The sequence below is a fragment of the Harpegnathos saltator genome, unplaced genomic scaffold (assembly GCF_003227715.2).
Source record: "Harpegnathos saltator strain DR-91 unplaced genomic scaffold, Hsal_v8.6 scaffold364, whole genome shotgun sequence".
Lineage (NCBI taxonomy): Eukaryota > Metazoa > Arthropoda > Insecta > Hymenoptera > Formicidae > Harpegnathos > Harpegnathos saltator.
The window spans coordinates 347,353-408,300 of NW_020230166.1; the positions used below are offsets into that span (position 1 = coordinate 347,353).

Consider the following 60,948-nt stretch of genomic DNA (forward strand, 5'->3'; position numbering starts at 1 on the left):
CGAGACGACCGTTGTCCATGGTGGCACGGTCGCTCAGAGACACTTTTCCTCTTTGCGTCAAATTAACAAAGATGTCTTGGAGGCACTCCTAAGAGGCACGTCTGTACTGTATGAACTTCCGATGTCGACTCTGCGGTGGGAGCTGCTCCCGGGGCCTCGTTCGGTCCGGACAATGGAACTCAAGAGTGGGGTAGGCTATATGGTAGGAGTAATGGGATTATACGAGAGGGATCCAGAGTAGGAGCGTTCAAGGTTTTTCAGAGTGGAACTGAGTGGCGTGATGCTGACGGGGCATCGAGACATCTCGGCGCGCCGCCGGATGTGATAAGGAGCGTGGTCAACAGGATGCCCTATGTTACCTGATATGGGCTCGGGTTACTCGGGGATTCCAGAGCACCTTCGGTGGCCCGGCTGCGTGCGTGCCTTATCTTTGAGACTTCCTGTCGCCAGTCTGACTTATTAATTTATATGTGCTCGTAATTATTTATGCCTTATAATATTATAATTTAATAAAAAGAAATGGTTAATATTATATATGTGTGGTTCTTAAGGTTATAATATACGCCTAATTTAGTATTATATGAATAGTGTAATAGAAAGTTATAATGTTAATTAGTTATGATTTTTATAAAGACAATATGCATGTGTTATAATAAAAGAGATATTTGTTATTAATGTTTAAATGTGGTTATTAAGAATTATTATAAGAAATGCATATTGTTAACAGTGGGTTTTAGAGTGTAGAGATTTATAATATTGTTAACTGGAAAATTAGGATTTCTTATTACAGGGATCCTTATTATTACTGTTGTTAAATTAATGTTTCTCGGCAAGGCTGAGTTCTACCATAGGGCTCTCTACTTACGTATGTCGGTAAGATAGATCCCTTGGGTAGGTTTCGTTATTATTGGCGTCGGTAATTAATTAACAATTGTTATAAACGGTTCTTATGTATAAATTACCGACTTTTAGACCTTATAGAAGCTTATGGTAATAGAAGATTCGATGAACAATTAATTTTTATTATTAGTGATGAGTTCAAGCCGTTGTACTGCACGAACGAATTTAAAAGAGTGCAATATTTAAGAAGAGCTTGAACGTGAACAGAAGGCTTAAATTAAATTAAATAAAGTATTTAAACGTGACCAAGGCAAAAATGGTGGATTTCCAAGCTAAATAGGGTATTTAAACGACCCCTGAACTTAAATAAATGAGGTTTATTAAATTTTAAGTAAGAATTACCAAATTTTGAGAATGTACTGTCAGAAGGATTCTCTGTTTGTGGGCAAGAATTAATTGTTTTCGTTTGGCATTATTTCCTTTTGTAATTAATATTCTGAGGTTTTGACATTTGCTTATGTTTCACTAAAATGTTCTCTATGTACGTAGGTGTTAAAAATATTTTAAATTGACTTTTCTTAATTTTCACGGAAGGTACGCATTACTGATGTCCCAATAGTCCCTGCGTATGAATTTTAGAATTTTCTGAAGTCTACTGGTAAGTAACATTGTTGGTTTCTTATTAATTGTTAATGTTTTTCAAAATGTTAATATGGTCGTTAAATAGAGGTCTTTTAATGCTATTGTTAGTAATTAAGATTTTTCTTCTAGGCCTTATAGTTACTGAGAAAAACATGCCTTTTCCTGATTGGTCGAGACATTCAAATAGCCATAACTTCTAAACTATCAATTTTACAGAAATTCCACTAGGACACAATTTGTAATACTTTGAAGGAGCCTTAAATCGCACCGCGCGATTTTCTAATATTATTATTATTTTAAAAGATATGAACTTTTATCGATAAATTTTAATAGTAACAATTACTTTTTATGGTTGAATCTACCTATATGTCTCTCTGGCCTTTTAATGTAGAGGCGAAAAAATGATGTGGTGGAGAGAACGTCGCAGGACGTTACACATGACGCAATCCGCGTCTTTCTCTCTGTCACGATCGATCTCGGACGGTATCGAGACCGCAAAGACGCGTCGGAAAAGCGCAGACGCAACTCTCGTTACGGTCACGGACGACCGCTCGAACGACAACGATAACGATGAGACAACCGTTCGCTCGTCGTCGGTGTTGCGTCAGTTCGATCGTCCGTTCGTATGCGAAGTGGCCGATCTGACGAATCTGTTAACACGGACACTGGGCCCGAACGATGCGCGAAACGTTTTGCTAAACTCGCATCGTTTCGTGCGAGTGTTCGCCATCATGATGTTGAATCTGGCTCACGCTATCGGTCATCATTTGCTGCGCGGTTCCGACAGCGTGCTACGAATTATGCGCGTACTGTTGGAATCACCGTTATGCAACGTTAATGGCGCTACTGCGCAAATAATGCACGTGCTCTACACCCTGTTGGGCTACAGATCCGTGCTCTCGGAAAGAGAGAACGAACGGAGCGACGGTGCACCGACGAACTCGGTCGAACGCTTGGCTCGGGATTCGTTCGCGGCGATTCGCGGCTTCTTGCGTCGTCAGCAATGCGACACCGTCGACTCCGCGCGCGACTTCGTTCTCGACGAATCGCGACGCTCATTCTCCTTCATGGATCGAGAGAATCGCTAAACAGACGGGTGTCGCGATTCCATAGCGACCACCGTCGATCGTTGTCTCACCGATAAGGAGGTGCTGTTGAACGAATTGCGAAAGTAACATCGAAAGTTGACGCTCGATATCGACGATAACGTTTGTGATGACGAATGCGAGACTACGATCGATTCGGACTCCACGAGAGACACGAATCTACGGGACCTCGTGCCGTCGTCCACGGAGTTCTTCGTCGTTCCACCGTCGACGACGCGAACGCAACAACGAAGAATCGTCGATTGATGCACGGCGTTCAACAGCGAAGATGACGACTCGACGACGATCGCGTCGGAAGTTTGGACGCTACTCGCAATTTCTGTGCGTCGTGGCGATTGTACGAGTTTGCGCGAAATCACGCCAACGATCCGAAACTCGCATTATGGATATCGTCGTCGCGCGAAAACAACAGCGACAGCGACGACGCGATGGTGAATATCGCGGCTGCGTATTTGTTTCTTTTAGTGCGAGAGAGAGAACGACGCGTCGCGTTCATTCGCCTCGATAACGAAGAAACAGCGATCGAACGAAATGACGTTTGTTATGGTCTAACAGACAGAGCGAATCATCGTATAAACACATTCACTCAATTGACCGATCCTAGATGCGATCTGTTCGACGAATGTTACGATTCTCTGTGTCGTATGTATCCCGAGCGAAACACACTCGCATAATACCAATTCGCTGGCGAACGGTCTAGCGGCCTACGTGACGTCCGCACCAGAGGGTCGCTACGTACCGAATGACATAGCGTACAGTATGAGCGTTGCTATGTACTCTGTACATATTCGCTCGAGGTGACACCAACGTGTTGTTGTTCTTTCTGCGATACGCTACGGCGATTCGATTTCCAGGCCAGTTTTTGAAAACCGTGCTACTGCTGGAAGGGACCAGCGACAGCGGCAAGAGCGAATTCGTGTCCGAGGTGCTGAGGCCGATTTTCTCCAGTGTGCTCAGCGGCACTCTGAGCAAAGCTACGCTGCGGCAGGGGTTAAAGGACGAGGTGAATATCGATCTGATGAGCATGATGCGCTCGCACGTTTGTCAAGCCGACGAGCCCGAATGAATGAACGCGGAACTATTCAAGAAATTAATATCCACAACCATGATGAAGAGCCGCTATTTTCATCAGCAGAAGACACAGTATCTGCGCAATCTAGCCAAAATTGTTTTGACCGTAAACGGCGCGATATCGCTGCGCAGCGACGCCGGTATGATCATTCGACTGAAATTATGTCTACGAATGGTTCACCGTTTCAAAGCTCTGCACAGCCGTCAACACGACACCGCGGTGGATTTCATCAAGACGAACGCCATACCGAGCGTGTCGTATCCTGTTCGCCACTCGCTGTTTCGCCAAAGGAGTCAACTTTCCGGAATTTCGCACCGAACTGTTCCTCGCCATGTAGCACTACGGTATCGATACGTGCACGCACAACAATGCCTCATACGTGCTATACGACGCTATAGGTGCCAGGCCGAAGTGAGATGTCACGGCGAACTAACCGGATTGAACGATGAATCCAGGGCGCGTCTCGAGTCAATGATGAACGGTTTGGCCCTGTTTCGTCGCATGTTGGTGTTTCATCTGAGCGACCGTATTGGTGTAACGTACGCCAAAGTGAACAAACGTCGAACGACCAATGCTCGCTATCGCGACGACACGAGCGAATCATCAGCGCCGTCTTCGACATCATCCGAGGAAGAATCCGAGGAAGACGAGGACGGATTCGACAGTGCAAACACATCAAACGCACCGACGACGCAAATCGATAGTGTTCTACCCAGTTGTCTGTTAATACCCGCTTCCAACAATCCGACATTGTCGCGCAATCGCGTCGACGAAACGGCGATGAAACGCGATGCCAAAATGCGCCGACGATCGGTGCGTATCTTTCGCGAAACAGCCGGCGAAAATTTGGAAGATCCGGTGCTGATCGACGAACTGCCGGACGCCATGGTGCGAGATGCTCGAAATCTGCACGTGATGATCGATCCGTTCAAGTCCCTGCTACAATGATACTGAATTTGCGAGGACTTCACCGTCACGATGCGCGATAGCGATCTGTATCGGTTTCTGCGCGAATTCGTCGAGGAAACCGGACACATCGTGTCGCGAACAAATTTCCGCGATATGGTCGTACAGATCAAGGAACGCATCAAAACGGACTACCCTAACGCGTTCGACGACAAGACGCAGGTGTTTCATTTAGTATTCTCGCCGCGTTGACGCGCTCCCCGACGACGCTGAGACATCGTCGAAACGCGACACGAACCGCTTTAACGAAGGAACGATCCATCGCGACTCGACACTATCTCTCCGAAATGACCAGAGCTCCGCGATTTCACTGTACCGAGAAAGAGGGGAAGACTCGTGAATCGGTATATAAAGCATCGATCGGATGCTATGAGTCATCGCGATCGTCAGTCGCAACGATGGATTTCTCACCATCGACCGACGCGTCAAATGGTGTTGCGACAGCAACCGCGAGACAGTGGTCGCGATATACCGTCGTGGTTCGCCAGTGATTCGATCGACATCAAGGGCAACACTCAACATTGGACGCGCTTACCGCTCAATCGATTCGTGAGGGTTACGACGTGCAAAACGCTATGGACACGCAGAATATGTTGTGCCACGGTACCGTGTTCGCCGATACCAACGCGACCGTAACACCGTCGACCGCGACGTATCAACATCAAGACAGTGTCCAACAAACATCATCGCAACGAAGACAACTGTGGTCCAACAACGCAGCGATCAACACCACCGCGATCGACGACTACGCAGTGCTGTCAGGTGCAATATATTGCGACGCTACAGCGCATGCGTGAGATGATGTAGGAGCTCTATGCCAATGACGACAATAAAGCGAATCGCAGGGTCCATGAAGGGGCCCGCGCTATCCGATCAGCTGCCTTCCAGGCTCTAGTGTAATTTTCCCGTGCTTCTTGCGCGAGTGCCTTATCTTAGATCATATCAGGTGTGTCGGTAATTCCTTTTCGGTTTTTTCGCTAAAGAAAACACGTTATTTACAATGGATAGTTAAAATATATTTATTCAAAGTATTGGCCATTTGATTCTATACATTTTGCCCATTTCTCAGGCAATTTATGGTTGCCATTCCAAAAGAACTGTTTCTCCTTTGAGCTAAACCATTCATCGCGCCATTTTTTGACATCTTCGAAATCGGCGAAGTACTGCTCTGCAAGCGCGTGCCCCATCGATGCGAAAAGGTGGTAGTCGGATGGAGCCAGGTCTGGAGAGTACGGCGGGTGCGATAAAATTTCCCATCCAAGTGATTTCAACACTTCTTTGACTGGTTTTGCTGTATGAGACGGCGCGTTGTCATGCTGCAAAATCACCTTATCATGTCTTTGAGCATATTATGGACGTTTTTCGATCAATGCATAGTTCAAATTGATCATTTGTTGTTGGTAGTGATCAGTATTAACTGTTTCTCCAGGTTTCAACAGTTCATAATATACGACACCAACCTGGTCCCACCAGACACAGAACATGGTCTTGCGACCAAAGCGATTTGGCCTTGCAGTCGATAGACCGCCTTCGCCAGGTGATAACCATGATTTTTTTCGCTTGGGATTTTCGAAATAAATCCATTTTTCATCACCCGTTACTATTCGATGCAGAAATGACTTCCTTTCATACCTTTGAAGCAGCATTTCACCGACGATTTTTCGATTTTCCAATTGCCTGTCATTCAATTCATGTAGCACCCATCTTCTCAACTTTTCTGCCAATTGTTTTTGAGTTTGTGTTGGGTCTTCATCCAATAACTCCTGCAATTCCGCATCTTCAAACGTTTTCGGCCTACCAGGACGTTTTTTGTCTTGAACGTAGAAATCACCACGTTTGAATTGTCGAAACCACGTTTCACATGTTCTTATGGTTGGAGCATGCTCACCGTAAGTCTCTACCAGCAAACGATGACTTTCAGCGGCTTTTTTCTTTTGATTAAACAAAAAAGTAATGCGTGCCACAAATGCACGTTTTCAGGCACAAAACTCGACATTTTCAAAAAATTATTAATCTATAACGCTGTTATTTTGGCGGAACGTAACTTGTGTAGTTTTGAGGTTAATGTCAGTAGAATAAAATGACATATGTATCAAATCATAACATTGCATACTTATGGCTAGTGACATCTGTTACAAAAACCGGAAAGTAATTACCGACATACCTGGTATTGTTCAGTGGATACTAAATATCAGTTATATTAACATTATAATTCCAGTGGATACTAAGTAATAATTACGTTACATTAACATTATAATTTTTCACTCAATTATGTAACTGTTACATAATATTTGTATTACTCATATTAGACTATAGATTGAGAATTACTATCAGATCAATTAAAATAACCACGATTTAGATTATCTAATTTACTAAATGCTCGATTGCAATTCTCAATTGCATAGTATAATATGGGCGCTATAATACCTTAAAAAAGATACGATACTGAGACTTTCACTCAAACAGGGAGCTCCTACGTCATCTCACGCATGCGCTGTAGCGTCGCAATATATTGCACCTGACAGCACTGCGACTACGACAACGGGACCAATTCGTTCGTAGCGAAACAAACGCTCGTAACGACAAATGGCGCAATGTTCTCACGTTCGCAAACGTCCTTTCACAGTTTCGTTAAACTGATGAACGCGTACAACGTGCTAACGCTAACGAATTTCAATCGCAATTATCCGAACTGTTACGCCGTGCTCTGACCGTCGACCAAGCCAATTTGTGCTCAGGACAGACGCTCGTTAGGCGCAATGTTCATGATCAATTCCATATATGTCAGGGCACTGATATCAATCCGGAATGTGCGAAACGCCGTTTGTTAACGACTCTGAGCGTGTTCGACGCATTTCGCAACGTGACCGAAGTCATCGACAAATTGATGCTGCGATTCATGGACTATTGGTACTCGTATGTCGACGTGCTCTCTTCGCAACCTAGGCGTAACCGACTTCACGAACGTGATAAGCAATCGAAGAGTGGACGCGTCACTGGATCACGCGTGCCACATGTGCATGATACAATTTTTGCGTCTCAACAGCATCGGAAAACTGTCCGAAGTTGCATCAGACGCAATCGTCGCGACTCTACGAGTCGAAAGAATTCACGGAAACGCCATCGGCGATCGCGAAGAGAAGCACGGAACGCGTCGACGAGCGTAACGAAACGTCATCGAAGAGAAAAAGACCAAGTACTACAGCAGTGTCTTCGTCCTTCGTCGCACCGACGAACGAATCAGTCAACGACGCGAGATTCTCGCGCGCTAAAACCGGGACCGGTGCAGCTCGAAGATCGTTATCGACCACCTCCTCGCGCTCGTCTCGATAACGATCGCCCGCGCAACGCCAGCACCGTTCTTCGCAGCGAAACCCCGATCGCATGTCCGATCGTCCGATACCGATGAATCGGATCGTGACGAATACAATGATGCGTACGATAACGTGGTGAACGACGACTACGTGATAAACGCTGATCCTCGACGCCATCGTCGGAAAAAAACTGACACTGGTGTATAAAAGCGCTATCGACTTTCCTCTGTTAACTGAAATAACGAGAGATATGTTTTATTTTTTGCGCGATAACTTTCATTCGATTGTTTCGAGGGCACCCGACGAACTCGCTCTCCGCGTCGTACATCACCCGATCGAAGTTAATCCGTGCGCCGGAACTCTAGGGTGTACCGTACTGCGTATCGGCGATATCGAGCGATATTCTCGACGCGGAATGTTTCAATTGGATATCGGTTCGACGAATATGGTATACTCTCATCCTGACTTTGAGGCAGTGTTACGCAATAACGGTCGTTACTTGAAACTCCAAATAACGAATCGAACGCATAGGCGAGAATGTTCGATATTGTCCGCTTGGTTGACATGCGATCATACAACGCTAGCGTTGCGTTTCGTGTCGTGCGTAGTAGCGTATTCGTGTTGTTGATTGACGATACGGGAGCGGTCCTTGTCGAGGTACTAGCAGAGTTTTGTCGTAATACGTAGAACACTACGCGTACGACACGAAGCGCGCGTGAGCGTTTATTTTTGATAATAGGAAGATGCTAAGGAAAAAAACGAAGCGAAAAATGATCATTGTTACCATCTACAAGTTGGGCGAAAAATTCGCGTAGCACGATGCACCAACGATGTAAATTGTATCGTCCACCAATAATAAATACAAATATGGGTCTGGGAAAAAGTTCGTGGCGTTTTTAATCCCTGTTATCCATTACGCAACAAACGGGCCCGATCGTTTCCGCTCGACCGCGCCACGTGTATCTCTAATTAACGAATCGGGCGTAACAAACACGCCTGATCGTTTCCGCTTGACCACTCGGTTGCGTCTAATGCCGCCCGTAAACTTAAAATTAAAAAATGTAACCTTCGGTATCTCTTAAACGGCTCAAGATACAGGAAAGCCCTTTTGCCTCAATATAGTCCTGTATCAACCCTATTCTCACCATAAATCTCGGCTCTCAATTCCCAGTAGAAGCGGAGATATGAACATTTTAATTCAAATTTCAATTAAAATTAACTTAAAATTTAAAAATGTAATCTTCGGTATCTCCTAAAAGGCCCAATATACAGGAACGCGCTTTTGCCTCAATATAGTCCTGTATCAACCCTATCCTCACCATAAATCTCGACTCTCAATTCCCAGTAGAAGCGGAGATATGAACATTTAAATTCAAATTTCAATTAAAATTAACTTAAAATTAAAAAATGTAACCTTCGGTATCTCCTAAACGGCTCAAGATACAGGAACGCGCTTTTGCCTCAATATAGTCCTGTATCAACCCTATTCTCACCATAAATCTCGACTCTCAATTCCCAGTAGAAGCGGAGATATGAACATTTAAATACAAATTTCAATTAAAATTAACTTAAAATTAAAAAATGTAACCTTCGGTATCTCCTAAACGGCTCAAGATAAAGGAACGCGCTTTTGCCTCAATATAGACTNTATATCCAGCCTTCATCCGTCGATATCTCCGCTTCTATTGGGAGTAGAGGGTCGTCCATGTAGTCCAAAATGTAGGGTTTTGAAAGGGCTTTAATTTGGTACCTGTCCGAAGCCTGTATCTCTAACCGTTTAGGAGATATCGAAGGTTAAAGTTTTCTAACCTTTCTCCGTCGATATCCAGCCTTCATTCGTCGATATCTCCGCTTCTATTGGGAGTAGAGGGTCGTCCATGTAGTCCAAAATGTAGGGTTTTGAAAGGGCTTTAATTTGGTACCTGTCCGAAGCCTGTATCTCTAACCGTTTAGGAGATATCGAAGGTTAAAGTTTTCTAACCTTTCTCCGTCGATATCCAGCCTTCATCCGTCGATATCTCCGCTTCTATTGGGAGTAGAGGGTCGTCATTGTAGTCCAAAATGTAGGGTTTTGAAAGGGCTTTAATTTGGTACCTGTCCGAAGCCTGTATCTCTAACCGTTTAGGAGATATCGAAGGTTAAAGTTTTCTAACCTTTCTCCGTCGATATCCAGCTTCATCGTCGATATCTCCGCTTCTATGGGAGTAGAGGTCGTCCATGTAGTCCAAAATGTAGGGTTTTGAAAGGGCTTTAATTTGGTACCTGTCCGAAGCCTGTATCTCTAACCGTTTAGGAGATATCGAAGGTTAAAGTTTTCTAACCTTTCTCCGTCGATATCCAGCCTTCATCCGTCGATATCTCCGCTTCTATTGGGAGTAGAGGGTCGTCATTGTAGTCCAAAATGTAGGGTTTTGAAAGGGCTTTAATTTGGTACCTGTCCGAAGCCTGTATCTCTAACCGTTTAGGAGATATCGAAGGTTAAAGTTTTCTAACCTTTCTCCGTCGATATCCAGCCTTCATTCGTCGATATCTCCGCTTCTATTGGGAGTAGAGGGTCGTCCATGTAGTCCAAAATGTAGGGTTTTGAAAGGGCTTTAATTTGGTACCTGTCCGAAGCCTGTATCTCTAACCGTTTAGGAGATATCGAAGGTTAAAGTTTTCTAACCTTTCTCCGTCGATATCCAGCCTTCATCCGTCGATATCTCCGCTTCTATTGGGAGTAGAGGGTCGTCATTGTAGTCCAAAATGTAGGGTTTTGAAAGGGCTTTAATTTGGTACCTGTCCGAAGCCTGTATCTCTAACCGTTTAGGAGATATCGAAGGTTAAAGTTTTTCTAACCTTTCTCCGTCGATATCCAGCCTTCATCCGTCGATATCTCGCTAGGGAGTAGAGGGTCGTCATGTAGTCCAAAATGTAGGGTTTTGAAAGGGCTTTAATTTGGTACCTGTCCGAAGCCTGTATCTCTAACCGTTTAGGAGATATCGAAGGTTAAAGTTTTCTAACCTTTCTCCGTCGATATCCAGCCTTCATCCGTCGATATCTCCGCTTCTATTGGGAGTAGAGGGTCGTCATTGTAGTCCAAAATGTAGGGTTTTGAAAGGGCTTTAATTTGGTACCTGTCCGAAGCCTGTATCTCTAACTGTTTAGGAGATATCGAAGGTTAAAGTTTACCAAAATTTCCTTTTAGGAAATGTATCAACCCTATTCTCACCATAAATTTCGACTCTCAATTCCCAGTAGAAGCGGAGATATGAACATTTAAATTCAAATTTCAATTAATATTAACTTAAAATTTAAAAATGTAACCGTCGGTATCTCCTAAAGGGCTCAAGATACAGGAACGCGCTTTTGCCTCAATATAGTCCTGTATCAACCCTATTCTCACCATAAATTTCGAATCTCAATTCCCAGTAGAAGCGGAGATATGAACATTTAAATTCAAATTTCAATTAAAATTAACTTAAAATTTAAAAATGTAACCTTCGGTATCTCCTAAACGGCTCAAGATACAGGAACGCGCTTTTGCCTCAATATAGTCCTGTATCAACCCTATTCTCACCATAAATTTCGACTCTCAATTCCCAGTAGAAGCGGAGATATGAACATTTAAATTCAAATTTCAATTAAAATTAACTTAAAATTTAAAAATGTAACCTTCGGTATCTCCTAAACGGCTCAAGATACAGGAACGCGCTTTTGCCTCAATATAGTCCTGTATCAACCCTATTCTCACCATAAATTTCGACTCTCAATTCCCAGTAGAAGCGGAGATATGAACATTTAAATTCAAATTTCAATTAAAATTAACTTAAAATTTAAAAATGTAACCTTCGGTATCTCCTAAACGGCTCAAGATACAGGAACGCGCTTTTGCCTCAATATAGTCCTGCATCAACCCTATTCTCACCATAAATACCGACTCTCAATTCCCAGTAGAAGCGGAGATATGAACATTTAAATTCAAATTTCAAATAAAATTAACTTAAAATTAAAAAATGTAACCTTCGGTATCTCCTAAACAGCTCAAGATACAGGAACGCGCATTTGCCTCAATATAGTCCTGTATCAACCCTATTCTCATCATAAATCTCGACTCTCAATTCCCAGTAGAAGCGGAGATATGAACATTTAAATTCAAATTTCAATTAAAATTAACTTAAAATTTAAAAATGTAACCTTCGGTATCTCCTAAACGGCTCAAGATACAGGAACGCGCTTTTGCCTCAATATAGTCCTGTATCAACCTATTCTCACCATAAATTTCGACTCTCAATTCCCAGTAGAAGCGGAGATATGAACATTTAAATTCATATTTCAATTAAAATTAACTTAAATTTTAAAAATGTAACCTTCGGTATCTCCTAAACGGCTCAATTCGACCGTATAGTTAATGAATGAGATGCCGACGCGATGCCGATTGAGTATCTCGAGGACCGACGAGATATATTTCTTTTAATTACACGAGACGGAAGTGACGAGAGCGTCGCGCATGGCTGCTGCTGATGGAATGAGGTCGAATACATGAGGTGCGCGAGTATTATAATACGAAGGGCAAAAAGTGTCGTCGCTCGCGAGCCGATCAATACAATCGGCGCGATGTAAACATTGCGGGCCTCGACGGCGGTTGAAGCAAGAGAGACTTGCCTTTGAGCGTCTCTTGTTTTCTCGAAGGTTTCTAAACGACGAGAGGAATGCGAGGAGGCCTTTCAACTGTACGCGACATTGATGCACTCTATTTATTGATTACTGAAAATAAAGAAAATTACTCTGTCGAAGCATCGGACATTTGTTAACATTTGTTATGTTAATTAAAGAGGAATGTATACGATTAGAAAATGTGTTAGCAACTAATTGTACAGAGTGTAAGTTGTTGTGACACCGTTTTCAGAGAATAATTAAAGGTCATGGTAGCGTTAAAGAATGGAATTTCATCCTGTGCGAATTTAGTCGCGCTCTTATTAAATATTAGTCCTGTATAAAATGTCGTATTTAAAAGTATTGTTTCGCATTCACGAGATTTTGTCGTGAATTCTGCTCTCAGATTGGATCGCGGGTGAATACTTTTTAATGCGACGGGGAATAGAACGTGAAAATCTTGTATGCCTCTGAATCCGAAAACAATTAGGAGAAGAAGTGAATATTTTTCAATACGAAAGTTCGCATTTAAAAATTATCGATTGCGATTGAATACAAGGCATATTTGAAACGAATTGAATCCTTGTTAATGCGAAGCATTCACTACTGCCATCTCGCATTTAGCGCGGTGAAATTTAATGGGAACTAATACTTTTTATTTTCCCTTTCTTCGGATCAGAAAGCAGAATTCAGACGTATTCAAAATGTCAATACTTTTTAATATGTTTCAGTTCGACATTTTATACAGGGAGATTATCCGCTGCGGACAATAACTCTTCTACTTTTCATTTAATATTCAATGATGATAAATAACATTTAATTGCATTCGTTTGGCTTTTTTTATTTCGAAAATAAGAAAATATATACCGGGGTGAGATTTTACCCATGACAACATTAACGTGATTTTCTTTGATGCTTTTTTTAAAAGTTCAAATATTTCGTCGACTCGCGGGATATTTATAATCGGAGTCTCGTCACGTTAATTACGTGAATAACATGTGCTCCTCCGAGCGGATCGAATGCTCACCGACGGCCACTGTCAATGCCACGAGCGAATGTCCGGAGCGGACGGGATGCTGAATTAAAAAACAAGACGAAGTGAACGGGACGCGGACAACGATACATGATGCGTCTCCATACATGTCAAATTGTTTATTATAGAAGAGACTTTGATACGGCAATATATATTCGAAGATTTAACATTTAATACGTACTTTTATTTTTTCTGCTTCTCTCCCCCTCTCTGCCGCTCTTTTTAGACCACCGGGCATAGTCTGGCATAGAGATGGCAACTGTCATTGCAGCACGGACATAAACCGCCTGAAAGTGGATGTAGCATGGACTTCCACCATATGCAGATTTTACCACCGAGACCTGAAAGTGGATGTACTATTGTAGTTCCCCTCTCAAAATGGATGCAGATGGCGTCCTTTCCCAGTGCGGAAAGTCGGTGTCGCAGAAAATGTCGTATTGGCCGCTCTCAGGTTACTCTCTGGTAATACTATATATAATATCATGAAAATTTATATCGTATAAATATATATCGTATAAATATATGATAAAGATGATATTTTGTATTCAAAATTATTTTCTTAAAATATTTCAGCGTTACGTCAATATTTATTTGTACTCCGGCAGGCATTTTCTACCACAGTATGTGCCCGTGTGCATATGTTGCATTTAAAGTGTGCGTGACGCACATGTACATATCGTTGGTAATTTATATTACCATGGTATTTGAAATATATGGTATAAATGCCGTTATCTGTAGTGTAGCTGAAGCAGTCGGTATTATCATCTCCCCTCAATTACTTCCAGGCCCTTCGGGGCCCCTTGACGATACGAAAATTTTCCCAAGGCTGACAGTCTTTAGTATTTTCTCGTCGGTGGCGTAGTTAAAACAGTCGATATTATCATTTCTCCTATATTACTGCCAGTCTCTTGTGGCTCCTTTGCCAATACGAAAATTTACTCACGCTTGAAAGTTTTTATTATTACCTTGTCGATATTGTTGTTAATATTACCTTGTTGATATTGTTAATGGACGTTTAAATGGAAAATTGGTATGAAATGTTTTTATTTTTTCTCGACATACAAATATAGACTAGACAGAAAAGCATAAAAATATGAAGTTTAACTCCTCTTAATTTTTAGAAAAATTTTTAAAAAGCATATACTTCCACATCATATAATTCAAAATCATATAATTCCACATGATTCCAGATACATTTTATAATAAATTAAAAGATTGTCAGTGCACGGCAGGCACTGGGAAAGAAGCTGAGCGCCACCGGCAGTCAGAGGTAAAGAAATGGTTTATGTTCGATTAGATCAATTATGAATATTATGAAGTAGCCGATATAACTTGAACGTTCCGATCGGATAGTTTTTATCACTATAGCATCATTGTGCATCGGTGACGATAATTTCTTATTCTTTATTTCTATCGCCTTTCTCTTTGCCTGATATTGCGCAAGGACTTTTATTCTTGCAACCATTATAGAAGAACTATTAAAGAAAAGTTATTAACTAAATCTTTTAGTAGAAAAATCTTTTTAGTAGAAAAAATATTTGATATATCTTATTTCTGACTATATTTTTAATCTGTCTAGATCAGAATGGTATGGAAAAGTTAATGGAGCTATTAGAGAAAAGTATATTAACTAAATCATAGTAGGAAAAATACTTGATATATCTTATTTATGGCTATATTTTTAATTTGTCTGGGTCAGAATGGTATGGAAAAGTTAATGGAGCTATTAGAGGAAAATATATTAACTAAATCACAGTAAGAAAAATACTTGATATATCTTATATTTATGACTATATTTTTAATCTGTCTAGGTCAGAATGGTATGGAAAAGTTAGTGGAGCTGTTAGAGGAAAATATAGTAACTAAATCACAGTAAGAAAAATACTTGATATATCTTATTTCTGATTATATTTTTAATCTGTCTGGGTCAGAATAGTATGGAAAAGTTAATAGAGCTATTAGAGGAAAATATATTAACTAAATCAGAGTAAGAAAAGACTTGATATATCTTATTTATGACTGTATTTTTAATCTGTCTGGGTCAGAATGGTATGGAAAAGTTAGTGGAGCTATTAGAGGAAAATATATTAACTAAATCACAGTAAGAAAAATACTTGATATATCTTATTTCTGACTATATTTTTAATCTGTCTAGGTCAGAATGGTATGGAAAAGTTAATGGAACTGTCCTCACTCCTCAATGACTTTGATAACTTATTATTTGCTAAGAATTCTGTCAGCCTAGAATGTGTTATTGAAGATGTTACATTAAATGAATCATTAAATAGAGAGATTGAAACATTTCTAAGACAATTAACTTCATATTTTTTATTACATGCTTCACACAAAGCATTGGAATAGCTCATATACAATATCTCATTTGTATTGCTGCTTTTACCACTTCATGAATCTCATATATTTTTCAGGTATGTATTAAAGAAGAAAGATATGCAACTAAAAACATAATGCTTCCTTAGGAATATATTTTATTTATTTTATCATTTGTACACTCCGTTTTAATTTGTATAAATTTTGAACTTTAAAATTGGTATCTAACATCATGATTGATATCTATGTGATATATCTCATATATTAAAAGATTTAAAAATTTTGTCTTTAAATTACTTTAAAATATAATTGTTGATTTTTCTTACTTTCTTCTTAAGAGTGCTACAATTGCTAGATTTATCAAATAAAGCTGGCAAGTGGTACTATCTGAAATCTTTGCAGAGGCATGATCTATCACAGTTCTCACAGGTTATTGTTAATCATTTTAGCACAGATTTGATGATAAATTCTTGAAGATGCTATGCAACCATATAACTACTGTGAAGATCCATACCAAGCATTTCAGCTAATTACTTTGTATATTTTTTATATTATATAGAAGTTATATCATATTGAGTTACAATTGAATAGACAACAGAGAGCCAAGTCAGCTAACTGATTGTATTTTGCTTAGCTTCCTTTGTCAGTATCTCATTTCTGATTGATGGTTGAAGATCAAGTATGTGAAACTTTACGTCAGAAGAACCACATAAAATGGTTTGGTAAGATGAAATATATTAGCTTGATTGAAATAATATGATTACTAAAAATAAAATTTCTATTTTTTCTCTTTATTTAAGCTATTCTTTAGAATATTGAATAGCTGCTGGAAGATGTTAAGTAAAATCGCATATTTGACGATTTTTTGTCGGAATTTAATTTGCTTTGTTTTTATATATTGTGAGTTATATATCATGGATAAATGTGTTTTTATATGTCTGGATTATATATTATGTGTACATTAAAAGAATTAGTATAGATATTTTTTTTAATTGATAGTAAAAGTTTAATTTGAATATAAATTTTGTTGTTTCAATTGTAATATTTTACGTGGAAAGTAAAAGACCTGAGAGTACAAAGTCTATGTATTTATTAATAATTCCGCTCCTAAAAAATATTTAAAGCGGAATTATAATATATATATAATATATATATTAATCCTTCATTTATAATCATATATAATTGTCATCTAGATGAAAATCACAAGGAAACTTGGAGATTTCCTGTCATTTCTACCGGGAACGATGTCTTTCTCGGAAATATTAGAAGACGAAGACGCAACGATGGGAAGTTGTTTACGTCTTAGAGGAGATTTTAGGTGAACCTTTACAGAAATATTCCTAAATATATTTGAATGTGTTAGTTTGAACTACAAAGTAATTGTAAATATTTTTATTAAGAACATGCGTGGAAACATCTTTTTTAAACAGAGAGAATTCTTTTTTCAAAGTTATTCTATATATTTCCAATATAAACAGATGTGTAAAAATGTATTGTAAGTATTTTTATATATGATACTTTTATATATACTTTTTTATATATACTTTTATATGATACTTTTATATATGTGCATAATATTTTTATTATTTTGTCGTATGCTACATTTCCAACCAGGGATAACTACTAACAGCGAATAAACATATAAGTAAACATTGTAAATGAAATCAGAAAAGAATATAAGTGAATCAAATGTCAAAGGAAGAGTCGTTTAATAATTCTGATCAATTATTCTTTTTTCTATTTTACTGCTAGCAATTATTTTGCTCTAGGATAATCAAGTTGATAAGTTAACAATTGCGTTAAGTTAATGGTAAAGTCATTAATTAATGACAAAAGTAGGCAGATACTAAGAAAACGTTCGTTTATTTTCAACTTATTCACAAATTTGGACGAAGTATAGAATATATTATCTGCTTATATATTATAATACAGTAACGTAAGTATGTTGTGTATGTCTGTGTATATGTGTGTATGCGTGCGCGTGTGTGTGTGCTTGTATTATGTAAAGTCATGTTGTAATAGGCTCGCGAGAGTTACACAGTATCGAACCGGTCATAAGTCCGTTCATGCCTATCAGGCCTTGGACGCGCGCCCGTGCGCGTCCTATTTTGGCAACGCATTTTGCCCCCAAAAGCGGCCATCCGTCTCGCTGAACACCGGAAGTCTCTCCGAGAGATCCGCAAGAGCGTAGCTCAAGGGCGCATCGAATGTAAAACGATAATCAGCCTCGGATACATTTAGAGCGTGAAATGCACGAGAGAAGCGCAAAGCGTGGACGCTTATCCTGTCTTTCGTTGTTCGATTCGGATTTTTAGTTTCCACCGAATTGAAAATGCGCAAGAATGTGCGAGAGAGTTGATCGTAGATTCGGGCAGCCACGTTTCGCGCTAAATGCGCAGCCAAGACCACGTCGAGTCTTCTTCGTTTCTTCCAGCGTCACGGCCTCGGCTAATTGCGCGGAATTGTCGTGAGGATTTCAAAGATTCTCCTGTTGGTTTCGATTCCCGCCGGCACGACGGCCCACGACGGCTTCCGATCATCACATGGACATCGAGTTCTTCTCGCAGCTAACCGGTGTCCACGTGCGCGATTAGTCCGGACCCTTGGAATCACACCTGTGGCACGTCAGCCGGGCCCCGAAGAGCCATCTCTTCGCCCTGCGTCACGGCCGGGAGTTTTCTGAAATGCAAAGAAAATTTTATTTAGTTTTCCCGTCTGCATGTCAATTCATTTCAATCATGCGTATGTAATTTAGTCGAATATGCAGTATACATTTAACACAGCGGATTTTTAAATCTTGTATATTTAGATGTGTCTATGAAGTTGGCACGTTTCAAAAATTATTAAACAACTATGTCAGTTCCAGTAGCATTTTTCATAGTTCTACAGTTCCTGATAAAAATAAAAAAAGAGTTCCGTATTCTTAATACCAAAAAATCGAAATTGAAAAAATGTCGTGCTAACTTCACGTCCCAGCACGACACAGTCTCCTCTAAAGTACAAGAAAGCAGTAATACGCTAGTAGTATGTATTTGTTAAATACTATTTTTGTATTCCTTGGTGCGTGTAAATAATATGAGGAATTTTGCGTTTCTTCGCATTTAGACCCCACCAAACACAATATTACATGTAACGTGCATGTTAGTTTTAATTTCCTACTCAACAATATAATTGTTACATAACATATGTGTTATATAACAGTTATATTGTTGAGTAGGAAATTACAACTAACATGCACGTTACATGTAATATTGTGTTTGCTAGGACATATAGAAATTCTTACTTTATAATACCTATTACATAGACAATTCATGTGATACAATTAGAGCATCTATTTGTTTTTATCATTTATCACTTTGGTAATATTCGCGAATATATATGTATGAATATTTTTCGATATTCATGTGCGCACTACATTCGATTATAAAAGATGTCAACAGGCATTGATCATGAATGAGATAAACGGTCCTATCTTGTTATTCTACTTTCTTTCGTTACTATTTGTTTCTCGGAATACGATGTATAAGATATTTTCCTACACAGAGCGGTGTCTTTTTTACTATTTTGTTTACTATTTCGAGTACAATGGTACACGGCAGCTGGCGCTTGTTTTTGCCGGCCGGCCGGGCCGCTATGTTTGTGTACATCGCGTCGTCCTTGTCATTCTCACGGCGAGACTCCGATAGGCAACAGCGGCGTGAATTATCACCTTGCCTGGTAATTATAACGCATTACGGAATTCCGAAAGACATCGAAATCGCTCGGTTTATGAATATAAATTTAATTGAAATTAACTCGCGATTCGCGTAATTAATGAGACGCCAGCCGCGCGATTACCGCGATATAATTCGTCAAAGCTCGATTTCTTCGCTTCGAGCGCGTTTCAAAATATTTCGTGGACGAGCGGAATATTTTCTTGCGACATTTACGAACGATATGGTCATTGTTTCGACGATATTCATTAGCTTACGTGTGTTCACTCGCGTGTAGCTGTCCAGCGTTTTCTATTGATCTAATTATATTTTCCCGCAAATTCGTTGACTCGCCAAAGCAACCGCAGAAGAGCACGGGATCGAGATTGGGCGACATCGCGATGTATTTCCGGACAGCGAAAAGTAAGGACGTGTCGAATCGATGGATACACGATGGTTTACTGATAGATATGTGCATTTCGCAGGATTACGCGTTTCTGAGACTAGTCACGCGAGGTCACCAGGAGTGTCGGATTTAGTTATTGGTTTATTCGGCCATTTGTTTATTCGGTTATTTATTCATCCGAGTCGACCTGTTTCACGCTAACGAATCGACATATCGAACATGTCGCGACGTGTCGTGTGGCGTCGAGGTGAACTTAAGGGCTTCACACACGGAATGACAAACGCGTATGCATAAGAACTTATGAACCAATGAGCATCGTGCATTTAGTCGCCATATTGATTTGTACAATAGCATTTACATGCTATCTTTATTTAGATGCTCATTGGTTCATAAACTCTTATGTATGGATATGCATCTATGTCGTTCCATGTGTGAGGGCCCTAGTCGCATTACGCGTTTGAATCTTTCGGTTAGCAGCAACGAGCCCCCCAGCATCGAGCGGACCGGAGAAGGTCGAGAGCTGCGTCGTGAGTAGCCAAATAGGTAAAGTTACCAAATGGCCGGGATTTCCGGAATTATCCAAGAATTTTCTTAAGTTTGTCCCGTCTCCCAGAAAATCAGAATTTCAACAAAATTATAATCATAATATTCATGCTTTTAACTGGTACTAGAAAGAAATGTGAGATCAATTATCGGAATTTATAAGGTCAAAAAACTTGACGTGCTACCCGAGAAAATGTCAAGTAAGCCATTTGTGTAGTAAAAAAAAAAAAATTAAAAAAGTAAAAACATTCAATCGTACGGTTTATGTCTAAACTGTTCTCTGCTGGTCACCTAAGTCACGCATTTATTGCTTGCAAGTACACGGCGATATCTCTTTACCGTCTTACCACTATCTATCTCTCACGTTTAAATAAAGTTCTCTAACCTATTTTTCAACCGTCGCCTAAAGAATATCCCGGAAATAGTCGCATTTCGCATCTGGCAACCCTAGTCGTGAGGCACATTTGGACGGTAATTAAGATCGTCATTAGTTTCAGATCTGAATAATTGTCGATCGGGTAAGGTAAAGTCGACGCTCGCGCATCAGTCGTCGCGTATTTCGCGAGACTCGGCGATCGGAATCCGTCGTGCGAACAAACGACTAGCGACGGCCATTTTTTCAAGTCGTTTTCTCACGGACCTTCGCGTATCGTGATTTTTGCCAACTCTTTAGCGCCGTACGACAATTACGATAATTTAACGTTCCCTCGAACGTATTTCGTGGCGAATATTTTGGTTAGCTCGCGCATCGTGTCCGATTTCGCCGTCAAATGCTTTCTTCGCCGTGCGCAGATATCGGTACACCGCATATATCGTATACGATATCCGATGTTTAACCGTGAATCTGTTTTTCTACGCATTTCGATACGGGAAGTACGGGTTAACGTACAAAGGTCGAGCGGAGATCGTCCCTTAGAAACGTCTCGTGAATGTTTATGTATCGTGATTTTCGTTGACCTTGGTGTGTCGTGTCGCGATATATAAGCGTCCTCCCGAGTATTCGCGGTGGATTCCTTTATTAGGCGCCGATCAGGTCGCATCTCGTGTCCGAATTCGCCGTTCAATGCGCCGAAAGAGATATCTCGATTCCGAGGATTCCGAGGTGCGCGAAGACAGTTAGAAAGTGCAACAGGTGCACACATAGTGGCGTCGCCAAGTTGGCGGCGCAACCTCCGAATTTTTTTTCATTGGGCGTCTTATCGTGAGATGTTGTTTGTTTATCGAATCGCGGAACATCGCGCATCTCTTCGTCCACCTCTCGTCGTGGTTCTTTTCGTAAGCTTTGCTTCGCCGAAGCACGCGTCGTGTGCGGATGTTGCGAATATCGGAAATGCCGTGCAAAGTCCGCGCGATCTGCATTTATTATAATTGCATGTATCTGATTAATAAGTTTTTGCTGGGTCACGAGTGATCGTCGCGCGTGTGTATGTGCGTCATGGATTAGCTGAGAGGCACGGGGCGAGAGGAACTCGCTCGGGCATCGCTCATCAACGGACAAGGTAAATAATTTATTGTTCATTTGGGGCTCGTTATATTTAATAAATGTGCAGGATATGTTAATTGATCGCTTATGGAAAATTGCAAGTCTTCCGGTGAATATTCTTTTAGAACGGACGAATTTCTTTAACTAACGCGTGTATTAATGAAAATTTCAATACTGATTATGTTGAGCGCTGCTATAAAGAGAACAATTTTATGTTACAGATCAACGTCGACTACCGGCGAGTGTTACGCGTCGTATGCTGCGAATACCGGAAGTGCCGTGCAAAGTTCGCGCGACTCGAGGTTATTATAATAATTAATATGAATCTGATTGGTTTTTCCGGGTCGCGAGTGATTTGTCGCGTGTGTGCTATGGATTAGCTGAGAAGGACGGGGCGAGAGGAACTCGCTCGGGCATCGCTCATCAACGGACAAGGTAAATAATTTATTGCTCATTTGGGGCTCGGTATATTTAATAAATGCGCATGATATGTTAATTGATCGCTTATGGAAAATTGCAAGTCTTCCGGTGAATAGAATCTTTTAGAACGGACGAATTTCTTTAACTAATGCGTGTATTAATGAAAATTTCAATACTGATTATGTTGAGCGCTGCTATAAAGAGAACAATTTTATGTTACAGATCAACGTCGACTACCGGCGAGTATTACGCGTCGTATGCTGCGAATACCGGAAGTGCCGTGCAAAGTCCGCGCGATTCGAGGTTATTATAATAATTAATATGAATCTGATTTTTTTCCGGGTCGCGAGTGATTTGTCGCGTGTGTGCTATGGATTAGCTGAGAAGGACGGGGCGAGAGGAACTCGCTCGGGCATCGCTCATCAACAGACAAGGTAAATAATTTATTGTTTATTAGGGATTCGTCACATTTAGTAACTGCGCGTCATATATTCATTAATCGCTTGTTGGGAATTGCAAGTCTTCCGGTGAATATCCTTTTAAAACTGACGGACTTTTTTTTAACCAACGCGTGTAGTAATTATGAAATTTCAATACTGATTGTGTTGAATGCTGCTACAAAGAGAATATTTTTGTGTTACAGGTCAGTGTCGAGTAGCTGCATCGTATTGGTGAGTGATAAATATATTTTTATTTGAATTCTGAGATAATGGATCTATGAGTATCTTGCGAGACATCGGGAAATAAAAATTAACAAGTCGAATATACGTTAACAAAAAGAGATATTGCAATATACATCATTTGTCCGTTGGATGTTTTATCCGTAACGTCCTTTCTGGACAGTGTTTACAATTTATGAAAAGAAGTTAAGACTTGAACAGCACAAGAAACGTTGATAAACACAACTCACAGATCTGCTAAAATGGATGGGCTAAGATAGATTAATGCAAATATTTAACCCTGGAATATTAAATTTGTTTTATTATTTTTATCCCCCATATTTTTCTCCTCCAAGGTTAAATATTATAAGAAACTGGTTCAGAAAATAAGTGCGTTCATAGAACACAATATATTACTATAGATTTGTTTATTAAAAAAGTACGATGGAATAATTGTAATTAATATAATTTATCACGAATAATGTATGTGCATAAAATATATTCAATCAATTTTATTCGATAATACATTGATAATATAATTAATAGTAAACTTTATTTAATTCTGTAAAATTGTCCAGTTTCACTCTAATTTAGTCTCGCCTATCCATGTATATTTGATATGACATGAAATGACGTGAGATCCAACAAATATTTCGACACACAGCACACACATTTTTTTTATATAGGCTATCTCAAAGAAAATATAAACTTATAAGCAGAGTAAAGGATTCTTTGAACATTTTATTTTTTTTTTTAACAAAAATTTATCAAATTTGCCCTTCTCATGTATTTTTATAAACGATATTTCAATTTAAAAGCTTCTATGAAATATAGTTCGTCCTAAAATTTAATTGAGGAAGTAAATACTTATAACAATTTATGTTTTTTAAGTTTAACTTTATTCAAATCTTCTCAGTTTTTAATTTTCAATTTTAACAACGGTATAATTTGTAGTAATTTCATAGAAATAAAGATAAAGTATAATTATTTGGAAGATAATAAAATGAAATCTAAATTAGAAAACAAACTTTCCTTATACATATATATATATATATATATATATATATATAGATAAAAAATCTTATAGATCCTATCACTGATTAAGTTTGCTGATTAATTTTTTTACTCGAAGATCGAGATTATCGATGTATCAAAGATTACACGCTCGTTATCGGTCATCATTCTCTCTGATTCTCAATTTATATCTAGTATACATATAGTTTTTTTCTTTTCAATAACATACGTAGCGAATGAGTTCACTTACCTCTTTCTGTACTGGAAGATGATATAAACGATGATCGCATTGCCGACGAATAGCAAAGCAATTAGGACCGTTGGTAGCACAACGTCTGTAACATAATGCAGATGTGATTAGTATCGATTGGCTAACGTGTTGTGTCATGACGTTTATTTGATTTAACCATACACTTTGATCACGCGCGTTCGAGGTCTCTCGCATTGGAAATGCGCTGTCGGCATTATAAACATTAATAAAATCATCGTTCGTCGAATCACAATCGTCGGTCACTTTCTCTTTTTCCAATGAATCGATAGTATATTCATTTTGATGTTGCTATTTGTATTAATAGGATAAAAAAGCTCGTTTGCAATATAAATTGGACATATCGATGACATTTTGATATAATAAATTTTCAAACGGAAAATTTAGATTGATGACATTTCAAATCGTTGAAATGAGAATTTATTTACATGACGAAATAGAATTTATTCTCTTGTGTGATACACATATTTTCTACATAACTATTTATATAAATCTCAATTCATATTAAAAAAATATTTCTGGTATTACGCGATTACATTCAAATATTAAAATATCTTTTTATATATTGTGTCGAAAAACAAATTTGATATGGTGTTATAGCAATACAATGCAACGTAACGACAAAGTAATTTTATTGACGCGAAAATTTATAATGGCATACGCACCGAGAGTAAAAATTTATACCGACAGCGATACCAATTGCACGAGAGATTCGTAACTTGTTTCGGATTTCACGTCATTTTTCGTCTAGTGTCATCAGTTACGACATGCTAGATGCTAAAACGAACGATTTATTGAAGTTAGTTTTAATTTACATAAATTTCTTTGGTAATCGATGTTTTTGTCACGTTTTGTAATGTTTACCTAATTTGCTTATTTCTTAAACGATATAGCACCAAGATTAATACTTAAATTAATCAGTGAAATACTGATATATTGATATTTTAACGATATCTCTTTGACACACGATGACACATTCGATATCGAGTCTTTATATTGCTTATATTTTGCGATATTCAATAACAAATTATATACATTTAAAATTAGCTTCCAGTTTTTTTTATATATAATTTTGCCCGAGTATTCTAATCAATATTTTATTCATATCAATAAAATTCATATCAATATTTTAAAATTAATTCGAATTGATATTAATGAGAAATACATGTGTATGCATATAAAAGCTTTATTAATATTGATATAACGCGAATGGAAAATGGCAAACATGACAAAAACGATCGGATACTAAGAAACATCTGACGTAAGTACAAATTATATCCTTCGTAAGAAATGCTCAACATTTTTAAGATTTTTAATAACGTATCACATTAGTTTTAAGAAATTGAACTTTGCTCATATATTTGCGAGTTATATATGGCGGCATAGTCGCCGAAGCACATGATATTAAGAAATATAACAATCTGGACATTTTGAAATATTTTTGTTGTCTTTGACAACGTATCTGTAGTAAACCTATATGCTCATTTTACTGCAAACAGAATGCATTTGTACTCGAATTGAAATCCAAATATAGCTAGGCGTTGATAAAGTCGCGCAAACAATTAGGATGACGACATGATGACTATCCACCGGTTTCACAATCGCGTTTCGCGCGTTTTATTCGGTATCTTCCGGTAGCTTCGAGAACGACTGATTAAGAACTCTTCGAAATAAATCAGAAACCCGCGGAAACCGGGAGAATCATGTTACGCTTATTTCGTTACACTTATCATTCTCCTCATAACTGATTAGGATTTGCTTAATCGCCTTTTATCTAATCGCGATTCGTGTAGCGAGCTAGTCGCTTCCTGAAGTTAACACTGATAATACGGTTTGCAAAATTTTTTGAAAACGCGGCCGATTACCCATAATCGTATAAAACAGAGGAAACTTTAGACCACAATTTTTTTTCCACCTGGTTCTACGGTATTGATTTGGAAGTAGCAGATGCAATTTTCGAAAGTTCACGCAGAAAAGCGTTATTGGTGCCTTATCGACGTGAAAGTTCTTCCACTGAAATTTCGAATTCGTTGGTTTCGCTCTTGGTACATGTGAGTTTCATAGAAATAAATGTTAATTATTACGCGTGGGATTTTCATTCGGTACGGAGCGTTTGTTCGGAACGAAGCAATTTTCATTAGACGGTGATTTTCCATAGACCGCTTGGAGCGTTCCTCGAATAATAAAAGCCACGTTTCGACGTGCGCGAATCCTCTTTTTCTGAAACTCACGAACTTTAATATCTCCTCATATCTCTTCCCTTCGGACTCGTGGATTATACTCGGATTATAAAACGCGCTATTATCTGACGAAGCTGGCTTTCGCACAAAAGCTCGGAGTGCTTCGCGCAGCGTTTTTAGCTCCGCTAAAAATTGTCTAAAATTAGCAGCACTTTTCCATCGCGCGACGCCACCATCGTGACTACCGAAGTTCGCGCATCGCGGATTCTCACCGGCCACTCACGCTGCTCACACTCACACTCGCCACGTCACGGCTACATGCGACAGCTGTAATTGTCGAAACGATATTCGACGGCGTCGAGATCGAAACGAGTCCGTTCGCGATCGGAGAGAGGTGTGCACGTTTGTTACGTATTCGCAGTAAAAAATCGCCCAGCTAGTTCACTGACCTACGACGTAGTCCGCTTGCTTCATCATGGCCGATTGCGCCGAATCCATAACGGGGCCGCTACCACTCGCGACTGCGTCCTCGCCGCGTCCTATCCTCACCCCTGTTCCAAGGATATTATCCCCGGATAGACTCGCCAGATGATGGTGCTCGTTCTCCGTTTTTAAGATCACCGCTGACGTGGCTGTGAACAGAGTTACGTTCGCTCGATTTAGCAGTTAATCGCGACTGGTAGAACAACAGCAAATCGGCATGACATGTATAAATAAATATAAACGCGACGACGAATAGATGACGGTCGAAACCGAAGTAAAATCAAAGTCAGCGCAAATTGCAATAATAATTCTATCGAAATTATATGGGGAAGAAATTCATGATAAACCGTATTAGAAAAGGTTGTTGGAGATTGATTATTTCGTCGATTAGAAAATACGACTAAAATTTGTGTCTCTGAGGTAATTTCTTGAAAAAACAAAAATTTGTCGAAGGTACATGGATATTTTCTTCATGGTGCAAGATAGATTGAATTGCGTTTCGTGCCTTGATACAACGTTCCGAACAATTAGAATCAAGCTAGAGATAGATATTCCGACTATAGAGTCTCTTCATTGTCTCTCTCCGCGACAAAAATCTATTTTGAGCTGTTTTCTATTCAGTGCTTCACATTAATATTCATAGTGGAAAATATAGATTATCGTGTTGGTATACTGCGCGTTCCGACGATTAACGTCGCGTCACATAAAACGCACGATACAATTGTAGTCGCGATCGATGTTGCCGATAGCGCGGAACAATGCCGAATACCCGATGAAATCTGTTTTTTTACAGCTGCACTGCTGAACTGGTGCAATAAGTTAAAATGAGACAACTATATTTTTTTCTCACTCTAACTTATTGCACTAGTTCAGCAGTGCAGCTATAAAGAACAGACGCCTGGATTTGCGCGAGATGGCGACAAATCCCGTCGATGATACATCGATATATCACGGTAACGTGGCCACGGTGTGAGAACAATATCCCCGACGCGTCGTTGAAAGACCGGTGGGCCCGCGTATCGATTTCGGCGATCCTTCCTGCGGTCAAGGGGAGAAATAAGCGAGCGATTGGCCGTTTGTGCGTAGGGCGCTTTATAACCGATCGATAGCGGGCGGCTTCTGCGTGGCAGGTTAGGTTTTACGTTGTCACTCTCGCGAGTCGCGTCGAGGCAGCACCCAGCCGCGTGTCTCGCTTTTTGCCGCGTCAATTAACGCTCGTTGCTCCATCCGAGGGCTCACGAGATACGCGCGAGACGCGCGCTCGTTACCATCCGTCGCGTGTTTGAACAAAACGAGAGAACGAAATCGCTCCGCTTTCCCGCGAGATCCGCTTTGAAAAATTGCCACACGGAAATTATTCCGACGTTATCTTTTGCTCCTTTTTTTTCCTTCCGAGGCTTCTGAGAACAAACATTTTTTTAATCCTCCAAGATGGACGATCGCGTGAAGCTTTTCAATCACTATCCTGAAGAGACTTTGATGTATACACGGTGCCCCTCGTAGGCACCGCGAGCTTCGTTCAATATGAAGGAGTGCTAAAAGCATTGAGCGCCGCGAGGTGTTGAATCCAATCTTGTTACGAAGTCAGGCTCCGTCGACGACTGAATCATAGATTCCGCGGGTAATTTCGAGGGAGCCTTGGCTATCTTTTCTTTTCTCCATCTCTTATCCCGCTCCCCCCTTCGATGTGTCCGTAATTCCAACTCGCGAGTGCGAGTGCGCGGCGTATACCGTTACGCCTCGATTCCGGAGCGCGCGTTTTTACGCGATCTCTCCAGAGACGCTCCCGACAATGCCGGGGAGAGTCGACCCGCATATCCCGAGCAGCAACGCCCGTAAAACACGTTTACGGCACGCGCGTTCGTCGTTTTGGTCCGAAACGCGCGCCGCCGGGGAGTACTTTTTCCTAGCGTTAAACACAGCGCGTTACCGTTACCGCGAAACGCGCCCCGCGATTTATCCTCGTTCGCCGTTCCGCGGCGAAGGAACGATTGCGCGAAATTGCGCGCGCAAAATTTCAGCCACCTTCGCGCCGCCGGCGATCCCCCCGAAGAAAGAAACTGCTCTGCGCGAAATCGCATTCCGTCGACGGATCGCGAAGCGCGCTTCGACCAGAGATATCACGAGAGATGTTACTCGCGAGTATGGCTGATAAGGTGTCGACGCGAAACCATCGAACCAAATGTTTGTCTTTATTGCAGCTCGTAATAAAGATAATTTCACTTGGTACATGGTTGTTTATTATTATCGCGAGAATTCATCGTGATTTGCACAAGTAATTTTGTTTCTAAATTTTCAATTTCATTGTTTTTAAATTTCATTGTTTCCCAATTTTTAACAACCGCGAATCCTCACGACATTTTTATCTCTGAATAGGGCTCTGAATAGGTTTCGATTAATCTGCGCTGATTGACGAACAGACACGAAGGAAAAATTTAAAAGAGGGAAAAATTATCTTGCTATTGTTGGAATTTAGAGAATAAATCGTCTCAATATTATCTTAATATGATTAACCCAGCTTTCTCGTAGCGTATATTTAACATCGAGCGCGATTGCGCTAAATTGTTTTTTTCCGACAAATTATAAAGTCTTATTGACGTGGAATACATTTGCATTCGGCTTTTAATCAGCACGGTAACTACTCTCGCGTGCGCATTCACTCGCGCTCGTCCTTTCCTGTAATTTCCACAAAGATTACAGTCTGTGTTTTCTCCCATTCCAAAATTTACCGAACGCCATTCTCTTCATCCGAGCTTTAATTCTCACTTCAACTTTTTCAACGGCGACTGATCTCCAAGCCGATAACGCGTAACTGACGATTCACGCGAATTGCGAATTAATATTTACCGAAGCGCTATTGAATTTACCAGCAGTCGCTTCTCGGGAAACCTCGTTCTCGTTTACTTCCTCTGGAACTAATTTCTGCTCGTTGAAGAAACGACGCTTTCTTCAGCTGCTGTGTTACTCGCGAATAAACGCACCAACATGAGTACAGAATATCCGCGTGTATACAGAGTGTCTCTGAAGTAACGAGTATATTTCTTTTTAGTTTTGCAGTGTCTTTTCGTTTAATGCAATAAAAGCATTCCTCAGCAAGAACATCGGGAGAATTTGCCATTTATATCCTTTTTTTAACTTACAGTGCACAGCTTTAAATGCACTTTGATAAAAATCTTTTACTAATTAAAGTTTAGTTTGAAAATAATCGCGGAATATGATTCTGTCGCATGTTTTCTTTCTCGGGGCTTCGAGTTCGTTTAATTTTAGTCGAAGGATTTTTTTAGTGCGAAATTTCTAACAATTCTCGGCTATCTTATACATATTTATACATATTTTTACTATTTGCGCGTAGAATTGCGTGTTTGTTCAGATACGAACGAACATAGAATTACCAAGGACTATATAATAAACTCGGTATATCTCGATAAGAAACCGTGAAGATAACAAATCTCGTAAAACACACACGAACGCAAATATCGTGTCGCTGTGAAAATGTGGCTGTGTTTCTGAAATTTCCGCAACGTTACCGCAACATTCAAGTTGAACCTGCCGAGACGAAACGTTTCGTAGACAACGTGCAACTTTGAGCGTTTGTTTCTATATTAAACTAGTCACTACGTATTTAATTATTGTTGAATAAGTGCTCTTTTGGTTAAATTCAATATCTAAAATATTACAAAGCCGGATATGTTACATAACGGTCGTATTTTCGCGAAATTCTGTGATTCAGTTAATTGCAATTCGCGAGATATAAAAAGTATCAAGTTACAAAGATGCGAGTCTTCATCGCGAAAGATTTATTAATGACCACGCATTATTTTTTGTTTGTCTGTCAAAACGGATTATCTCAAGACAAATTAATCGTTTAGCGAAAGCGGAAATATTTAGAAATACTGTTTCGCGGATAATTCGTACAGCTCGAGTATCTCGGACAAATTAATTTACACATTACGTATGTAATTCATATTGAATCATTTCAATAATAGGCCGCTCCGATCTATAAATATAACAGCAAGAAAAATTGTGCATTGATATTTTTAATTTAAATGAAATTGGTACTTATATGGTATACTAATCGCGGATCTCGTCGGGTTGATCGTGTATTTCCACTATTATTATATAAATACTTAACAACTCTATATTCGTTTAATATAAAAATCAATAATAGTTTAGGTTTCGACGAGACTGGATTATTCAGTTGTCAGTTAATACCGCACATTTAAAATAAAACAAAGATTATTCAATATAGTCTATTATTTTTATCGTCGTCAAAGGTCGAAGCACTCTATCTATGCAAGCGCCTTTTTAAAACGCCTTTAAACCTTTACCGTAATTGAAACGTGAGACTTCGGGACGATTGTCGCGGTTCTAAAAATGCCCGCGCGTTCGCGTTTTACGGACAGGATATATTCCATAGTTCTCGAGGAAAAGACCGCCTTCGTGCAATATTTCGCACGAAGCCGCGGCGAATAAAAGAATCGGGAGTACATATAATAAGAGCATGTATCCGGGCGTGTCTCGCGTATACATCGGCGAAACGTATTCGCTATAGCGGAGTGGGCGAATAATTTCGCTTCCGCATACATGCATGATATTAGCGTATATTTTATTTCACGTACGCCGATATATATTCGCGCTCGCGCGCGCATGCATCTCGCCGAACGTTACGGTGAACATTCGTGCGCGCGCATTAGAACATACGATAAGTAGTTTTACGTCCGATTCCGTGGAGAGACAGAGAGAAATTGCGACATGTCTCATTTTTCCGCTTTTTCTGCCGAGGATGGCTTGTCGGAGACGGAGAGAGAGAGAGAGAGAGAGAGAGAGAGACTAAAAATAGCCGCGTCAGGATCAGATCACTCGCATGCCTCGTAGAGCGAACATGATCACCGTGCACGGGTGATTATTCTTTCATTCATTGAGTTTACTCGCTGATCGAGAGGATGGGCGAGCGGGTACGCGTGTGCACGCAACAGTGGTATGATTCTATAAGCAATTTCCGTCGTACGATGGCGGCGAGAAAAATAAGTGACGACAGATATCATAATAACTCGGACGCTCGGTCAGCAGGAGCTCTGGTGAGGGAATCGGATGATGCGTTATCATGACTCGAATATGGGAAGATTTCGATGAAGCTCGCTGATTCGGCGCGCGCGGGTCAACGGGTGTCAGCGAGACTTGCGTTTGACGGCCTGCCCGCTGCGTTACTTTTTCCCGCACCGCGTGCGGAACACGCGCCAGTCACGACCACATGTACGTAAAAGATTCCCCGAGAAGAAAAAGCTGCTGCTCTCGAAACAATGAAGCTTATCTTCTCGGGAGATAACTTGTCAAATATAGACGAACATACGACATTGAAAAACGATCCGAAGAAACAATATCGTATTTTCTGGAGATTTACGTACGTTCCGCGACAAAACCACCGCGAAATACGGCCATCGGGCAACAATAACCAATGAACTCTGCCTTTTAAAATCGAATTAATAGATTAGAAGATGGAGCTGCAGCGGCGATTGGTCGAAGAATGATCTTTCGATGAGATTTGTCGTGGACGCGATTTCCAATCATCATGTCTGCAATAAGCAAAAGGATACACTTTTACCGTAATTTGTTGAGACATTTTTCAAAGCAGATCGCATCAGACCCAACGTTTAAATTTTATAAATCTCTAGATGTCAGACATACCCGTATAGAAAATGTTTTAGAATCTATTTGGGTTCTATCCCGATTTCCCAAAATATTGTTTGGGTTCTAAACTGGGAAATCTATACAGATTCTAGTTAGAAGTGTAATGTTTTAAAAATGCGATTCTAAATGGGAAACACAAACAGATTCTGTTTGGTCACTCCCAAAAATGTTTCTGGTTTTCATTTTACATTTTATGATAAGAATGAGATGTACAATACCTTAAATATTTACACTTTACATATATATACATACACACATATACGTGTAAAATGTAAATATTTAAAGCATAAATACTTGAAGCAATATTTTGTGAGAAGTTTTTATAAAATAAATGAATATTTAAAACCATATATATTTTTTATTGTAAATATTAATATATAATAATTATCTCTTATATATACAACAATAATGCATATACATAACCGAATTAATAATATGATATATATATATATATATATCTCGTATATATATTAATTCGATTTTTAAAATAACTCAAATTGTTTGCGAGAGAAATAATTATGAAAAAATATTAATAGAAGGCTTTCAAGCTAAAAAAAATAAAGAATATATATATAAACATCCGACAAACTCATCTAATTTACACATGTACGAATTAATCAAATTATCTTCAAATATAAAAATATATTCTATACATTGTACAAAACGAAAATGTATTATATTACGTCCGGATACGGAACAATTTAAGACAAAAAAAGACATTTGTATAAATAAAAAAAGGTTGGAATTTACACGTCATTTCTGTTCCGATTCTAGATAGAGAACCCATTTTTGGGACAAGAATGGGATTTCTAATTGGTATCGTGATGGGATAACCTATTTTGGGCCAAATTTGGATATTCTAGTTGGAATCTAAACTGTATCTGGGAAAATCCTAAGAAATTTCTATACGGGTACATTTTTCAAGAAAGAATTTGCCATAGGAAATTAAAGTAGAAACAGCGGTCCTCTCATTGATATTGAACGTGTCGTATTTGCCGGCCCTTGAAATATGTGGAAAAATCGGCGGGACCGTTTGCGCAGGAACGTTGCGTTCAATCGAAAGGTGCTGAAACGCGTCGTCGGTCGCTGCGGGCTATCCTTGCCCATCGTCCAATCGCCGCCAATTGTCGGCAGCCCCATAATACAGTTAATCCCCGAATGGCCGACGTAATGGGGGAGACCAGCTAGCCTTGCCTCTAATACGATCCTGAATTATTTCGTGGAACGACCGCGAAGAAAATAGCGCGTAAGAAATTTCGGTCCATATTAGACGCGTAGTCGGTTCTCGCGATCGCAAACACACATTATTCTTCCACTCACGTCGAATCTTGCTTCTATTTATAGATATCGTATAAATATTTGGTAGGCATCTACACACACGCGTACTGTGTACATGATAATTGAATTATCGTTTATCGACATGTGCAATATATGGATATATTTGGAATTTTGCAGAGTGGAGGTTTACTTGAATTATCGTTTGGAACGTTTCAATTGGCGCAAATTTACGAGAAGCTGATATAGTATATCTCGTAAGATTGCGTGAACAGGAAGAATTTCATTACGTTCATGTGACAATAGTCGTCACGCGCGTCTCTTGTAGCAATTGGCATTGACTCGCGTATTATTGTACCTGTGTTTATTAGAGCAATTCCGTTCAAAGTCCAAAGTACGAAGTCGAAATTCTTCGGCTTCGTTGAGGAAGCTGAGCAATTTCCACGCGAGCGCTGCTCAGATATTGCGTCATGGCGTCTTCTCGGGGGGGAACTAATTTTAGAGCAAGCGCGGCGAACTTTTGAAAACGGAAGTCTGGCATTACGGACAAAGTTGCGGTATCCGTGATAGTTTCCGTCTATAGCACATTTGACAAAGAAAAAAAAAACAGACCAAATCTAGCACAGAGTAGAGATATAAAAGATATAAAAATGGCAGAACAATAATCACATCTATATTACCAGTTAGAAAGAAATTTGTGTTGAAATTGCTTTAAAAAAATGTAATTACAAAGATCAGCTTCTCAATCGTCGTCAGTGTTAAAGCAATTGAAAAATGAAGCGTTATGTGATTGGAAATTTATGGATAATTGTCGCGTACAAACGACAATTGTGTCTTTTGTCAGGAAAAAACAGTAATATGGAAGATGATAAATTTAATTTCGAACGCACAATAGTTTCTGCAGTTGCAGACAGTATGTCATGACGAAATTATAATGCAGATACTGTAATTATAATGTGACGCACACACACACACACCGCCAAGTACAGGAAAGTGGGCGAGGAAACGTGTCTGGTTGATAAAAGGGAAGGGGGTTATGCGATGTGTGTATGTAAGACGCAGCCGTTTCGTACGTTACATCAGTCACGTATGCCACGTGCAGAAACAGCACGACCTGAAGCCGCGAGGCCGAGACCACGTGTGGAAATTCTGGAAAATCGTCGAGTCGAGGAAAATAGCATTCGTTTCTGTTCACATGAAAATCGGAACAACGTCGGGACGTACATAGTTGTGTTTCCGCTTGCGTTAAATCGTCGCGCGATATTGCCTCCTCGGCGAAAATGGAGCTAAACATTTGCGTGCGCAGATTTAATATTTATTCATACTTTGCCGCATTCCCATTTTAATTGAAACATATTTTTCACGGGTACCGAGCCCGTTCGTTTGGACCAAATCTGATCCGATGAAATCTGATCCAGAGTTTCGTCGAATCCGATTTTGCCCGATCAATTTCTCGTTGTGATTCGTTAGTCAGAATTCAGCGCGTTGTGCGCCGGAGAAACTTGTTTTCGGGAAAACGGAGCCATTCGATCGTGATTCGCGGTGTATGCATACATCGCTTCGTGCCGGAGTATATACTTCGTTGAATCGACGTATAATTTAATGTCAGCCTCACAAACAATGCCAGCGAACGCTATTTACCTCACGACAGCGAAATTTAATTCCGCCACCGGTCGCGCAAACAAACCAATTTCCTTTGTGCATCCGCAATTTCTTCCGGGGGGAACGCTACTCTAATCGATTTTGCCCCAATCAGCAGGATTTTGCGTCCCGTTGCAGGTACGATCGCAATTGAGATCGACAATCATTATCGTTCTTTGACGCAAAGAGTTTGAGTTACACGTAATTAGCGTAGCAAGAGACGAGATATTTATGGCGAAGAAACAAAATGCAACTTGAAATGTATATAAATGTAATATAAAAACCGTAATAAATGTGAAACTCAAACAGCATCGAAACACTACAATCAAATTAGGAGCAGTCCGAAATAAATTCAGAAAATTCATTCTGGAATAATAGAATTATTTATTCATGGCAGGAGAATAAAATGCAGTATTCAGAAGAGAGTTGCCGCAGTAAATTCATTAAACAGAACAGAACATTTTTAACGCGCCGGTAATTCGTGAAATCGCGTAAATTCAATGGAGCGTAAATTTTATTTGGCCGACAAATTGATAATATTTCTGTTTAATTTGCTTTTCGTCCGTCGAAGGAAACGTTACTCAATAAAATAATTGTTCCAAAATTCGCATGATTTCTCTAAATATTTATAGCTTTTGCTTTTACGTTGCTTGTTTGCTTCGAACTTTCGATCGTTACTGCTCCCCTTTGATCCGCGAAATTATTTAATCGTGAAACCTGGTCGACCACAGTCGGTCAGTCTAGTCAATTCAACAGCAAAATTGCATATAAATTCGGAATATATTAAAACTTCATGATCAAGAAGCTTGTCAAATTTTTAAAGAGACTTTGTTTCTAAGGTACTGAAATGTTAAGATCGAAGCCAAAATAGCTTCGATTAGGCGGAATATTCGGACTTTACGATCGATTCGGCGAGCCAAGCCGGACGAGATGGATTTAACAAGTCAATATTTATGAACAGACGTAGGAAAGCAATTTCGGTAAGACGATAAGATCCACGGCGGTGCAGCGAATACTCGCCACGAACCGCACATTTTTCCGTGAGCGCTATCGCTCACGTAACACATATGAATATTACGAGAAGTAATATTTACCGCGATCGTTGACATATTATCGCGTATAAGAGATTACACTCACTTATCAGGTTCCTGAAGGTGTCGGTGAATATCCGAATCATCGTGAAGTCTGTTTAGCTCGAAATTCGACTAAATATTTACGATCTCTCGGCCCGGCCGCGTCTGTCAGCTGGTGCACACCACTACCATCACACGACCTCTGCACGTAGCTGACTGTCTTGCAGTCCTGCTGCGCCTTCCTTGATACTAGATCCTACTGAAGGTCCGAGGGATCGCGTTAAAACTCTTCGAAACTCTCCCCACTTTCTCTTCTTCCCTACCTCCTATCTCTCTTTTTCTTTCTCTCTTCCCCCCCCCTCTCTCTCTCTCTCTCTCTCTCTCTCTTTCTCACTTTACACGAGGTTACCGCGTGTCCATTCACGAAGAGACGAGAAGCGGTCGAGATTGTTCTCGCGAAAACGCCGCAGCTCGCGCGACCGAAATCGCGGGGTAAATCCACGCTTGTGCGGCAAATTCAATGCGACGTGTGACGTTGAGGACGAGCCGACTAAAAAGGCCGCAACCGCGACTGAGTTCTCCGCTTCTCGTGATTCTCGCCGATTCAGTTATCTTCCTGTGCGAGCTCATCAATTAATGCGATGAAATTCAAGACCTCGTTGTGTCGCTGTGGAAATTCAATATTTCAATCGCGTAAGCTTCTTGATACAGCGTGAAATTGGAGATTGAGAGTCTCGCTCTTAGGTGCTCGTTGCCGAAGACGCCGTGTCAAACGTTGAAGTGTCACACGCTCGCTCGCGAGTGCCGAGCACAATTCGAGATCCGAAACGTATTTTTCGTCCTAGCAAAGCCGCGGAAGAGACTCGCGAACTCTGCCGACTATATTTCTTATACCGCCGACGTAGAATTCGATTCAGGAGAGAAGCTTTGCGCCTTCTCTACCCATATAGGAGACCAACTTCGCGAGGTAGCTAGCCTTCACTTTCTCACTCAAAAGATCCCAAGTTCCCTCCTCGATGCAGCGAAAATGCAAAATTTCCCCGCAATGTCCTCTCCTCGACAAAGAAAACTTCGTTTCCAAAGTGGTTCCTCGCTTATATCCTCCTCGTCGAGACTTGTATCCCTCGATGTGACAGAAATTCTGTCGACATGTTCTCTCCGAGAAACTGAACTAAACTCTCCGCTATCCTACGTTTATAAAGTCCAAATTGTCCCGTCAACGCGCGGAATGGCAATGAACGACCCCTCCTTCTCTCGATCCGTAGCCCCGATCCTCGCTCGATCACGAGGTGATCCTCGCGCAGTCTTACGGAGGAAAAGTCACACGTGCACGCCGTCACCGCCGGAAGCGTTCTGCCGAGGCATTCGTCATCGTCATCACCGTCGCGCTCGGCTGCACCACTTCTCTGACTTCAGCAAGCTGATCCGTACTTTAACACCGTCGTGTTGTGCGACGTCGCGAGGAACCGACTGAGCAGGACCGACGTCGTTTCGTCGGCTTTATTGTCAACCAGCCGCGACGCGCGTGGCGCAACGCCGACGACGATGGGTACGACGATGACGCGACGTCTCTCTTCCGATCACGCCCTTTGACCCGACGGTATCGGGATGAGGAGGAGAAGATGCTGACAAAACGGAAGGGGTTGTTATCTCTTATCGGCTCTCTCGTGTGCATCGTTTTTCTCCCACTCGCGCTCCCCTCTCTCTCTCTCTTTCTCTCTCTCTCTCTCTCTCTCTGTCTCTGTCTCTGTCTCTGTCTCTGTCTCTCCCCTCTCTCATCGTCCTCGCGGATTCTTATCATTGTCCCACTCTGATGAAGCTTCTTTGTTGCGAGCGCGATTTTTCGGAGGCGTGTGTGACTCGCGTTTGTAAGATGTAATTTGCGCGACAGATTACGGGTAATTAGCGGTGGGAGTGAATCGATGTAAATGAGGAGGAGGAGGGAGGAGAAATGTTACGGCTGGAAAATTTCAAATTCAGAGATTTTCAACTCAGTCTCTGAACGCGCACGTTGCTCTCGCGCTCCCGAAAGTTCAATACTGAGAGGATCGAATGCTGCACGCATCGTCGTCGGCTGCAAATATCATCGGGAACCATGTTTTCTGCATGAGATAAGATTATACATCGCCGCGGCGAAAAATCGATAGGATAGATTTGATTGTTTAAAGATGAGAGCGCGCCAAGTCAGTAACGATAGGTGTCTCTCATGGATGTCTCTCGCACGCGGATTTGTCGTTTATCCGGTCGCGAGCATTCGGAGCATGTCGTGCGGAAATGACGGTAAAAGCGGTAAATGCAATGTAACATTTTGGCCGCGAATCCGCACGCGACTGGCCGTAATTATATTTCCCCGTGTCATTGATATATTCTTGTCGCGCGCGTATTTGAAATAATAATTGTTGCGATTGCGTAACATGTACAATCGGATTATGCAACTGCGTTTGCAGCTAAATCGTCTCGAAATATGAAGGAGGCTCGTTTTTGCTAAGTAACGCCCGAATGTCACGAGAAACGCTTTAGAATTTTCCACTAACGTCCGAAAACAGGTAATAATACTTTGGTACTTGCGCGTTTCGTAATTGCCCTACGAGTTAAATGGGACACATTAAGGACGTAACGATGCTAATTTGTCGAAATTTCCGTATTTATCCGTAAATAAACGTCGGGAGAGAGCGGAGACTCCCCTGTTGTGGAATTTTCCAAACTTTCTTGCTGTCCATGCTCGTTTACCTTCCTTCCCTTCTTTCCTCAGTAGCGCTCTCTTTTCTGCGCATCAAATCGATCGTCAGATGTTGATTAAATTATATTCATTAGTAAATCACGAGAAGCGGACATCTCTGAGTACTTTTTGTTGCAATCTTAGGTCTTTCTCTCTGTAAAATAGACTGCATGGCGTTTCTCTCGTTAAAAGAGAGAAGTTCTGCCATCTTGTCGCGCAGTTTCTTTGTCCACCGGTCACAATTATGCAATGACTGAAGATGCAGTTCCATCATGAAGCCCGCGTTTGTTTGATAAAAAATATTGTTGAATTCATTTAAAATTCACCATGATGAAACTCAGTCGTACGATATTTGTCATGATCATCTTGTTGCGTGACAAACATGTTACGTCGGACAACGGAATTTAATGGCTGCGGTCGTTTCGAAGAATACAAACAAAATGATAATGAACGGACAAAGAAAGAGAGAGAGATTGAAAGAGAGAGAAAAAGAGAGAAAGAGAGATATATCTCTTGATTAAGAATAGAAAAGAGAGAGAGAGAGAGAGAGAGAAAGAGGTGAACCACAAACGCACACCTGTTTCATTTTACAGCAGTGGAGAGTACAAAGTGAGAATTAGTGTATTTTCATCTTTTTGCATAATTTGTGGCGTCTCGTGGAATGTTGGTACGAAGAGAGCTTTATAATACGATTTTTACTAGCTTAAATCTAGCTTTAGCGATTTAAAATTGGTAACGAATAACTAATTCTTTCAAATAATATTTTCATTTGTTTAAACATAAATATTGTGTAGGAAAAATTCATCGGAAAAAATATTTTAGAAAATTAATTCCTATATTCTTAAAAATATCGGAAATGTTCTTTTTCTATTTGGAAATGGAGGTCTCCAATTTCAATGGAGTTTTAATTTCGTGACTTCGCAATTAAAATAAATTGATCTTGTTATTATTTCTCGGTTCTTGCACTGCTGCAATTAATATCTCGTTAGTTTTCACAAGTTTCGGATATCTGATGGAAAATTTCGGGAGAATTCTCTAAATAATACTTTTAGAGTTTTGTAATTTTGCGAAATTTTGTCCAGTTTCAGAAAAAAAAAAGAATTCTTAAAATCTCAGAAAGAAATTTCGGAAAAAGAAAAATTCTAAAAAATGTATTAGTAAAAACGCTCCGAAAGAGAAAACATAATTCCAACATCCCAGAGTGTGTTTCTCGTTCTTACCAAGAGCCGCCACAAAATTGCCAAAAGTGGAGAATATACCTCGTCTCTCCGTTATGCCTCCTACTCGCTCGCTCGCGTTGTTGTGTCGCTTAACTTTGCGTACGTAGCACATACCCTGCGGCGAGCTGGACGTTTTCTTGGACGCCTTCACTAATGAGTCATCGCGGTACAAAGTCCGTCGACGGTCGACTCGCCTCGAGTCGCTAATCTTCTCTCCTCGGCCGATTCGCTCGATTCGGTTACCTAAGAAATTCCTTTCCGCGAGTTAATATCGCGCTCTTGCCACACCACCGTTGCATTTCTCTCTCGATCCCTCCTTCTCGCTCTTTTCCTCCCCCGGTCAACACCGTCTGCGACTTTGCACCATATAGTTACAGCTTGTTAAGCCATAATTAACGGCTCAATTGCCTCTCGCGGCTGAACTTCGCCCGCCACGCAGCACGCGCGTGTTCTCCAGGAATCCTGACCTTGATCCGTCCGTCGGTTTCGTCTCCTTTTTTTTTTTTATTATTGCAACTCCCGCTGGAGACGCATTCTCGCCGAATACCGTCTACTCCTCGATAATGCTCGATCGAGGTCTAATTTCAGATTCCGAGGGACTTTCCACCGTGTTGCCGCGCGATTCTCGATATTGCTAGGTCGCCCTCCGGTATTTTCTCTTTAGGAATTACCGGGCTCCATCATCTCTTGCAGAGTACTTTCTTAAAAGGACTTCTCGCAAGATTTCTCTTTTCAAGAAACTCTTGGAGCAACTCTTGCTGTTATCAGGAGTCCGTTAATTCCTCGGCGATCTTGATAGTTTTGTTAAACGTCTCTTCGGGGACGGTCCCTTCTTTAAGAAGTAGGAATTGTAGAGAGAACCACTGCTTTTTATAATAAAACTTAGATATTCTCTCGTTTTCTCTAAGGATGAGGATAGTTTCTTTGTCTTTTTTTATCGGGCAACGCGCTAATCTCTCGGCGTCAGTCCTTTCACGAAGAAATCCTTCGTAAACCCCGTATTTTCCTCGAGAATCATGTCTCCTCGAGAGAAAATTTCCCTTCTCAAGAATCTCTCGTAAGAATCACTTTTCTCGGTGCGATACTCTCAGAGCATTCTCTCTCCGTGGTAAAACCTTAGAACGACCTCTCTCTTCGAGAACTCGAGACAGAGCAGGAGGGAAGCCGTCGACGCTCGGGCATCTCAAGCTCTCTCTCTCTCTCTCTCTCTCTTTCTCTTTCTCTCTCTATACCTCTCTCTCTTTCTCTTTCTCTCTTATTCCTTGACACGTGGATTGACCTTTCTTCCACGAGGTAGGAAAGCAGAGCTTCTCCTCGGATCTATTCGACGGTCCTTCGACTCGATCCTGCGACCTTGACGATGCGCTCGACGTGCGTCTTCAGGCGCGGCGGGCAGGGCTCTTCGCGATCGCACGGCGATCCAAGCTCGCGACACCGCGCGTGCGTGATGATGCGTGAACGCGTGTAAGCGTGCGTGCGTAAACGTGAAACTCGGTAGTGCGAGCTCTCCATTGATAAACAAAAGGCAGCTGTTGATAAGAGACACGACGCCGCTATGAGAAATGCCGATGGCGACTGGAGGAAGTTTGCCTCTGGCACCGCCACTTCACGTTGTTACTCCGCGGCGGCGGCGGTGAGGGAGACCTCGGCCGCCTCCACCACCTCCGTCGCTGGTGATGGCAACGTGGAGAGGGGGAATCGTTCACCAGGAGGAGGGAGTAAACAGGGCCAAGCGTATCTCTCTCTCCTCCTCCTCATCCTCCTCCTCCTTCTCTTCCTCCTCTTCCTCCTCCTCCTCCTCTTCCTCTTCTTCCACCTGCTATCACCGCTGAATCCCCCGCTCACCTCGCCGTCGTCAACGCGCTCGAAAACAAGTTGGCCGTTCTCTTGGCACACGATAGCTCGAAGGTAGATATACGAAAGTGTCTCGGTACCGCCGCGAATGTAGTACAAACGTTTAGGCACTTTGTACAGGCAGAGAGAGAGAGAGAGAGAGAGAGTGGGGGGGGGGGAGATCGAATTTTGACTGTCAATGGCCAACAAGCGGCTGAACAATCGCGCGCAACCGTCTCGCGCTCGTAAATTCGCCGATTTCGCCCGGGGGATATATAACACATTCGCTTTGAAATTAACGATGAGCCGTGCACAGTATCAGAATTTAATGATCGCTCGAATTCGCCGTAATAACGCGCGAATTTGTCGCAATAACGCGCGCGGGCTTTCAGCGGAGCTTTATGATTTTGCGTGAGAATTTAATACACATTGTTGTGTAGAATTTAATAATCTCTCGGCAAAAAGTGATCATTTCGCGTCAGAATCCGGCGTTTCCGCGTCTCCGGGGAGCAGCAACGCGTCGAGTGGAACCGACGAGTCTACGCGGCACAAGTTCCCCTTTGATATACTCTGTATTGCTCGAAAGAGAAAGAAAATTATTTTCTTCCTCTGTAATCTCTCTCTACGTAATAATCCCGAGAAGATATTGGAATCTAATAACATCCCCCGCTTGCGATAAAAATAACAATAATAACGTCGTAATCATAGAATGCCGCCGCGCGGAGTCTTTGGACATGTCTTACACCGGGAGAAATTAAGTTTCCTTCGGCGAATAATTACAAGTAATCTTCGGCGAGCCCCTTTCTCCATGACGAGCTACGTCGCTATACATTTAGACGAGGTTTTCGTTTCAGCAACAATTCCAGGCTGTGCACTTTCGCAGAGGCAGAGAGCTCGAACGGTGCACAGCTGTGTGCGCCGTTGTTTTATTCCGCCAACTCTAAATTTATCTCCGAGAGGAGAGGCTAGAGAGAGAGGGAGAGAAAGAGAAAAAGACAGGATAAACGAGAGCGAGCGAGCGAGCAGAGTGAGGGGACGAGAGGGTTGGCTCGGAAATCCCCTCCATCCTTATCGCTTCCTACCCCGTCAGGACGCGAAGTCTGCTCGTCTCTGTTCTTTCTCTTTCGTATCCTCTCGCACTTCTTACACACACACACACACACGCGCGCGCGCGCGCGCGCGCGCGCAGAAACGCCATCGCCAGCTGCGTTAGCTTCCGAATTGCGCGCGTGCATCTCCGTCGAATTTGTGTGCACATGTGCATACGCGTCGTGCGAAACTGAAACGCCCGCGTTTCTCTCTCTCTCTCTTTCTCCTTCTCTTTCTATCCCTTGCTCGAATATGACAAACGGAAAATCCAATTTTATTTGTTGGGAAATTGGGGCCCGTCATCCGGCCTCACGCGTGGAAATGGGTTTCTTTCGGCGTGCGCGGGCCAAATTGGTTTTGTTTCGACGATGATTGAAATGGAAAAGCGCGCCGCGCGAGACGTGCCTTGTGTTGCAGATTATTTCGCTTTATCTTCTTCGTCAGTTTGTGTCGCTTAGGCACTCATCTCCATTTTCGTTTTTCTTTTCTTTTTCGTTTCCTCTTGCTTGTCGTCGTCGAGGGAAAAAATGGGTCTTTTATGACGAAAATTGTTATTTTTCTCCTCTGCTACTTAAATTCGACATTCAACATTTCGCGCAGACATCTAAAGCTAATCTCACACGAGTGTCTTTGTGCTAGAAATTTCGGTGAAAAAATTCATGTAGGATGACTTGCTGCTTCCGAGGAATATTTTAATCCTTCTGTCGATATATAATTTTTCTCCTTTTCCTCCGTGCACCGGCTTTTTACGACCTTTGCACCCGAGTATTTTAGTGGAATAGCACCGTGAAAAAACGATGTTATGGCAGTTGCTAAGCCTAGGACTTCTTTCTTGCTGTTGCATTTTAGAAAGCCTTGGAACAACAAAGACCGTTGGCATACTTATTCCGCATCCTTGAAATACGTTTCAACGTCCGACGAACTTTAAAACATTCGACTTATCTTACCGAATGAATTTAGCGCGAATTATTTGTGTTATTTTTTGTATAAAAGCTAGATAAACGCGCGGAAACCCTCTTCAGCGGGCGTTCTCTTCAGACGTTTTTAGTTTTCTTAGGTTTGTTTTTTACTTAACTCACAATAGTGAACTATTATTTGCCCTTTGCGCGCAATGTGATTAAAACTGACGCTTTGAGAGGTTCAAATTTAATCTGGCGATGCTTTAGGGAGCACGGAGGAGCGTTCGGCTGTTAATCTCTATCGCGGAAGATCTGTGGACCTCGTAACCGAATGATTGTTTCTCGGGTACTAGAGCCAATCCGCCAGCAGGGAAACGAAAAAGAGGAGTACTTAGTCACGTACAAAGCAATGTCTCGCTACCACCCACGGCTTTTCCATGTCCCCCTTTCCTTTGTCCACCGGTTTTACACGGGCGGATATTTTATAGAGCGAGCTTTAACTTAAGCCGTGACTGTCAGCAATATCTTTCTCTTCCTGTCAATATTTTTAATGTTTTCAATGCGCTCAAGAATTTAATACTACGTGCGCGATTCATGCGCACGTAGTAGTCAAAGTATGTTTAGGGAAGATAAAAAGGGATGGAAGGATGACCACGCAGTATAGAAAAAGATAGGTAGTAAAAGAATAGGTGTTTCCATAGCGGATATAGATGAAAAACATGACAATTTTTAATGAACGAGAGAAAAAATACCGCATTCTTTGACGGTGGAACAGAGATTTTTTATCTCTCGAAAATAATTGGTAGAAAAATATTTTCTAAGAAGCAGAAAAAGAGACAGCATAACATTGAATTAAAAAAGTTAAAGAAAAATTTAATATTTTAGTTTCAGTTATATTATCGAGACTCTTATAACATTCATCTTTTTCATCATTATCAAAATTGTGATAATACTTACGATGCGTTCTTGCATCGCGTAATTTTTGCCTTATATATTCAATAGTTTATAAACTATTAGATTAGTTCGTACATTTGCGTTATCAAAAAGAACATATTTGAATCATATGGCCAAAGCAGCTGAGACCGGATCAACAATTTAATTACGTCTCTGCGCTGGCCGATGATTAACGACCTGTTAATAATTAATCCCTATCTAGCAGTCGGAGCGATTCGTATGAAAGAGCCAATGAGAGAGCGAGAGAGAGAGAGAGAGAGAGAGAGAGAGAAGAAGAAGCAGAACGCGAGATTAATTAGTTCAGAGATCGCTCGAGTGCGAGGGTTCAACAGGAAGATCATTTCATTGACCTCGCCTTCGATATCGATTGTTTCAATTGAGTTAGGAGAGAGAAGTGCTTGTCTGTAAATCGCTATTTACTCCGAGTCATCGCGTACTTTGTCCTGGACTTGGCGATATAGAGAAACGAATTTTTAATACGCACCAGATGGTGCAAGATTTTTAGTTGAGAACATAGCTGCTAAATTTATTCTTTAATTAAACACAAATTTTCTTTCTGCTCATTTCTGCACTACAATTTTAATTATTCATTCACGGATTTACAAAATTTACACAATTCGCACTCTGAATAATTCTCTGCGGACATATTATTTGAGTTCCTTTTTTAAGAAACCTCCTTAAGCTCTTTTTCATACGAATCGTCCAGCATAAACTTCGACTTCGCTTTATAACCAAAATATAACTCTGATTTATCGATAAAGTCACTTTAGTCGTTTATGTAACTTTAAATCACAAATTGCATTGCGACTCAACGACTTTGTAGGTTAATTAATTACCTTATCTGCTGTCGCGGCAAACTTCTTCGAGTTATCAAATTCGTACTCGCGCTTTTTCAAGGCGCTATATGTCGGCCACGTCCGCGACCGGAGATGAAACTTGAAATTTCGGGGCGAGTTTATACGACGTATTTTTCGCGTCCAAAGAGACACGTGGCGTCCAGACGACTGGCGTCGCGACGAGCGACAGCGACGATATATGGTTGCCTTTTGGAGCCCTCTCTGCCCTAAGACTCTCTCGGGCCATCCTTGTTTCTCCTTCCCCCTACCGAGATACCGTATCGGTCGCTCCCTTCCCCGAGAAGGGAACCCCCACCATTTTCTGCGAAGGGGGAAGAAAGCCCCCTCGTTGCGATGGGCAGCCATGGATAGCGATGGCACTCGTACCGATTTCAACGAACAAATATTCACTCGCGTATTCTCAGTATCGCGCATATGATAAACACAAACTTTCGATAACAGCTGATAAGAGTTGATAAGATTAGCTCTTCCCCTTCCTCTTCTACGAACTCAGGAACGGAATTTATTTTTTTAACTGACAAATTACATAATTACGTCAAATTCAACGTAAGGAAGTTTGCGAATGCTTTAATTCGTTACTATTAAATATAATATCAAATTTTAGATTTTCTCTTGTAGAATGTGTTACGTAAAAAAGTCGAAATCAAGTAGATATCGAACGCATACCATTTCGTGGAATATAAAAGTGAGCATCGAGAATTATATAGTGAAATTTCCCTCCAACTATTTGCGATAACCGAGAACTGCCGCTGAGGACTTTTTATAGGGTTTCGGTACCATCACTACCCACGAGGTTTCCGACCCGAAAGGGCCGTATCGATTATCTCGAGCGCCTGGCTGTATAATTCGTGCTGACTATTGCGTGAATTCACGCGTGTCCGACGCACGCGTGAACCTCGAATTAATCGCGGGAAACAACGCGTCGTGTCTCGTGTTCAAACTAGGGGTGTTCGAACGATAGTATCGTGGAAGAAAGGGATAATATCGCGCTCGAGAAAAGCATGGGATACATGGCATAAATTTTGAAATTACATCGAATGCTTTATCGCCTGACTCTGATGTGAGTCAGACTTTTGCTATTAATCAATTAATTTTATAATGTCGCTGATTTTGACGTAATATCTCTCACTAACATGATTGTGTGTCGTTAATTACCACGTAATGTGATAAAAAGTAGCACACGTTCAGGATTACATGCTGTATAATTGGAAGTGTTATAATTATTATATACTGTTTTGAATGTAATAATGTTAATACAATATTACAGCATGTTCCCTCCTGAGTATACAAAATTTTCCAAGTTTATAACGAAATTTGCTGATTTATATTTACAAAAGTAAACGTTTCTCTATATGTGTGCCGAGCAAAGTTAATAAATAACCAGCGAGGAAATTGGGATTCAAATGTGTAGCAACAGATTTCCTGTGCATATTATTTCATGTGCGATATCGCGCATTATCTGCGCGCTGCTTTTACGATAGGAATTTAAATTAAATCTCCGAGAAGATGTATATATAAATTCACATCGAAACTGGATACGATACATTTTTCATCACGATATAATAATGGACGCATAACTATAATACAGATATAATAAAGTACATAAACGGATATAATAAAGAACGTCGGATTTATGCTCGTCCGTTGTAAAAGAACGTCGGAGAAATATAATGGGTTCGTTTGATTCGAGCAGAAAGAAAGAAGAAAGAGAGAGAGAGAGAGAGAGAGAGAGAGAGGAAAAAAAGTTCTTACCTATGCAATCAGGCAGCCTGGTAGCGGTCTCGTTCCACTTGCCATTCTTGCATTCGAGCGTCCTTTTTCTGTCCCCGCTGTCGGGAAACACGCTGCCCGACTTGCATAGGAATGTCCGCGAAGTCAATGTACCGTTCGACATGTAACTTCCGTTCGGCGGCGAGATCTCTGGACAGCCCAGCGCTGCAAGCGAGTTCATTTCCACCTTTATCTTTGCAATTAACATCCCGGCCTACCTTAAAGCGCCGACACGATATCTGATATCGAGCTGTCGCCGCTCTGCAGAATTTCCATTATATACAGGAACTTTTCGTGCGACTCCCGAACATCGACGACAAAGACCGCGGAGAGACCGAGCGAAGTAGGTCACTCTCATACCGAAGTTCGATTTCATTATTAAGAGATCAACTCTCCCGCCGGGATATAGCTGATGAAGTAATTAGCGATGAAAACGCATGCGTATGCATAAGTACGTATTTAAAATCATCAGTTAATATTTAATATTAAATTCCACTTAATAATTCTACGTGTTATCTCTTCGTTAGTTTTTCGTTCCTTTTTCTTTTCATTTCAATATGAGCTCGCATACGTGACGTTTTTCACGATTGGTTAATATTAACTCGCTGTAATTTGCCGACGATGTCTTTCGCTGGTCTTTCTCGATACGTCGCAACATTCGCATGACCGAAAAGAAGTATTTCTTTACACTCGAGAATAACAGAAGCTCGAAAGTTTTCTGTACAGTCGGCTTCGATTATAAATGTATAGTTTACCATCGAATACACTAGAGAGAAAGAGAGACAGAGGCGGCTCTACTTTAGACCCAAGTTTAATCTCTCCCGAGGGTTCTGACGTCGGCTCCATTTTTAGAATATATTCTCGACTTATTTCCGGAAGGATTAAACGTTATCTGGAGCGCAGTTGAGGAATTCTAAAACACTTGGGGGACTTTCTATCTGGGCTTCTATTAATTACAGCAAAATGTTAGTTTCACACGAACAATACACACGGGCTTTACCATCGCGAAGACTCGCGCTGAGCGAGACGTGGAATACTACCTTCCACGTCAACGTTATTCTCGAGTCAGTAATCATTACGTAACTGCGCTTTTTATGCTTTACAACCTTATACCCTCGCACCTTTGGGCGAGACTCTGTTCCTTCTTTCTTTCTTACCTTGGTAATGCAGCAAGAAACCTCGGGCGTTGTGAAATCTCTTGGAAGCGACGAAGTCGAGCGTCAACAGATTCGTGTTCGAGACGACCTGAACTCCCGCCGCGGTGCCGCAGAACTCCAAGAGAATTCTGTCTCCGTCCCGCGCTCTCACGATGTCCACGCAGCTTCCGTTCGCTTGTGGACCTGCGGGGATTTATATTTGCAGTTTCTATTTAGGAGCCGCGGAGAGCGCGCGTAAATCAAGCTCGTTTATTTCTTCGACGTTGATCGACGCGATCCGGAGATAGCTTTTAACCCCTTAACGCGATCGAAGGCTTTTGTTGTATATGCATCGCATCTGGCAGCAAGATACATCGTTTTTGTCATAAACTGGTTATATGTCAGCGATTCGTTATTCATACGGGGGCAGAGAGAAAGATGGAGGTGGTCAGCGCGAATAATGCGGGATTAAACAAAGGGAGAGAGGAAATTTGAAATTAAAAGAGGCGATATGTAATATTGTCAGTAACGTAGTCAGCTGTATAATTTTTCTATCCCGCCGCGTGTTTTTTCCTCTCTGAAGTTTTCCATTTTATCCGAGCGAACAATTTCACCGGTTTATTTTTCGCAATGAAACAGAGAAGCGCGCCAGTGATGTTACGTTTTATTCCTAGCTGCGCCATCCAAAACTGCACACAATTCCAGTATGTTTTTTAGTTTGTTGGTCGAAAACAAATATAAATGTATAACTAGTCTGTTATCGTGGCCGATAAAAGAGGCTCCGATTTTGGCCGGCTCAACGCGTCGCGTTCTCGCGGGAAAGTTCAGTGGTTGAGGGTTGTTCGGGTGCAAGCTCACCGAGGATATTTAAGTCGTGGAAGGTCAGAACTATTCTTTGTCCCGGAAGCGTGACGAAGGTCCATCCACACGTGATGTTCCCAACGTAGTATAATGGGTAGCCCGGAGTGTTGATGTAACCTCCTTCCCCGGCGATCACCTTCACCTTTTGGTTGCAGTACCGCCTGACTGCTCCTTCTATAATCAATTAATAATTAATCTTTGACTCGGCGTTTGTATGTGTGTGTGTGTGTGCGTCGATGGAAGGAACTGCATTTGCACGGTGGGCGGTATCGCTTCGCGTATGCACTCCTGAGGAAACATTTCGGTGGGACGTGGAATAAATTTCCGTTCATGCGTGTAAGTGCGCGCTTCGGTTATAAATTAATGAAATATGAAAACGTGATCTCGCTTATGCGAGATTAGGTTGAATGCACTAGGTTACATTATTTTAAGTATGGAGCATTTATAATATTCCAGTGAAATAATGGCGGCGGATTAATTGAATGGTTCCTCTCCCTTTCTCTCGCTCCCTATCTATAATTCAGCACGATTTAAATCGCGTGGTTATCGTTGCATGTAATGCGCGCGGATAAATTATGACGCGGAATTATTCCAACGACGCGTTCTGACGCGTCACAGGCGCGCGCACCCTCCCCCCCCCCCGTTGATTCAACGCTACCCTTTGGCTATGACCACCCTCTCTGATTAAATCCCCGCCGAGTAACAAATCATAAACCGCCGGCAGTTTCCTCGCTTTGAAAGGAATTCTTTTTACCGGGGCAGCGAAAGATTCTGCGGGTCGCGTCGTCGCTGCAGCAGCGTCGCCTAATATAAGGTCGCATTAACATCTGCGTTCGTCGCGGTCCATTTGTCGCCGTGCATTTGACGCGATTGCGGGACCCTTTACAGCGTTGCAGCAAGCAGAGCCAGACGGGTGAGGGTGTCCTTGCCCCAGTTTCATGGGTAGAGTCCGCTCCGCTGGAGGGGTGGAATTCGCTCGTAGTGGTAATAAGGGCAATGCAGGGGAAGTTTGGCCCTGTGTCCTGACTTTCCTCCTTCTCCTCCTTCTCCTCCTCCTCCTCCTCCTCCTCCTCCTCCTCCTCCTCCTCCTCCTCCTCCTCCTCTTCCTGCTGCTTCTTTTGATGTGCAACGTCGTTTCCGATATTCCGTCAAGTGTGACGACCTTCGCGGAATGTTTTGTCCCATTGAGTAGCGGGCCGTCTCCGCGTTCGAATCGTCTCTCGAGTTCAATCGAGCGTTTGTCCGGACCTAATGAAAACGCCTTTCATTCGATCGAGACGTCTCGCGCGGCTCTGGAATTATTTCTGGCTTTCGATGCTACGACGAGCGCTTCGGTTCGGTAGACTGCTGCGCACATACTTGAAGGAAGCGGGAGTAAATTTGGGAGACGCAAACTTTGACGAGAATTCGCGAGAGATCCGCCTTGCTCGAAAAGAATATCTTACGTTATTAATTAAAGTGTTTGGAAAGTCTCGACGCGCTCCTGAGTCTTGAGATTGGCCGTAGTTCTATTATATCAGTCCGTACGTTTGAGCCGAAGTTGCTGCGCGCGTGAGACGAGAGACGTTATCTGGAAAGTTCTCGCGACTGTAATGATGATGTAACAATAAGGAGCTAGGCCAGCTAAGCGTACACGACATTACATCATCTATTACACCGTACGTCGCGCTCTAACGGATATCCACACGTGATTCCTTGTTTCTCACTTCCGACAAATGATTCTTTTCAAATTGGAGCGAGAGAGGCGGAGGAGCAATTCGACAGCCGATGACTCTACGTGTCGCGGGGAAATCATCGTAATAGCTTCCGCGTCCTCCCGCGCGGCTCCTCGCTACGTGAGCGCCCCACAGAACGCCAGGATTACGAGTCCTTTGGGTCGCTCGCTCGCTCGCTCGCTCGCTTGCACCCAGAAATCGTGCGATTGGATCCACCGTTTCTTACCCGGCCGGCTTCGGGGAGAATTTCCGCGCGCACACGCCTGCGATCCCACGGTCAATAAAGATCGAGCGTGCATCGTCGCCAGCTGGCGGACGGGCGTGGACGCGGACAACGGTCGCGGGCGATAGAAATCTCAGGCCGATTTTGTCGCGAACGTGCCGCGCGTGACGTGTCGAGCGTGTACCTCCAAACGTGCATTTTCCGCTCGCGCGACCTGTGCGCGTAGGTGGCGACCTGGACTTTATCGACGTTGTCGATCATCGATTGCGCACGCTCGCGCATCGATCGCGCACACGTGCGTGCAAGAACAAACCCGGCTTTTCCGCCGATGGACACGGCTAGATTAGAAATATCGCGCACATGGTAAAGCACGTGAGTCTGCTGCTGTCCGCGTATACATTTAAACAAGATCATCGATAATGGGCAACACACACCGAACGAGACGTGGGAGAAAGTTGGAGGTAATTCGGGGAACAGCGGAGGAAGCGCGGCGGAAAACTAGGAGACTCCATTTCCTCCCAATTGCTTCCAATGTTCCTCGAATTACTTTTAATTCCCTCTCCCTTGTGTGTGTGTACGGCGGCGTAATTCGAAGAAAGTTGGAGGTAGCGATAAGGGGGAGGGGAGGGGGAGGATTTAAGAACAGGAGAAACTCGGCAGCGTGTGTTTCCGAGCATAATCGAACAAATGGCTGTTTGTTCGTGCTCCGATTAACGCTTGTAGAACGCGTTAATACGCGGAAGTGCTGCGAAGTTCTTCGTGAAAATAGTATCCTGGAGGAGGGGCTCTTGTTATCTTCTTTCACAGCCTTGTAAGGTGATTAATCGAGCTCCGGCGATATTATAATAAGCTCCGATACAGCTGTGGAACATATACTTACCCGGTATGCAGGCGTATTTTAACAGGATTCCACCTGGGATCCAGGAATTTGCGCTCGGATGATCGATGGTTATGTTATAGCGACAGTGCTTCTGACCCGAGCACCTAAAGCGCAGAACGACGTGTTAAATTAACGAGGAACAACTTGGATCGCGTATTGCAATAATTACGGGATATCGAGCGGGGAGAAAATATATTTAGAGGGGGGTATCGTTAAAATGTAACGATTTAACGTTTTCATACAACGTTTTCATCAACAAAGCGACCGCTTCTTTTCTACGAAATTGTTTCCCTCGTCCCTCTCCCCCTTCTCTCCCTCTTTCATCCCGGACATATCTCGCGTTAAAATTTCATATTTTTTCTTCACATGAATAAAGCACGCTAGTCGAAAGCGAGGTTCCGCGTTCGATACTCGCAATCAATTGTCCGACAGTCGCCAATTAAATAAGCGACGTCGGTCATTAGGGTCTGCGAACGCGCTGACAAAAGCAACCCCCCGGCATTTTCTGGGGGGATGGAATGCAGGGGTGGGCCCACGATTGTTGCTACCCTGCGCGCGCGCGATCTTTGTTGTTCGCGCCGAAAGCAGGAGTGAATAATGAACGAGGGTGGATTTTCACCCCTTTTAAGAGGCCTCACTGCCGCCTCGCGCCGCCGACGACCTCTCCTCGTCGATTTTATCGGGCCGCGAGAGCGGAAATAAAAGGGAAATAACATTTCAACCCCGCAATGTTCGCCCTTGCGTGGAATCTCTTAAAATTTTTTAGCTCGATGGCGAATTCTCTCGAATTGAAAGTTGCGGGTGGCTGCTCGACTATGTCCTCCAGGACTACGGTAAATCATCCCGTTTACCAATAATGTTTGAAAGATTTAAACACCGTCTCCGGGAAATTGTACGAAGCGTCGCGAGAAAAACAGCAACCTCGGCTAAAATTAATGAACGTGACGCGAACGAACGAATGTTCGACTGTCGATTTTGAGAGGCCTGTAAGATATTGTGAAAGATTGAAACGTGCCATTGCCGCTCTCCATTACTTGAGTCATGAAACAATTGCGTTTCCCGCGACAGTTGCATTTTTATAATATCATCTCTTGTTGTATCATGTTATATGTAATAGTTTACTTGCCGAGCACCACCACGGTAACAATAATAACGCACTCTCGTAATATTTCAACTCTTTTCCGCAATTCTTTCGCTGTCAAGAATGCCGGGTATCTTATATCTGCCTTACAGATATTATTTTTCGTTGCCTCGAGAAAAGGGGTTGGTGCAATTTCAGCGATGCAAAATTTGCATAGCTCGCCATTACACCATCCCTCATTTGCAGAATTCTTGGAGCGTAACGCTGTGCAAACGTGGGGAACCATTTAGCAGAGATCGTTTCTCCTTCGGCGATCATCTGACGCGCATTTCGGGGATGTGGGAGGGGTCAAGGGGAGGGCAATTATTGCTTCTGGAATGCTTTTACCCTCGCACATCAAACGTCGAGATTTCACTCGACCCTCGACGGCTCTCGAGTGCGCGACAAGCAGGCGGATAAAAACGGGAACCGGGGCGGGGAGGGTGACTCGATCAAGTGGCTGTCTTGAATGTTTCGCAGTAGATGATATTGTGATTTTCCATGGATCATATTCTCGAAATATGGAAAATATCGCGGTTAAGATCCACGTTACATTCTTCTATCTTTTTCATCCATCTTTCTTTTTGCGCCCGAGAGATTATTTATCTGCACGTACGTTATTATGTATTGATAATAATTTGCCCAGATTCACTAATTTAGTCTCTCTTAATAAACTTCGTTTTATTCACATGCAGTATTAATTACTAGAATTTTTCTCTCACGGTCTTGTGACAATCATAGCTCGACTTTCCCGCTCGTGTCTATTACACGCTTGTTGTAGTACGGGAGTAATGTCGTTTTCTAGAACTGCGGTCAACCTCAGAGCTCGATCGTAATCAAATGCAATCTTATGTCATCGAATGCCTCTGTCACGAACAGAGATTTGATATCACCAGCCAGGGCCATGAAAATTCTGCCTAGCCAATAGATCGGTAATAGAGAGAGAGAGAGAGAGAGAGAGAGAGAGAGAGAGAGAGAGAGAAGAGAAAAATTAGATATATATATATATATATTTTTTTTTTTTTTTAAGACAGACATTTGATGAAGACTTCCTTTCTTGCAGGGCTTTAAAGTGCAACTTTTTTTTGTTTTTAACAAAAAGATGTGATTCAATTTGGGAGTTAAGGGAGTAACTTGTAAATTCTGAAAAGTTTCTCGAAAATTACGTTAGATTGCCAAGTCACGTTAGATTTGTCAATTTGTCGTAATAGATTTATTTTACCTCCTATTCAATGATGATCTGATATCGACAATGTCCATTTCTCCGTCTTCTTCATCAAATATATAGTTTCCTTTGAGATGCCTCGTGTCCTTCCACCGTCGCACGCTATCTTTCTGCAATATCTTGATATTTTCGAACTTTTTCGATTCTTTCATACAAAGCTCCGTGTGATTCGCGTGATACTCCGCTTCCAGGATAAAGATGAATGCTTTCAGCGACCTGGAAACGCAAAGCTGGATTTATTACAACCGATAATATCTGTCATATAATTTCATATTTATATAAGTAAATGTACAAAGGTTACAAAAAAACAGTTTGAACAAGTGTACAAACAGTTTCACATTATTATCTATCTTTTTGATTCGATATAGAACTTGATGTTAACACTGTGATTCACACAAAATGAAGCTACTTGCATTGGGTTAAACGCTTCGTTAAAAACGTTACGAGAATTTACGCGAGAAAAAACGCTCACGTACCTGCATGTTAGTCGCAAAAGGGCATGAGAGCATCTCTGTTCCTGAACCACCTCCATATATCCTTCGTGAAGTTTCACGGGCTTTAGAATTCTGCCAAAGGGCGCCTGGGTGGTAGCGATGATCCTGGGCGAGGAGCAGGCTGCGATTGCCATGAGCAGCAGTACCAAGAGACTCGTCAGGGTTGTCGTTTCTGGCGCCATGGTTGATCATCACAGTGACCTGTAGTGTTTGCGTGAGCCTCGCCTTTGAAAAGGGCTTAAAATTAGCCCTCGAGTGCCCCGTTGATAAGAGAAATCACGCCAGAGGATAGGCGCGCACTTTCGCTTCTTCAAGTTCTCCCACGGCCCACTCGAGTCGCAAGTCCGTGGTCGAAGGTCGACGACCGCTTGCTTTTGCCCTTTCTAGGGAATGAGCTCGATTCAGTTTTGCCTCCTTCTCGACAGGCCCCTCTTGGAATCTGTGGAAAAATAGGTGTGTTGAGTAGACGCGAAATACTCGATAGATTTGAGTGTGCTTTTCATAGTTGTTTAATTCTTTTTCTTTTTAATTTACTTTTCCGTAGTTATTTATATTTTCAAGCCCCTAATACCGTACTCGCTCGTTACCGATGTTGTCTCAGAGTTAAATTCGTTTCGAACAAAAGATACTTTTTTATTCTCGTTAGGTTTTATCATGGCAATCGGGATGTATTTCAATGATTCATATACTCGTCTGGCGGCTATTATTTACTCGAGATTATGTTCTCGAGGAACTTTAAATGGAGGCTCGTCTAAATGCAAAACAGCCTCATATCGATCGCTCGTGAGAGATAAATATGTACCGAAAGGGGAAATATTCATTAGCATTAGCAGAGTCGGACTACTCTGTGCGAGGCTTTTCATTGAACGCACTGAATTTTTAAGCTAGACCGAGGTTAAAAGCTTGAGAGAGAGAGAGAGAGAGAGAGAGAGAGAGAGAAGATGAATAGGTGAAAAGCGGAGAATAGGTGAAGGAGAATAAGCCGAGAATTGTGCGGAAAATCGCGGAGATATTTGAAAAGAAAGAAAGAGGCCGACGTTTGGAACCGTGCCACAAACATGAAAAATATTAAGTATCGCGTTGCTTTACGTTGTAGTAGCTGGTTGTATCGCACGGAGTTATATTTGTCTCACGTGACGGTCGGACACTTCGACAACCTCGCGAATTTTTCGAGAGCAGCAGCCGACGGTTGTTTTTAAGTTATCATACCGTCCACTCTCGCGAATCGGATTTTTGGCACAATTTTCACAAACAAAATTAGAAAGTTAAAGCAGTCAAAATTAAACAAACATCAAAATATAAATTGTAAGGAGAGAGGAGACGGGATGTGTGATCCGTGGGGGCGAATTATCGTAACACGAATATCAAGAAAGTTTATTACATACCGAGCGTTCGGGTAATCGCAAACAAACTGACTCGCGTCTAGAATCGCGTCTTTCGGTTCTTATGATATGGTACGTAGTATGGTTGTCCTGGCAACAGAAGAGTAAAAAGGATACCGCCAGAATTTATCGCATAAGTCGCGATGCATATCGCGGCGACGGCGCGGTGACGCCTTGTCGGAAAACTACAAAGTCAATGGTCGCGTCTTTTAATCCCCTGTTTTTACAAATTAGAGCAAAAATTTGGCAATTTTCAGGTCGTCCCTTGCGACACGAGTTGCATTAGGCTCAAGTTACATTCCATCAGGCATTTGGATAAAACATATTGTGGTTGTTAGGATTAGGCAAGACGTTATGTAACAATACGGGATACAGCGTTAACTTAAGTGATCTCGGACTCGAGAAAATCGAGCCCACCGGCGAGAGTGAAACTCGATGACTCGACGCCTCGCTGGCGTCATCCCGCGCAAATGGATCTCATCGTCGGGGAGACTCACCGTCGAACCCTCGGAGACGCTCTCGAGGATCAGCGGAAATCAGCGCTCGGCGCGTCGTGCGTCCGCCAACTGCGTCGTGGATTACGTTTCTCGATCCGATCCCTTCGCCGCCCCTTTATTTTCGGCCGCGGCATCTCTTAACTCTCCTCCACGACGGCGCGTTTGTTGGTAGAAGCGGCAGCCAGCAAATGCCCCCGTCGCGTTTTCGATCGGCCACGGCCAAGTTCCAGGCGCAGCCGGGCACCGCGAGACGACAGCAACTTCGGATCCCCGTGACGGTCTCAAGGACGCGAGGATTAGAATAGTACGGGTAAACGCTTTCGCGCGTTTAGGCGCCTTTTCCGCGGATGATGACGAAACGCGTTCCCAATTCGCGACGAACGGACGCACCCACCCCGCCGCTCCCGATCGATCTCGGTCGATCGATGGATTAATAATCGCACCCACAGTCGCGCTCAATTAATCCTCTCCTCGGTAGACCAGTTATTTCGCCACTCAATCGTTGCCGGCAAACAGAAATTAGACGTTGGTCAATTGGTCTCGTTTAGCGGCACTTGTGGACGTTGATTAAACAATCCCGATAAATACACGTCGGATGTATCGGCCGAATAATTCTGATCAATAGGTATTATCGTTGCGTCGCATTGGATTAGAGTATTTCAGGCTCAACATTGTTAGTTATTGGCTATCGAGCTTTGCACTCGCCAGTTTGATGATGGTGTTGCTTGTTTCTTTGTTCAGAGCTTGTACTTTGTTCAGCTCGTCGCACTTCGCATTTCTCACTGCGATCCAATCGCTGGAGAACAATTCGATATAGAGAGCATTTTTTCACAAGGATATGTATATTTGGCTCGGTTTGAACGAAACTCCTCCTTTCTTTTTTCTCCACCGGGTAAAAACGGGTAAAAAATTGTATCAAAAATATAATGCCTCCCTCTTCGATCGTATAAAACCGTTTCAAAACCGTAACACTGTTCCTTCTTCATAAATTCCACTTGCTTCTCTTATCCAGAGTCCCGACAAATAATCTGCGACAGGAAAATCTGCCGTCAGCTTTCCGATGACTTTTCTATACCATAAAAAGTGTCTGAACTCCGCGCGAGCAACATCGGTACGCTTTGCTCGAGAGCAGCGAAGATACCATCCCAACATCATTCGAGCGTCACACTGATCGGCGCACTTCCCTCCAAAAGCACGTGAACCATTTTTCAGCACTCGGTTTTCACCCCGACCGGTGGCACACAGAGGGGGGGGGTAGCGGTGAAGAAGAGACGGCGGTGACGTCTTCTAACGCTACCCTAATGTCGTCGCAGCGAATGGCACACACTCGCGGTCGGTGTTCCTCGGGCGCCCAGCGGGGCCACGCGACTAGATAGTGAATCCATAAATCGCGCGCGGGCGAGAGAACGCGTAGCAAACGCGCGAAGGAGAGCGAGAGCACCCGCTCGTGTCGGCGATTCGCCGGCGTGTGCCACCAGGTCGCTCGCTGATGCCAGCTTGATGCCCGTATGCTGCTGCTCCGTAGGCATTGACAGTCTAAGCTGTGAATTCCGCGCCGGCAGCGGCGGCTAAAACGCGCGAGGCCCGGAAGCGGTCGGTGGTAGTTTTAGGGCGGGGGGAAAACTACCCTGCCTGCCTGCCTGCCTGCCGGTCTGCCGCGTGTGCCGTTCAGAGCTCTCGGGGGTCGCGCGTATCCTCGTGCTGTACCCCGCGTCGGTTTTCGCATTATGCCCCTCTTCCACTCCTGTCGTTCTTTCTTTCTCTCTCTCTCTCTCTCTCTCTCTCTCTCTCTCTCTCTCTATCTTTCCCCCTCGTTTGATCCGTCCCTACGACGCGACGTTTCCAACAACGCCGTGCCCGCCGCTCTCTTTCTCCATCGCTCCGATCCCGACAGCTGAGGCCGGCAGCTGAGGATTTTCGGGTTTTCGCGAGGATCACGCGGGATGAAGAGTGACATCGAATCGATGGCGAGTAATAAAATCGAGCTGTGAGGTTCTTTTCCTTCCGCGCGGGTAATTTTTCGGGGTGTTGCGATTGAATGCACTGCGATATTTTATCCTCGTTCTTACCGCGATGTTGATGTAAGCTTCGACACGAGTCGAAGGAACGTTAGATGTGAAACTCAGCTTTGCTAAATTTAGAACGATAGGGTCTCGATGCTAATTAATTACGACGCTCGGGTGAACATTTATCGTGCTCCCAGCGGCAATCCTACGGTGAAACTGCCCGAAACGTATCTGCGATCGTTCCGCGGAAAGAACGATTCATTTTCCGGAACATCAGTCTCTCTCCGTCTCTCCCTTTTCCCTGTCCTTTTCAAGTCGCGATTCTTGTGCTCAGATTCCATTGTTCGATCCAGGAGAGACCTCGTGCCATCATCGATCCATTGTGATCGGCACGCGCGCGCTCGTGAAATTGCACATCTGCGTCTGCGACGGAAACCGTCGTCGGGCTCTCCGCGTTTCGAATGTACACCGGGTGTCATCGATCTCCATTGTCCGTGAATCAAGAAAGGTGCCCGGCTGCCTTGAGATCGCTCCATGATCGAGGATCGTGACACGCGAGAAATCGCATCTGCCACCGCGAACACGTGCTATCGCCATTTGTCGTCCTGTCGGGGAGAAAATAGGTTCTAAGTATCCCGCAATCGATAGATCGTCAAGTAGTGATTTCCACGCTCAACTCGGACATTGTGAATTCTCTCCAATGTCCCATAATAAATAAGTTAAATTTTTCTCTAACAGAAATGTCTTTTTAATATATTCGAATATATATATATATATGCTTTATGGTATATAAATTTCGAACTTAGCGAATGTCAAAATTTTTCGGATTAAAGAAGCCTAAAATTGTGTGCCGAAAAGTTGAGTTGGGAGTTTATTTCTATAAAATGAAGCCGATATCAATTTTCATTTATTTGTTAGAGTTTTATTATAAGAAGTCGTAAAAACACTTTATTGCAGCAGTGTAACGAACTTTTTGCAGGTGAAACGTGATACCCGCGTTAAGCCATCGCGATTGCATTTTTGTAGCAATTTCGATGCACGTTAAACCATAGGGAGCAACATGCAAACCGATTCGCCCCCCTGACTAGGGAAACCCCTAGCGTTGCTGCGCGCGTTGTTAAAAATTCGATCGACATCTGCGGCCGGTCACGGCTCGTTTAATCGACAAACTCAATTGATGCTTAGTCAAATTGCATTTCTAATTCCCCCGTTTCATTTTGCGCCTCACGCTCGAGGAAACGCGCTGACACTTCCATCCGCTTCTCACCCCCGAAAGGATCTTATCGATCAAACGCGATTACACCCTA

The 60,948-nt window shown here is 42.2% G+C and overlaps 1 protein-coding gene and 1 long non-coding RNA gene across 10 annotated transcripts; one reads left to right on the forward strand and one right to left on the reverse strand.

Annotated features, from left to right (window-relative positions):
* The first annotated feature begins 14,465 nt into the window (after nucleotides 1-14,465).
* Nucleotides 14,466-17,633, forward strand: LOC112588987 (uncharacterized). Of its 9 annotated transcripts, none has more exons than XR_003113152.1 (8): nucleotides 14,466-14,638; nucleotides 14,799-14,878; nucleotides 15,188-15,311; nucleotides 15,420-15,480; nucleotides 15,764-16,034; nucleotides 16,386-16,658; nucleotides 17,130-17,431; nucleotides 17,551-17,633. It is a non-coding gene; the product is annotated as an uncharacterized LOC112588987 (long non-coding RNA). The 9 variants fall into 9 exon arrangements; XR_003113153.1 differs by having other exon boundaries at nucleotides 14,468-14,638; nucleotides 15,188-15,196; XR_003113155.1 differs by lacking the exon at nucleotides 15,188-15,311 and having other exon boundaries at nucleotides 14,469-14,638; nucleotides 17,130-17,254; nucleotides 17,337-17,431.
* Nucleotides 17,634-17,780: 147 nt separating this feature from the next.
* Nucleotides 17,781-59,113, reverse strand: LOC105190994 (uncharacterized). Its single transcript, XM_025300454.1, has 10 exons — nucleotides 57,636-59,113; nucleotides 55,739-56,195; nucleotides 55,260-55,478; nucleotides 52,918-53,021; nucleotides 50,097-50,273; nucleotides 49,260-49,442; nucleotides 48,085-48,267; nucleotides 27,051-27,233; nucleotides 24,404-24,488; nucleotides 17,781-18,615 (listed from the first exon to the last, which is right to left on the reverse strand). The coding sequence occupies exons 2-10, from the start codon at nucleotides 55,936-55,938 to the stop codon at nucleotides 18,546-18,548; spliced, it is 1,404 nt and encodes a 467-aa protein (XP_025156239.1). The 5' UTR covers nucleotides 55,939-56,195; nucleotides 57,636-59,113; the 3' UTR covers nucleotides 17,781-18,545.
* Nucleotides 59,114-60,948: the final 1,835 nt, after the last annotated feature.

Coding starts and splice junctions, on each gene's coding strand:
- LOC105190994 (XM_025300454.1), bottom strand. CDS start 55,938: ATGGCGCCAGAAACGACAACCCTGACGAGTCTCTTGGTACTGCTGCTC. Junction 53,022..55,259: donor AGATCATCATTGAATAGGAG/GTAAAATAAATC, acceptor TCTGCGCTTTAG/GTGCTCGGGTCAGAAGCACT. Junction 50,274..52,917: donor AAAATACGCCTGCATACCGG/GTAAGTATATGT, acceptor AATTGATTATAG/AAGGAGCAGTCAGGCGGTAC.